This window comes from Hyperolius riggenbachi, chromosome 10, assembly GCF_040937935.1.
Source record: "Hyperolius riggenbachi isolate aHypRig1 chromosome 10, aHypRig1.pri, whole genome shotgun sequence".
In the NCBI taxonomy this organism is placed as follows: domain Eukaryota; kingdom Metazoa; phylum Chordata; class Amphibia; order Anura; family Hyperoliidae; genus Hyperolius; species Hyperolius riggenbachi.
The window spans coordinates 216,050,442-216,122,530 of NC_090655.1; positions in this window are offsets into that span (position 1 = coordinate 216,050,442).

Genomic DNA, 72,089 nt, shown 5'->3' on the forward strand with positions numbered 1-72,089 from the left:
CCACGGCTGAAACTGGGACAGCACAGTTTTCAACCCAGACACCTCAGATTTTTTTTTTAATCAACAAAATGTAGCTATTGTAGTGGCGTAATAGCTAGTGTTGCATGGCAGCAGCGCATAATTCTGTGGACCCTGGTAGAGGAAACTCAGACAGAAGGAGGTTAAATACAGCAGCAGGAGGAGGAGAAGGAGGAGTGACGTGTGGCAGCAGGCAATGTAACAGGCCATGGCACCTAGCATTGGTACCACGGCTGTAATAAACACCAACAGCAGTAAGTTACGGACAGCAGTCATGCAGCCCACATTGTGTCCAATACACAACTGGGACAGCACAGTTTTCAACCCAGACACCTCCGAATTTTTTTTTAAAACAACAAAATGTAGCTATTGTAGTGGCGTAATAGCTAGTGGCACATAGCAGCACCGCATAATTCTGTGGACCCTGGCGGTGGGAATGCAGACAGCAGGAGGTTAAATGCAGCAGCAGGTGGAGGAGGAGTGACGTGTGGCAGCAAGCAATGTAACAGGCCATTACACCTAGCGTTGGTACCATGACTGTAATAAACAACATACAGCAGGAGGTTCCGGACAGCAGTCGTAAGGCCCACATTGTGTCCAATACACAACTGGGACAGCACAGTTTTCAACCCAGACACCTCAGAATTTTTTTTTTTAGACAAAAAAATGTAGCTGTTATAGTGGCGTAATAGCTAGTGGTGCATGGCAGCAGTGCATAATTCTGTGGACCATGGCGGTGGGAACACAGACAGCAGGATTTTAAATGCAGCAGGAAGAGGAGGAGTGAGCAGGCAATGTAACAGGCCATGGCACCTAGCGTTGGTACCACGGCTGTAATAAACACCAACAGCAGGAGGTTCCGGACAGCAGTCGTGAAGCCCACATGGTGTCCAATACACAACTGGGGCAGCACAGTTTTCAACCCAGAAACCTCAGATTTTTTTTAACAAGAACAGTACTAGTAGTACTAGCTATTTTGAGGGTGTGTAAAATAGCTAGTCGCAGCAGCGCATAACGGAGTGGACCCTGGTGGTGGTGGTGGGAACACAGACAGGAGGTTTAATTCAGAAGCAGTCAGAAGGACATATATGGCAGTAGACAGCCTAGGCTATGGCACCTAGCGGTGGTACCACAGCACCTAAAGAAAAAACAGGCCAAATTATCAGGGGACTGAAGGGTGATGTTCTCCAAAAATAATTCCCAGGCACCTCATGTCCTCATGTCGCAGACAAGAGGGGCCTGGAATGTGCCTTCAATCAAGGCCTGGTTAATCTTTTGGAATGTGAGTCTGTCCACGGACTCTGTGGACAGACGAGAGCGCTTCTCGGTGACCACGCCACCAGCCGCACTGAAGCACCTCTCGGACAGCACGCTGGAAGGGGGGCAAGACAGGACTTCCGGGGCATACTGCACCAGCTCACTCCAGATCTGCAAGCACTCGACCCAGTACTCCAAGGGGTCCACAGGCTGCCGGTGTGAAGCCCGCTGAAGGACCCCATGTAGTCGGCCACCATCCAGGTCAGGTGCTGGCTGTAACTGCTGCACGCACCTCCTCTCTCGGCTGCTCTACCGTCATGTAGAGTGCCTTAGTCAAGGACAGCAGGTCTCCTGGGCGCCTGATGCTGCTGCTGGCTGCAGGCACCGGCTGCTGTGCTGGCTGGACAGGGACAGAGGGGTGGAAGGCTGGGAAAAGGCTTCGTCCAATCGCCGAACAAGGATCTGCTGCAACTCCCTTGTTTGCTGCTCACGGTCTCAGCAGGCAGGAACTTACCCACCTTCCCCTTCAGCCGTGGGTCCAGGATCATGCTGATGCAGGCGTCCTCCCAAGCTTGCATCTGCCTAACTCTTGGGTCTGTGTGCAGGCACCGCAGCATGTGCCTTGCCATGGGGAACAGGGTGGACCGTCCAGCAGAGACATCAGGGTCAGTGGTCACAAGATCGCTGTCCTCCTCCTCTGGCCCCTGAGCCTCTTCCTCCTCTCTCCACCCTCACACCACTGCTGCTGTGCTCCGCTGTTCCCCCTCAACAGCAATGTCCAGCACCTCCAACTCTTCCTCCTCCAAAAACTCCTGCACAGAAGTGTACTGCGCAGGCGGCTGCTGTTCCAGCTGGATCAGGGCCTCCTCTCCCACATCTTTCAGATCACAAAGTGCCCTGTCCAGCAGACAAACAAAGGGCACCCACTGGCAGAGGGATGTCAGTTCCTGGCTCACCAGGTTGGTTCCCTGCAGGAAGGGAGCCAACACCAAGCAGACCTGTTGCATCTGCCCCTACTGTGCGTTGGAGAGGAGCTGGAGTTTGGTGGTGCCGGCGAGAGTGGCCTCATCAATGTAGCGGTTGACAGCCCTCCTCTGCTCAACAAGCCGCTCCAACATCGCCAGGGTGGAATTCCAGTGAGTTGGCACTAATGTTGCTCGGATACCTCATTATCCTATTCGAGTTTGGTTGAATTCGGATAGTAAACTGTCCGAATTCACTCGAAGTTCAATATTCGAGTTAATCGAATATCCGATTCGACCTCGGATATCCGACATCACTATCCGAGTCTGTATTCGAGTAAAATATTCGAGCTGGCCTTAAATAGCTTTTAAAACTTGTATTGGAGGTCAATTATGCATGAAACCACCTTTTTTATGAAGAAAAACATCAAGTGATTATGCGGTGATGTAGTAGTTATAAAAAAAGGTATCAAAAATAGTAAATTAACTTAATGAAAAGTGTTTGCATGAGAAGGTGTGTCCAAAATGGTTGTAAGTTGGAAGTCTTAATTTACGTCGTCTTCATCTTCTTCTTCAATTCAATTCACTTTAATGTCATTATGTAACACAACGAAATTACTTTTCATGACAACCCCACGGCGCATATAGGGAACATAGTGATAGTAACAAGGAAGAGAAGAAATTATACAAGTATGCCAGGTATTACATATGTTTAAACAATTTGTACACAGTGTTAATTATTTCAGAGAGGATTCAGAGTTTATCAAGTTTATGGCGGATGGGAAAAAGCTGTCTTTCAGTCTGTTTGTGTGTGTGCGGGTTGATCTAAAACGTTTACCTGATGGAAGGAGCTCAAACAAGGCATTTCCAGGGTGAGTGTTGTCTTTGATAATGTTTTTGGCCCTTCTCACGCTGCGAGTATTATACAAAAGTTCCAGTGATGGTAGCGCAGTGCCAATAATGGCTTCTGCTGTTTTAACAACTCGCTGCAGGGCTTCTCTAGTAGCCTTCGTGCAGCTGTTGTACCAGGCCGTCATGCAATTGGTCAGAACGCTTTCTATAGTGCATCTGTAGAAATTAACCAGCAGCTTCTGTGGGAGGTTAGCGCTCCTTAGTTTTCTCAGAAAGTAGAGGCGTTGTTGTGCTTTGCCAGTTAGAGCTAAAGCATTGTCAGCCCAGGACAGGTTCTCTGCGATGGTGACTCCCAAAAATTTGAAGCCGGAAACTCTCTCCACAGCCTCTGCATTGATCATTAGCGGTAGGTGAGTAGTCTTTTTGGTGGTCCTAAAGTCCAGAATAATTTCTTTGGTCTTCTTTGTATTTAATAACAGTTTGTTAATGTCGTACCATGCAGTCAGGTTCCTAACTTCTTCTCTGTATGTAGCTTCCTCATTGTCTGATATAAGCCCAATGACAGTCGTATCATCTGCAAACTTAACAATTACGTTTGAGGTATGGATAGGCTGGCAGTCATGGGTGAAAAGTGCATAGAGGAGAGGGCTTAATACACAGCCCTGTGGCACGCCAGTGCTCAGGGTAAGGGTGGAGGATGTCTGTTTTCCTAGTCTGACAATTTGAGGGCGATTAGTAAGGAAGTCCAATAACCAAGTACATATGGAGGGAGCAAGACCTAGTGCATGGAGTTTGTTGGTCAGCTGGCTAGGTACAATGGTGTTAAATGCTGAGCTGTAGTCAACAAAGAGCATCCTAACATAGGAGTTGGGCTTTTCCAGGTGTGAGAGGGCAGCATGGAGAGCTACACAGATGGCATCCTCAGTCGATCTATTTGTTTGGTAAGCAAACTGGTGTTGATCTAGATTTGCTGGGATGGAGGTCTTGATGTGTGTGGCTACCAGTCGTTCAAGGCACTTGGCGATGACAGGGGTTAGAGCAACTGGTCGATAATCATTAAGACAGGTTATCCTAGGATTTTTTGGGACTGGCACAATGGTTGTAGATTTAAGGCATGATGGAACTACACCCAAGGACAGAGAGATGTTGAATATTTGTGTAAAAACTTTCGCTAGTTGACCAGCACAGGCCTGTAGCACACGTCCTTGCACACCATCAGGACCTGCAGCTTTCCTGGTGTTGATATTTGTGAGTGCTTGCTGCACTTCATGTATGTGAAGGATTAATGGCTGTGAGTCTGTAGTGGGCCCAAAGTTGACTGGAGGCCGATTGTTGTCTTTTTCAAATCTAGCAAAGAAGGTATTTAAGTTCCTCTGCTAGGCTGGGGATGTTATTGTCCAGTGTATATTGAGTGCTATTCTTCTTTTTGTAATCTGTGAATAGTTGAATGCTTTGCCACATCCTCCTTGGGTTTGAGTCATTTTCAAAGTTTTCCTCAATCCTTTGTTTGTATTTAAGTTTTGCATTTCGTATGCCTTTTTTCAGACTTGCTCTGGCTGAAGAATATGCGTCTTTGTCCTGTATTTTAAAAGCTTTGTTTCTATTCTTTAGAAGTCCCTTGAGTTCTTTTGTTATCCATGGTTTATGATTTGGGTAAACCGTAATTCTTTTGTTGACAGTGATGGTGTCCACACAGAAATTAACATATGACAATATAGAGGAAGTACTCGTCTCCAGGTCTGTTTCATGAAAGAAAATATCCCAATCCGTATTTTCAAAGCAATCTTGGAGCTGAGAGACGGCAGTCTCAGGCCAGACTTTAACAGACTTGCTAATTGGTTTAGCAGTGTTGATAATGGCTTTGTATGCGGGAATAAGAAACAAAGATAGATGGTCAGACTGTCCCAGTGGGGGGCGTTGGGTGATCTTATAGGCACTTTTTATGTTTGTATAGACATGATCCAAGGTGTTTTCTCCTCTGGTTTTACAGTCCACATGCTGATAAAATCTGGGAAATACCTTCTTAAGATTTGCTTGGTTAAAATCTCCAGCAATGATGAAAATTGCATCAGGGTGTAAATTCTGTTGCTTACTAATGATATCAAACAGTTGTTCATTTTCTGACTTAGTATTGGCATGAGGTGGAATGTATACTGCCATAATTATAATGCAGATAATGGTTCTATCTTCTTCTTCTATATCTTCTTCTTTTTCTTCTTCTTCTATATCTTCTTCTACTCGAATCTTCTTCATCTTCTACTTCTTGTATCTTCTTCAATTATCTTTTTATTCTTCTATATCTTCTTCTTCTTCCTCTTCTTCTTCTTCTTCTATATCTTCTTCTTCTTCTATATCTTCTTTTTCTTCTTCTTCTTCTATACCTTCTTCTTCTATATCTTCTTCTTCTCTTCTTCTTCTATATCTTTTTCTTCTTCTTCTTATATATCTTCTTCTTATATATCTTCTTCTTCTTCTTCTTCTTCTCCTATATCTTCTTCTTCTTCTCTTCTTCTTCTATATCTTTTTCTTCTTCTTCTATATCTTCTTCTTCTTCTTATATATCTTCTTCTTCTTCTTCTTATATATCTTCTTCTTCTTCTTCTTATATATCTTCTTCTTCTTCTTCCTCATCTTCTTCGTCTTCTATATCTTCTTCTTCTTCGTCTTCTTCTTCTATATCTTCTTCATCTTCTTCTTCTATATCTTCTTCTTCTATATCATCTTCTTCTTCTTCCTCTTCTTCTCTATCATTATATTATGTGTCTTGGTTTTCCTTTCTTTTGTAATATTTTTTTTTTACTTCATTTGTGGAAATATTTTATTTTAATTACACCATAGTTATATTTGTGTTGATGGCATAATAGGTAGGTAGTGGCACATTGCAAGCCACATCGCCTTTTTCTGTGTACCTTGGCGGTGGTAAAACACAGACATCAGCAGGAGGAGGAAGTAGTTGCAGGCTTGCAGCTATTGTAGTGTGGTAATAGCTGTCGGTAGGAGAGTGGGTGGGCAGATGGCAGCAGAAAATAGTTATTCTTCTGTTTTCCCTGGCAGTGGTAGCAGCACACAGACAGCAGAAGCTCAATGCAGCTACAGGAGGAGGAGTAGTGTGTGTCAGGCAGTGTGATGTGACTGACATAATAGGCCCTGGTTCCTAGCGGTGGTACCAGGGCCGTAAATAAATAGCATGAGGTTCCAGACAGCGGCCGTGAAGCCCACATTGGGCTTGATTCACAAAGCGGTGCTAACCTACTTAGCACGTCTAAAGTCTTAAGACACGCTAACCAGGGTCCTAAGTAGGTTAGCACCGGATTTCTCAATCAGATCGCGCGCAAACTTTACGCGCGCAAAGTTTTACGCGCGCAAAGTTTTACGCGCGCTAAGTCCCATAGGCTTTAATGGGCACTTCGCGCGGAGCGCCCTGCGTAGCTGTTAGGCTGTTTCTCCAGGCGTCTCTCTTCCTCCCTCTGGCCTCGCCGGACCTCTGGATCTCTTTTTCCAAACTACGTAAGTTACACTATATCTCCTGGATCCTATTTACCCCCACTCAGCACTTTATATTTGTGTCTTTATTTATTCTACACCAAATTTTGCACTTTGCACTTTTTGCTAATGCGAATCTTCGCTGCTTACACACGTTGTCTATGAAATCCTTATTCAAATATAAATAGAAATAGAAATAATCTATTCACTGTTTTTCTGGATTCCACTGCTAGTTGGATCATATTGTTTATTAGCAATTTTAGCGGTCTTATTCACTTCTTACGCCAGAGATTTATTTGTAATATTACATCTTTATTATAAGGAATTGTTTGGTGGAGAGACCCTGTTGGTCATATTGTAGTGACCTTTTTGATTGATTTTATGCATTTCAGATGATTTTTTGAAAAGAATAAAGATTTATACTTTGAATATTATTAGTGTGGTGCTTATTGTAGATTGGGGGGGACCCTTTCTCTTTTCTTTTTTGATACAATGTCTACTGTGCACCCGCATCTTTTTAGCACATTCTATATGTTTAAATGAATATTATATCATTTATTAACTATATAATTGATGCATGGTGCGGGTCCCAACCTTTTGTAAGCCAATACACAATTGGGACAGCACAGTTTTCAACCTGGACACCTCTAAATTAATTACAATTTATTTTTTTTTTCAAATGGATGCAGCTATTTTTGAGCGTAATAGCTGGTGGCGCATGGGCAGCAGCACCCTGTAATGTGTTCCCTGGCAGTGGAGACACAGACAGCAGGAAGAAATATAGCAGCAGCAGCAGGTGTAATGTGTGTACGCCACTTCATGTCCCCCTCTCGCCGACAACAGGGGCCAGGAATTCGCCTTCCACCCAAGCCTGGTTCATTTTGAGAAACGTCAGTCTGTCCACAGACTTGTGAGACAGACGAGATCGCTTCTCAGTGACGATTCCACCGGCTGCACTGAAGCAACGCTCTGACAGTACGCTGGAAGGGGGGCAGGGGAGCACTTCTAGGGCGTACTGCGCAAGCTCGCTCCAGATCGGCAGGTGCTTGACCCAATACTCCATGGGATCAACAGGGGCCACGCTGTCAAGCCCACTGAAAGACCCCATGTAGTCAGCCACCATGCGGGTCAATCGCTGCCTGTGACTGGAGAAGGATGCTGCTGCTCTAGTCCTTGACAGCTCTACACTCATGTAGAGCTCTTGGGTCAGAGACAGCAGGTCTGTGGTGCGCGTACGCTTGCTGCTGGTGGATGCAGGCACCTGCTGCTGCCTCTGTGCTGGCTGGACAGTGGGGGTGGATGTCTGAGGGAAGGCTTCCTCCAAGCGCTCAACAAGGGACAGCTGCAAATCCCTCATTTGTTGCGCACGGTCTCCTCCTGCAGGCAGGAACTGGCTGAGCTTCCCCTTCAGACGTGGGTCCAGCATCATGCAGATCCAGATGTCCTCCCTCTGCTTCATCTGGATCACCCTTGGGTCCTTGCGCAGGCACCTCAGCATGTGCACTGCCATTGGGAAGAGTCTGGCCACGTCTGTTGGCACATCATCGCCCCAGAGCCGACAGTGCTGTCCTCTTCCTCTGCCTCCTCCACCTCATCCTCTCTCCACCCCCGCATCACTCCAGCTGCGCTCTGCTGCTCCCCCTCATCAGCAGCAAGGTCAGGGACCTCCACCAACTCCAAGCCCTCCTCCTCAGAGGTGGCCTGTGAAGCTGCCTGCAGCTCCTGCTGGTCCAAGGCTGCCGCTCCCTCTTCCAGCAGTGCATACAGGGCCCTGTCCAGCACACACACCAAGGGTACCCACTCGCACACCATTGCATGGTCCCTGCTTACCATGTTGGTGGCCTGCAGGAAGGGCGCCAGGACTGAGCACACCTGCTGCATGTGCCCCCAGTCCTCCGTGGAGATGATGAACGGGAGGTTGGTGGCGGCACACCCAGTTGCAGTGATGGAGGCAACTGTTGCTCGTGCAAGGTACTGGCTGACAGCCTGCCTCTGTTCAACCAGACGCTCCAACATCGCCAGGGTGGAGTTCCAGCGAGTTGGAACATCGATCATGAGCCGGTGCTGTGGCAGGTGCAGCTCCTTCTGCACCTCTTCCAGGCTCGCTACGGCTGCAGGCGAGAGCCGGAAATGACGCACAACATTCCTTGCCGCCTCAAGGAGTCGGTCCATCCCCTGGTAGGTCCGCAGGAACTTTTGGACTACCAGGTTCAGGACGTGCACCAGGCAGGGGATGTGGGTCAGGTCTCCCCTGCTTATTGCAGCAACCAGGTTTGCCCCATTGTCGGACACCACCTCTCCGACTCTGAGGCCTCTGGGGGTCAGCCAATTCCTCTCCTGCTCTCGGAGTTTGGCCAGGACGTGGTTCACCGTCAGTTTGGTCTTCCCCAGGCTGACCAATTCCAGCAGCGCTTGGCAGTGGCGGGGCTTCATGCTGCTGCCGAGGCGGGGGGTTTGGGCTGGTGTGTCGGAGGATGGAAGCGGATCAGAGGAACCTGCTGCAATTCCACTGACCCTGCATGGTGGCACCACCCACTGCGTTGTTGGTGCTGCTGCTGCTCTGACAGTGCCCGATGCTGCTCCCCCATCCTCATCCCCTTCCACCAAGTTGACCCAATGCGCGGTGAAGGACAGATAGCGGCCTGTCCCAAACCGGCTGCTCCACGAGTACATGGTGACGTGGACCCGTTGACCCACCGCGTGCTCCAGCCCTCTCCCGACATTGGCCATCACAGAGCGGTGAAGTGCAGGGATGGCCATGCATGCGAAAAAATGTTGGCTGTGGATTGGCCAATCGGGGGCTGCACACATCAGGAGCGCATGCATGTCGTTCCCCTCCTGCACAAGGGAATAAGGCAGGAGTTGGGAGCACATGGCCCGTGCCAGCAAGCCGTTCAGCTGACGCACGCGACGGCTGCTGGGAGGCAGAACCCTGACCACCCCCTGGAAGGTGTCGCTGAGCAGGGTCTGGCGACGCCTTTTGCTGGCACGGGAATCACTGGAGGGAGCAGAGGAGACCACTGAGGACTGGCTGCCAGAACAGGCCTCAGTGTCGGCGGCAGGAGTTGCAGAGGGAGGAGGAGCAGTGCATTGCTGACGCACTCCTGCTGGTGCTGCTGGAGGAGGTGGAGGAGGGCGGGTGGCTGCTGCCGACGGCTTCGCAGTGGTGGCGGGTCTGCCACTGCCAGCTTCCTTCAACTTCACGAACTCCTCATGCTCATGAAAGTGTTTCCCTGCAAGATGGTTGACCAGAGAGGTGGTGCCAAACGCAGAGGGCTCCTTCCCTCTGCTGAGCTGCTTGCGGCACTGGTTGCAGGTGGCATACTTGCACTCCACATATGGCAGGGTGAAAAAATTCCATATTGGGGAGATGAAGTTGCCCCTTCGGCTGGAAGGTGCTGCTGCCGCTGGTCTCCCTGTGGTAGTGGTGGGGGGGTGGGGGTGGGGGGGGGGGGTTGGTGCGGCTGGTGGTGGCACTGGCAGAACTCGTCTCCGGATCAGCACGCTGTGTGGCCTGCATACCACGCCCACTTGTGATCCTGCCCATGCCTGCGATGCTGATCCTTCTAGCAAGGCCCACAGACATCCTCCTCCTCCTCCTCAGAGCTGATGACATCCCCACTCCCAGGAGTGGCACCCAGTCTCTGTCCTTCACCCTGTCATCATCATCCTCCCCCTCCGCAAACATGTCCTGCTGGGATCCCACAAACTCCCCTTCTGCATGCATGGGCGGATGGACAGTCACCACTGTCTGACTGTCCAAAGCATCATCTCCCAAAGTGCCCATGAGCATTCCTTCCTCCTCCAATTCTGCTGCAACAGCATTCCATAACCTCACTGTGCTTGGGGATAAGAAGGTGCTGAGTGACAGGGTGCTGGTGTCGCCCGCTGGGGCTGGAGAACTGCACTCCTCCTCCTCCTCCCCAGGCAGTGCTGGTCGGCTACTGCTGCTCTTGCGAACAGGAGTGGTGGTGGGGGTGGAGGACTCGGTTCCAGAGCTAATGGTGGCCTGCTCATCCACCATCAGTTCCACCACAGAGTCTGCGTCCTTCTCCTCAATAGGACGGCTACGACCTGGCGATGGGAGGAACATCTGCGCCACACGCTGCTGCTGCTGTGCCTCTGCAGCGTGACTCCCAGCTGTTGGGCGGCCAAGGCGTCCACGGCCAATGGCTAATGGTGGAATAGCCACTGGTGCAGACGCAGAACTGCGCATGGTGGTGGTGTTGGGGCGGCTGCCACGCCCATGACCTCCTCTCTTGGCGATGCCCTTGCTGCCCCTGCCCAAACCGCGGCTGCCAGTGCCAGACATCGTATATTTTTAATATTATACAAATGAAAAAAAAACGTATGTATGTAAAGGCGGGTGGGACAAGTGGGGTACTTTAATGGGGTGGGACTGGTGGTGGTGGGTGTGTGAGGTGACGGACAGGTGTACTCTACAGCAGAGATCGGTGTAGCGCTAACGAGAGAGTGCGCAGTGCGCACACAAAGACCCTAGCTGACGCTGACTGACGGTGTCCCTATACACAGACTTCAGTACAAGTCAGCAAATACACGGATCAAGACCAAGTTGCGCCTGGGGCAAGGTCAGGTTTTGGCGCCTAAACTGCCATTCATTTTGCCGCCTTTTTAAGAATTCAACAAACTGGGGCAAGGTCAGGTTTTGGCGCCTAAACTGCCATTCATTTTGCCGCCTTTTTAAGAATTCAACAAACTGCGCCTGGGGCAAGATACCCGCTTGCCCCCCCCCCCCCCTAGATCCGTCCCTGGCAGTGACAGTCTCCCTCCCTAGTCCCTAATCACACAAACTAAACTGACTAAAATACAATCTATCTACAATACAAAGCAATACAGTTGAATATCAAGTGTTGGAGTGTAAAAACGCTTGGTTTAGAACAATATAAATGCATTTGCACACAGACAAAAAGCACTGGAGCAGTCTCTCAGTACAGTTAGTCAGTAAGTCGCAAGCAGGACAAGTGAGGCAAGATGGCGCCCGCTATTTATAGAGGGGGGCTTGGCCAGGCTCCCCCTCTGTGATTGGCTGCAGTCAGAGGGCTGGGAGCCCTCTGATTCGCTTGTGAGGACTCGAGGTGACGTCAGACGTGACGCTATCCGAGCTGGTGACGCTATCCGAGCTCGGATAGCTAGGATATCTCCGGATATCTGCTTGCTATCCGAATGCGCTCGGATAGCACAGCCCGGATAGCTAATACTATTCGAGCTCGGTATTCGAGCTCGAATAGTGAAAAAAGAGCTAGGATATCCGAGTACCTCGGATATCCTAGATCAGATGAGCACCACTGGTTGGCACATCAATGAGAAGCCCGTGTCGTGGCAGGCCCTCGCGCTGCTGCATGTCGGTCAGGTTTGCTGCTGCAGCGGCTGAGCGCCGGAAACTGCAAACAATTTTCCAAGCCGCTTCCAAAAGATTGTCCATCCCGTGGTAGGTGTGCAGGAACTTCTGCACCACCAGGTTCAGGACGTGGGCCAAGCAGGGGACGTGGGTCAAGTGTCCCCTGGTGATGGCAGCCAGCAGGTTGGCCGCATTGTTGGACACCACCAATCCGACTCTGAGGCCTCGGGGGTCAGCCACGTCTTCTGCTCCCTCAGGTAGCGGGCCTTCACGCTGCTGTTGAGGTGGGGTCGCTTGGCGGCGGGAGATGCTGCTTCTCCCCTGACCCTGCGTGGTGGCACCACATAGTGGATTACTGGTGCTGCTGCTGCTGATGCACCTGAGGATGGACCTGCTGCTTCCTCGCTGGCGCATTCCACCAGGCTGACCCAGTGAGCCGTGAAGGACAGGTAGCGGTCTGTCCCAAAACGGCTGCTCCAGGAGTCCATGGTGATGTGGATCCGCTCACTCATGGCGTGATCGAGCGAGTAGCCCACGTTCGACATAGCAAACCGGCGCAGTGCCTGGATCGCCGTGCGGGTAAGGTAGTGGCGGCTGGGAATTTGCCACTCCAGGATCCCATACTGCAGGAGCATTCTCATGTTTCTCCCCTCCTGCACAAAGGAGTATGGTAGGAGCTGGGAGCACATGGCCAGGGAAAGCAACCCGTTCAACAACCGGATGCACCTGTTGGTGGCAGGCAGAATCTTGGTCACACCGGGAAAAGACTCGCTGAAAAGGGTCTGGCGGCATTTGCCTGCACGGGAGGAAGAGGAGGCGACTGTGGAGGGAGCAGATGAGGCCACTGAGGACTGGATGCCCGGGGTGGGGGTGGGGGGGGTAGCAGTGAGTTTCTGTGCTTCTGCTGCTGATGCTGGAAGAGCAGGAGGGTGGGATGCTGCTGCTGATGCTGCTGAAGGCTGTGCAGTGGCTGTCTGGCTCTGACCACTGCCTGCGCCACTGTCCCTCCACCTCAGAAGCTCACTGTAGTCCTCAAAATGTTTGGTCTGCAAGTGGGTCTGCAGGCACGAGGTACCCAACTTGTTGGGATCGCGACCTCTACTCACACAGTAAGTAACACCACAGTGAAGTAACACCAGACTGGGGATTTTAACTTGCCCTTCGAACTTGAGGGCTGAGGAGCTTTTTTGCCTTTGGAGGGTTGTTTTTTTCCCCTTTGCTTGGAGGAGGTTTGGTGCGGGTGGTGGTAGCGGCTGAAGCAGCAGGCTGTGGCTCCTGCCTTCCACGCCCTGTGCCGGCCGCCATGCTGCTGCCGCGCCTCTGTGCCAGAGACGCCTCCTCCTCCGATGACGAGCTGCCTTCACCCAACTGTGGTGGTGGCACATAGGGACGAACCAGCACCTCATCATCATCATCATCCCCAAACATCTCTTCTGAGCCCTCAACCAACTCTTCTGCTCCAACATCCCCTGCATCAGGCCGCTCCTCCTCCTCATGAAATTGTGTTTGTTCTGCACCAAGAACAAACTCATCCACCTCCTCCTCCTCCTCCTCCTCCTTGCATGTCCCCATTATCTCATCCTCAAACTGTTCCACAACATCGCTCAAAATGCTTGCGGTCCCTGGGGTGAAGAGTGAGGTCAGTGAGGTCAGGCTGGTCGCTGGGGTCGACGTGACCTCAAGCAGTGGTGGAGGGCGGCTGCTGCAGTGGACCGGAGTGCTGTTGGTGGCACTGGTCTCGCTGGCGGTGGAGGTCTGGCTGGAAACGGTGGCTTGCTGCTCTGCCATCATTTCCACCAGAGCCTGTGCATGACTCTCCGCAATGGGCCGGGGGGGGCGACGACTCGTCTCAAAGATGGGCGTAACACGCTGCTGTTGCACCTCTGCTCCCTCCTCCACAACTTTGTGGTCAGTGGCTGGCGGCGGACCAGTCACAGACCTGCTGGTGCTGGCAGTGGCTGCAGTAATGGCGCTGCCTCTTCTGGTGCCTCGCCCTCTACCTCTGCCAGTCGTGCAATAATATAGAAATACAATAAGAAAAGAAAAAAATAAATAAAATATATACAGTGGTGTGAAAAACTATTTTCCCCCTTCCTGATTTCTTATTCTTTTGCATGTTTGTCACACTTAAATGTTTCTGGTCATCAAAAACCGTTAACTATTAGTCAAAGATAACATAATTGAACACAAAATGCAGTTTTAAATGAAGGTTTTTATTATTTAGTGAGAAAAAAAAACTCCAAATCTACATGGCCCTGTGTGAAAAAGTGATTGCCCCCCTTGTTAAAAAATAACTTAACCGTGGTTTATCACACCTGAGTTCAATTTCTGCAGTCACCCCCAGGCCTGATTACGGCCACACCTGTTTCAATCAAGAAATCACTTAAATAGGAGCTATCTGACACAGAGAATTAGACCAAAAGCACCTCAAAAGCTAGACATCATGCCAAGATCCAAAGAAATTCAGGAACAAATGAGAACAAAGTACTGTAATTAAGATCTATCAGTCTGGTAAAGGTTATAAAGCCATTTCCAAATCTTTAGGACTCCAGCGAACCACAGTGAGAGCCATTATCCACAAATGGCAAAAACATGGAACAGTGATGAACCTTCCCAGGAGTGGCTGGAAGACCAAAATTACCCCAAGAGCGCAGAGAAAACTCATCCGAGAGGCCACAAAAGACCCCAGGACAACATCTAAAGAACTGCAGGCCTCACTTGCCTCAATTAAGGTCATTGTTCATGACTCCACCATAAGAAAGAGACTGGGCAAAAACGGTCTGCATGGCAGATATCCAAGGCGCAAACCACTTTTAAGCAAAAAGAACATTAAGGCTCGTCTCAATTTAGCTAAAAAAACATCTCAATGATTGGCAAGACTTTTGGGAAAATACCTTGTGGACCGACGAGACAAAAGTTGAACTTTTTGGAAGGTGCGCGTCCCGTTACATCTGGCGTAGAAGTAACACAGCATTTCAGCAAAAGAACATCATACCAACAGTAAAATATGGTGGTGGTAGTGTGATGGTCTGGGGTTGTTTTGCTGCTTCAGGACCTGGAAGGCTTGTTGTGATAGATGGAACCATGAATTCTACTGTCTACCAAAAAATTCTGAAGGAGAATGTCCGGCCATCTGTTTGTCAACTCAAGCTGAAGCGATCTTGGGTGCTGCAGCAGGACAATGACCCAAAACACACCAGCAAATCCACCTCTGAATGGCTGAAGAAAAACAAAATAAAGACTTTGGAGTGGCATAGTCAAAGTCTTGACCTGAATCCTATTGAGATGTTGTGGCATGACCTTAAAAAGGCGGTTCATGCTAGAAAACCCTCAAATAAAGCTGAATTACAACAATTCTGCAAAGATGAGTGGGCCAAAATTCCTCCAGAGCGCTGTAAAAGACTCGTTGCAAGTTATCGCAAACGCTTGATTGCAGTTATTGCTGCTAAGGGTGGACCAACCAGTTATTAGGTTCAGGGGGCAATTTCTTTTTCACACAGGGCCATGTAGGTTTTGAGTTATTTTTCTCACTAAATAATAAAAACCATCATTTACGACTGCATTTTGTGTTCAATTATGTTATACACCACTGTATATATATATATATATATATATATATATATATATATATATATATATATATATATATATATATATATATATATATATATATATATATATACACAGTGGCTTGCAAAAGTATTCCCCCCCCCCTTGAAGTTTTCCACATTTTGTCACATTACTGCCACAAACATGAATCAATTTTATTGGAATTCCACGTGAAAGATCAATACAAATTGGTGTACACGTGAGAAGTGGAACAAAAATCATACATGATTCCAAACATTTTTTACAAATCAATAACTGCAAAGTGGGGTGTGCGTAATTATTCAGCCCCCTGAGTAAATACTTTGTAGAACCACCTTTTGCTGCAATTACAGCTGCCAGTCTTTTAGGGTATGTCTCTACTAGCTTTGCACATCTAGAGACTGAAATCCTTGCCCATTCCTCTTTGCAAAACAGCTCCAGCTCAGACAGATTAGATGGACAGCGTTTGTGAACAGCAGTTTTCAGATCTTGCCACAGATTTTCGATTGGATTTAGATCTGGACTTTGACTGGGCCATTCTAACACATGGATATGTTTTGTTTTAAACCATTCCATTGTTGCCCTGGCTTTATGTTTAGGGTCGTTGTCCTCCTGGAAGGTGAACCTCCACCCCAGTCTCAAGTCTTTTGCAGACTCCAAGAGGTTTTCTTCCAAGATTGCCCTACAGTGGCATAGCTAAGGAGCTGTGGGCCCTGATGCAAGTTTTACATTGGGGCCCCCCAAGCACTCTATACATAACAATTGCTACGGCACACCAAAACTTGCCAATGGCAACCACAGTGTCAGAGGGGCAAGAAGGGGGTGGGAAACAGTTTGTTAATGATTACCACTATTCAAAGTATCTATTGAAGTAATTATTATGAGCACAGCGCCAATAGAGAGCTAATACTGTAGTTGAGCGAGGGCCTCTCTGGCCCAAGGGCCCTGATGCGGTCGCAACCTCTGCACCCCCTATTGCTACGCCCCTGTTGCCCTATATTTGGCTCCATCCATCTTCCCATCAACTTTGACCAGCTTCCCTGTCCCTGCTGAAGTGAAGCAACCCCAGAGCATGATGCTGCCACCACCATATTTGACAGTGGGGATAGTGTGTTCTGAGTGATGTGCAGTGTTAGTTTAGGCACCTCTCAGAGGTGCCTGGCTCTTCTACTGACCACATATGCTATTGCTCCGTTGTTATTGCCTGATGAAGCGGGATCAAACCTGCGAAACGCGTTGCATATTTGGAGTTCATAAATAAAATATATTGACTGTGTTTACTACAGTCGTTGTGTGTCTACTTGGAGGAGGTAAGTCCACCACTACCTCCTCTATTTACCAAGAATTTGGTTTTTAAGCTCATTTAGCTTCCTTTTATCCTTTTGGCGCCTCTGTTCTCCTGCATAATACAATCTGGAAACATGCCTGATGTTATTTTATACCAAGCTTGTAAAATTTTCCCAGTATCATGGTGGAATTTGTGGGAAAGATCATAGATAATAGGGTGATTCTGTACCTGTAGGATTAAATGTTCAATAGAATCAACCAGCAGCTTCACAGAAGACATTTTCATTGGTCTAGCTGGCTCATCGCTAGGTAGTCAACAGGAAGCGGAAATACATCATCAAATATGTAGATTTAAAAAAAAGCATATAAAAAATGCAATACATGCGTTTTCGGGGTGGTTATGTGCATTTGCATTACGCTAATTGATAAAGCAATTGCGTTTTGTATGCATTGTACATGTGTTTTACATGCATTTTTTGATGCGTTTTATGCAAATCAATAAGGAAGTAAGCAAGAAGTGGGAATACGTCATCAAAATTTACATACAATAAAACGCATTTAAAAAACGCATAAAAAATGCATTAAAACACAATACACACGCGTCACCATTGACTTTCATTATGTGCGTTTTACCTGCGTTTTGAAAAATACGCAACAAAACCAGTGTTTTAAAAATGCCTATTGCAAAACGCAGCCACATGCGGTTTTTTAATGCAGCCCATTGACCAACATTATACGCGTTAACGCTGCATTTACGCAATGCTTGCATTTCTGCTAAGTGTGTTCCCAGCCTAAGAGTAATGCTAAGTACAGACTTTAGACTATAGCAAACAATCATTAAATATAACGACGAACAGGGGGGCTTTCTGTCCCGAACCCCCAGCTGTACCATGTGGCAGCTTCCATAAATAGGATTGTGGATTGGCATAGGAATAAAAAGGAAAAAATTTGGATTGAAATGGAACAGCATTTAGTAAATATACCCTTGATAGGGCTACCATGGATGAAAAAGAGGGTGAGTATTACACACCCAGCGGGAAGCTTCTTGGATAATGCATTAAAAAGCTTGTTTCTATATAGGCGGAAAATCCAGCTGTCTAACGGGCCCTCCCCACTCCTCCCGATCCTGGATAACCCAGAATTTATACAGGGATTCCAAAAGAATGCCTACCTGACCTGGAGGGGAACACAGCCATTAAGGGCAGGAATGTTGGTGAGGGAAGGCGAGTGGGAACCTCCAGTAAAGTTCTTTGAAAATATACAGAATAGGACAGGGGAAATGTGGAGCCTCCTGCAATTTAGATCATTTTTGAGGACACAGGGTACAAAGGAGGAATTTTCAAAAGAGCTTACACCGTTAGAGAAGATGTGCGTAGGAGAGGGAAGTACTAGGGGCTCCCTTTCTAAAATATATGGCTGGCTAAATAAAAGACAAGAGTTAACAGGCAATTGGAGAACTAAGTGGCAAAGAGATATGCAGAGGGAGTTTACAGAAACGGAATGGAATAATATCCTGTATTACATGCATAGGAGCTCAGTTTCCACTAGGATCCAGGAATCGGGAGTGAAACTGGTGAGTAGATGGTATTACACGCCTAGTAGACTGAGTGGGATGTTTGCGGGGGCCGACGCGGGATGCTGGAGATGCGGCAGGGAAAGAGGAACCTTAATGCATATATTCTGGAACTGTGAGGATATTGAAACTTACTGGAAGGAAGTGAGAGGACTAATTGAGAAGATAGAGGGATGTGAGATGCCGGAAGATCCGGGGTTCTTCCTTCTACATGCTAATTCACTGAGCAGAAAGAAATATAAGAAATCGGTAACGATACATTTAATAAATGCTGCGAGGATAATGATAGCGAGATGGTGGAAAACAACGCATATTCCAACAGTGGGGGAATGGCTGAAGGAAGTAACCCATGTATATAATATGGAACGACTGGTACAGGAAAACAGAGGGGAGGAAGAGCAGTTTAAACTGACGTGGAGGAAATGGGAAGAATTTACAGAAACTGAAAGTTATAGGAATATATTGAGTGATAACGAACAGAATTAGGAGAGGGGGCATTCATAAGGGACTAACAGATGATAAATAAATTAATTAGAGATGAAACATGAAATCGGGATCTGGGGGTCTCCGCTTGTGGCCCTTCCCCTCCCCTCCTCCCTGCCCTAGAACGGGATGAGTGTGGAGGTAGATGTGTGATGATCTAATTAGAAAGGATGTGAGAAAGGAAAGTAGATGAGTGTGACTGAGATTTGGGGAGAGAGTGGAGGAGGGGCGAGGGGAGGGGAAAGGGAAAAGAATCTGCAGTAGAATTAGCTATATAAAGTACTAAAGGAGGCAACGGGAGTAGCCCCTAAGCTATATTGTATGATGTGGGGAAGTGGATTGGAGGGGGAGATGAGAGGGTAATAACCCACCACTGTTGCCGGGTTTTTATTAAATGCAATAAGCAATGTAATATAATATGGAATGTATGGCTTGAAGTGTTTATATGTAATAATAATTTTCTACAAATAAAGAATTTAAAAAAAAAAAAAAAAAAATATAACGACGAACAAACAATATCGGTAAGAGGAAATCGTGCGCTGAAACAGATTAAATTGAACGATGATCGTTACAAAACAAAAGTGTGTTTGGTTCTCTGCCAATAACGATCGCTACAAGGGAATGTATGTATGCGTAAGAAAGTATCACTGGCCGATAACGATCGCTACAAAGGAAATGTACGCATGCGTCAGAAAGTAACACTGGCCTATAACTATTACTACAAGGGAATGTACTCATGAATCAGAAAGTAACATTTCTACTACTTCCCGTTTAGCATGACTTATAATGATCCTTCTATTGCTAATGTTTACTATTTGTACTATAGTTTGTATTCAATTTAACTATGATCTATTGTAACCCCATGTAACATCCTATTGCTTGCGCACTGTCGTCGATATGTGTATAACAGTTGTCTTTTTCCATGGTTGTATTCCAATCATTCCTCCCTCGTTCGTCGGCTAATTATCTTTTTTTTAGAAAGATTGTTACCGCAAGTCTGTGCTTGCGATAACTATTGTACTTGTTCTGTTTCGAATTCCCGCTTTATGTGTGAGGCATACTCCAGAAGACCCAGTCTGTATAGCAGTACAACTCCACACTGATTTAGAAACCTCCACAGGCAGTTTACTCGATGAAATAATGACTCCAAGTATAATCTGTAGTATCTTTACTTGCGTTGAAAGCATACAAAGATGTTTTTTAGAGCATATTCATAGGTAAAAATATGATGCGACTACAAGCACAGCAGGATCTCCTCACTAACTGAACTCAACTGTTGCAGAAACATCTAGACAAGGCTGTTGAGCAGGGAGTTACAGTTGGGAAATGCTAAATAACTAAATCTTGCAGGGGGACTGGAATATACTAATACAAAGAATATAAATAATGTTAAATAACATTAAAGGAGGCTGTTGTGACAGCACACTCCCCGCTTGGTATCGGTAGATACCACTATATATAATACAATTTAACATTGAAAACTATAAGTATAATTAAGACTTGTAGAGAAGAGAGAAAACATAAAACATAAACATTAATTCTTGAATGCAGATCTTTGAAGAATCTTCCATCACTGGAGAAAGGATGTAACTCAGTAGACTCGAAGGCATATCAGGCTGTTCCCTTGGATCGAGTAGATAAGACATCTTCATTTGAAGGCAAGAGTAAGACTGTCTCCGTGATGGGTCTAAACAAAGTCTTAACACTACCATTTCTTGCTGTCTTCACTTTCACCTTGCGAACCTTTCCATCATCACTAGTGATTGCCTTTATAAAGTGATCATTCATATCGGGTTTGTTCTTCAAAAATTTTTTAAGTGAAGTTAGCCTAGAAATAGCTTGTTTCTTGTTATTTGGAAGTCTAATTCTTGGTGAACGAAATGGTAAAGGAGCTACCCAACTGTTAGTTTCATCCTTGAAGAATTCATTATTCAAGATGTTTATGAACTCTTTATCCTCAATGGAAGGAACTGTCTTATTGTCATCACGAGTTATTTGGAATATAGTGTCACCAAAGTCTTGCTGAGAACTGTTCTTACAACTGATTTGCTTTTGTACATCGCATGAAGTCTTTAAACTGAAACTCTCCTGAACTTGAAAGTTAAAAGGATGTTTAAGTGAATGAAAGGTGCATTCAGATTCTCTGATGCTGGTCTTGCATGAGAACACATCATAAGACTCTTGAAATGTATTTAAGTAAACATCTCCTATTATGACCCATCCAAAATCTAATTTCTGTGCATAAGGGGCATCATTTGGTCCATTGCATTGTTGTCGCACCTTATGGACTCTTGGGATATCTCTGCCTAAAAGAAGGAGAATCTTTGCATCATCATCAAGCGGTGGAATGTAACTGGCTATGTGTTTCATATGAGGATGATAAAGAGCCGCTTCTGGTGTAGGGATCTCTTCTCGATTGTTTGGCAACTGATCACATTCGATAAGTGTTGGAAGTGAAAATTCTGTGTTTCCATACTCAGATGCTACCACAAAACCATGTGCTCTTCTTCCAGATATCTTAACCAGGCCTGAGCAAGTTCGTAAAGTATAGGGCCAGGTTTCTCCTTGAATATTGAACGCGTTGAAGAATTCTGGACTTGCTAATGAACGATTGCTCTGGTCGTCAAGGATAGCATACATCTTCACTGCGCTCTGTGGTCGTCCTTCTGGATATACCTTGACCAGACATATTTTACTGCATGACTTTCTGTGGAATCCTTCTTCACATACCTCAGTACATTTTGTGGATACAGATGCTGTCATTTCCTCAGTACTCTCCCCGCCATAACTTGGTGTGGTCTTTGAGGCTTGAGCAGTTTGAAGCACTTCTTTGGGAGAACTAGGATGATAAGCCGTTATGTGTTTATCACTGTTGCAGTCAAAACATTTGACAGGAACTTTACAGTCTTTAGCAAAGTGGTCTGTAGATGCACAACATCTATAACAAATATCGTGTTCTCTGAGGAAAGATTTGCGCTCTTCAAAGGGCATTTGTTTAAACACACGACAATTTCTAAGAGGGTGTGGCTTGTTATGAATAGAACATTGATACCTAGGATCATTTTCCTTGACTTGCTGTGATTTAAAATCAGAGTCTTGAGAACTTGAGAAGATTCCAGTATTCTTGACATAGATAGAGTTCCGTGAGTCCTTAAACTTGCCTTGAGTATCGCAATTTAAAGGTGTTGAAGGAAGAACTGTAGTATCAAAAAATAAAAAGCTTGGGTCATTCTTTACAGTAGCTATGTCTCTAATGAATTTGGAGAAAAAAGAAAAAGGTGGAAAGGATACTTTATATTCCTGTTTATATTTAGATCCTTTCTTTGCCCATTCACTCTGAATATTCGGTGGCAACTTCTGTACAATTGGGTTTACACCATGAGCTGTATCCAAGTAGACAAGACCTGGAAGGTGTGGGTCTGCCTTGGCTCTTTCTACTTCAAGAAGAAGGTCGCTTAATTCTTGAAACTTGTGGTTGTCCTTGTTAGACAGTTTTGGGAATTTTCGAAGTCTCTTGAATAAAGCAAGCTCAATAGCTTCAGAACATCCATAAACTCTCTCTAATCTCTCCCAAACTATGTTAAGACCCGTTGCTGGATCATCGCAATGAACAGATTTCAGTCTTTTAACTTGTTCTGATGACTGCGGTCCCAACCATTTGATAAGTAGATCAAGTTCTCCTATAGGTTCAATCTCCAGGTTCTGGATTATAGTCTTGAATGTAGCTCGCCAACCTCTGTAGTTTTCTGGTTGATCATCAAATTTCGTTAGTCCAGAGTTAAGAAGCTCTCGGCGAATCATATACTTGCCAACTTCTTCAATTTCAGACTTTACTGATTTTATTTCTGTACGTGGAAATGCGTCACCACTGCAGACAGTATGTGGCTTGTGCTGTTCCAGTGGTGATGTAGAGAATGGAGATGCAGATGCGTTTACTCCAGGCGAGGGTTTGATCTGTGTGATGTTTGGAGCATGGGAGCTTGAAAAAGACTGTGTTATGAGATTCATGGGATTTGTTCCAATTGGTTGTGATATTTCTTTGTGATTATATCTTGCTGAGGTCTGACAAGGTGTATAGATTTGTTCTCTTGGACTTGTAGTGTTGGACAGCATAGCAGAATCCTTCAAAGGTACAGTGTTAAACTGAGATTCATGTTTTAACGATATGCATTCTGGCTGCTTACTTGCTGAACAGGTAGGTGCAGAGACTTCAGCTGTAAGTAGGGGAGTATATCCATTGTTCTGGTTCAGAACAAATTGCAAAGTTCGTTTAGCAGGATCGTCAGCAGACTTTAGGCTAGGGTAATTAATTCCTTCTTCCTCTTCCACAGCTTGTTCGAAGACCTTTAACCTTGCTAGAGCTGCTGCTTCTTCTCTTTTCTTTTGCAGAAGTTCTAACTGGGCCTCTGTCTCTGCCTGTACACGTGTTGCTTCTGCCTGTGCTTCTGCCTGCACACGTGTTGCTTCTGCCTGTGCTTCTGCCTGCACACGTGTTGCTTCTGCCTGCACACGTGTTGCTTCTGCCTGTGCTTCTGCCTGCACACGTGTTGCTTCTGCCTGTGCTTCCGCCTGTTTGCGTGCTGCGTCCGCCTGTTTGCGTGCTGCGTCCGCTTTAAGAGTCGATTCTTGTTCAAAGCAATAAGATTGTGCTTTCGCAGCCTCTGCTTCTGCACGGGCTTTGACTAACTGAATGCTTAATGATGACCTCTGGGAGAGTGACTGCAGCGATTTGCATGATCTAGTAAATCTGTGAGAGGTTGCTTGCACTGACAGTTTTTTTGAGTGTCTAGAAGAAATAGAGGTACAGGATGTAGTTTCGATCAAATTTGCTATCCTATTCTCTAACTGTAACTTCGCTTCCATAAACGCAACATGTCTCTGTTGATCAGCGGTGGTAAAGTCATCCAACTCTTTTGACGCTTGTTCTGTACTAACTTGCGATAGAAAGGAAGAATATTTTTCAGAGAGTTTCCTGTAATTTTCATATGTCTTCTTAAGTCTTGTAAGTGCATTGTTTAATTGCTCTCTATTACTGTCAGTCTTCTCAATATCAGATATGTGTTGCAGCGTTTTTATCCACAATTCAGACAGACTATGGGACATTCTTTCACTTTCTGCTTCATACCTCTCTCTTGCCTTTAGAAAAAGATGTATTGACCGCCTTGGTCTCTCAGGTAGTACAACATGTTTATCTGAATCATCTTGACCGAGCATTAATTCATCTTCCATGTTAATAGAATGCATAGAAATAGACATGCTCTATGGTTGCAGATATGATGCTTATGAATCTTATCACTGGGTGATTTTTTTTTTTATTTTTTTTTTAAACTTAATAGCGATAGTCCCAAACAGAAGAAATGTACAATTTCTGAAGCAGTCTGTACTCACTGTATTCACTGTAGGAAGGCAGACAGGCAATTCTTGTACTTTTTTGCTGAACGTCTATTTACTCTTTGTAGATTTGTGTTTGAGGTGTAGCTAGGTAATCCTTTATCGTATTGCAGATCAGTCCTTTACTGATGAGTTGACAGGAAATCCCATTACCTTCTTGCAGATATCGTATTTTTACTGTTCTGTTTCGAATTCCCGCTTTATGTGTGAGGCATACTCCAGAAGACCCAGTCTGTATAGCAGTACAACTCCACACTGATTTAGAAACCTCCACAGGCAGTTTACTCGATGAAATAATGACTCCAAGTATAATCTGTAGTATCTTTACTTGCGTTGAAAGCATACAAAGATGTTTTTTAGAGCATATTCATAGGTAAAAATATGATGCGACTACAAGCACAGCAGGATCTCCTCACTAACTGAACTCAACTGTTGCAGAAACATCTAGACAAGGCTGTTGAGCAGGGAGTTACAGTTGGGAAATGCTAAATAACTAAATCTTGCAGGGGGACTGGAATATACTAATACAAAGAATATAAATAATGTTAAATAACATTAAAGGAGGCTGTTGTGACAGCACAGTACTACTTGCATTAGTCTACACAAAATAATATAAAGCTGGGTTTAATTTGGTATAAATGCTTTCTTGCTTGGAAATATGTTCTTCTACATATATTTTCTTGTAACCTTTTCCATTATGTGTTTCAGCTTTGGCATTAATCGGAAAAACAACAAGAGTTGGTGCCAAAATTTTTGTTTCACAAGATGTCAACGCGACTTATGAAGAAGCTTTACAAATGTGTTCTGAGGCTGGAGGTAGTCTGGCTGAACCAGAAAATTCTGCTGAGAATGAAGTTGTACGTCTCATATGCAAAAAATATGCTCCTAAAGCCTTCCTGGGTATGAATGCATTGCAGAAAAAAGGTGTTTATAGATATCGAAATGGCACAAACATTACCTATTCCAACTGGGGACCCGGTCAACCAAAGAATAATACAGACGCTTGTATAGAAATGAATGCTGATACAGGACACTGGTATAATATAATGTGTAGATTGATAAGTTTTGTTATTTGTCAATTTCAAATTTAAACTAGTGGTGCTCGTAATTAGTGGTGGGCAGAAATTACAGCTATGTGTAATTACGCATTGTAAGCACCACTACCGGTAATGGGTCAATTACATTGCGTAATTGCGATTACTTTATGTACAGCATACTACGCTTGTGAACCGTAATTACGCCGTAATTGTGTGGCTATTATTTAATCACTTAATGACAACCAGACTTATAAAAACGTCCTGCTAGAGTCTCTTAATGGCTCCAGGACGTTTTTATAAGTCAAAAAGTGCTGCTGCCGCTGTGCACGTGCGCGCTCCCGCGCATGCACGTGACATAAGTGAGAGAAAAAAAACACCATAGAAAACATACACCTTTATTTCCAAATAATATATTTTCACCTTATTTTGTACTAGGGACATAATTAAAATGTTGTGATAACCGGGACAAATAGGCAGATAAAATGTGTGTCATTTTTTCCTTGTTTTTCCCTTTACAATGCATAGAAAATAAAGTCATTACTGAAAACAAATATCAATCCCAAAAAGCCCAATTGGTGGTGAATAAAACAAGATATAGATAATTTCATTGTGATTAGTAGTGATTATCTACTTAAAGACCGCCTCACGCCAATGAACGTGACCGCAGCGGCAGCCCCAGGACCGCCTAACGTTGTTAGTCAAGTCCTGGGGCTGCAGTTTCCCAGGGAACGGCTGCGCGCATGCGCGATCGTTCCCTGCCACTTCACGGAACGGAGTTCCGTAATTAGCCTGCTAGCCGCCGATCGTGGCTAGCAGGCTGTTTGTAAATGAAAGGGGAAAGAAATCCCCTTTGTTTATATGCGTACAGCGCTGAGGTCCCTGGCAGCGCTGTACGAGATCGACGATCCTCGGCTGATGCCTATGAGAGGTGGAACAGGACGGATCGCCGTCCTGTTCCAAATCAGATGACAGAGGTGAGGGAGGAAGGAAGGAGAGGGAGGGGGACGGAGAGAGAAGAGAGGCTTCATGTTAAGCTTGGGGGTGTAATCTCCACAGTCAGCATACAACACATAAGCTGACGTGAAGGAGGTACACACACCAGCACAAGGGATCAGGATATCCCCAGTTTAGTGGAGGAGAGGACTGACTCCAATAGGAGATTGTGGTGCACAGAGCCGGTGCAGATCTGAACAGCCACAAACACTTTCGTAATAACGTCTCAGCGCAAGGTAGCGCTGAGCGCATAAACCAGGACTGAGGAGATCAGGACAGGTAGACAGAATGAACGCTTGCTAGCTAGCGATTACTTAGCGACAGCAAGCGTCCAAAACCAGACAGACTGGAATGAGGCAGCCAATGCGTTGCGGCGATGGCGTGCCTCACAAAGACAGGACAGGAAAGACAGGAAATAGCAGGATCGAGATAGATGAATGTAACACAGATAAATATACAATAAGTATGTTTTCCTAGCGTATTACAATTACAGCTATCAATGAAACTATTCGTAACGTCTGACTAACATATGTATATATTGGCAATGAACCGATATATGACATAAGCAGGAACTCTGACTAAGACTGAAGTAATACAGGGAACAGGACTCAGAAGGATTCGCTATCTCTTCGCAGAGATGAACGCAATCCACAAACAGGACCAGGAACAGGATTCAGAAGGATTCGTTATCTCTTCGCAGAGATGAACGCAATCCACAAACAGGACCAGGAACAGGATAACTAGCTCAGCACGGGTGTTCACGATACGCGCAAACTACCAAAACGTGCTGGAAAACTGACTAGCTGAACACAGGAAATAAACAGTTCGTGTACGTATATATCAGCGACACTGATATATTAACGTAACACGAATACAAGGAAAATAACAAAATGCGCAAGTATGCGTATATATTGGCGATGAACCAATATATGACACAAGACAAGCAAGTAGCAACTTCTAGAACAAGAGCAGAACTAGGAGGACTCGCTGACCCCTTCGCAGGAGTCAGCGCAGTCCACACGGACCAGGAACGAGGTGGGGCACGAGCAGAGTAACAGATAGAGTCTGAAACTATGATAGCCCATGAGGCATTGCAGGAAGCAGTTCTTTATACTGAGGTCATCCAATGGGAGCAGACCTGCAGATTCCCACACAAGTGAATGGTAATTAATCACAGGCTGATAGCAGGAAAAGGCAGACAATGATATGCAGCCTGCAGGAAAGGGACCGCCCCTCCACTGCAGCAGACAATGTTTGTTTACACAAAAGCATATTAAACTGTCATTAACTTCAGAGCGACTGCAGATGGAATCAGCAACTAGTTTAAGTGCAAACCAAACTATGCAAGCAAATGCATGTAATGACATTAGAACTGCTTGGTTTGCAATACCACTGCAGTCAGCAGAAAACGCTGCAGAAGCGATCATAACACTTCAGCAAAAAAAAAAATAAAGTGCTGCAGCGATCGGACCACACTGGCGGCATGTCCGCTAAGCGACAAAGGAAAGGAGGAGAGTCCGATCGCTGGGCTCCCAAGCTGGGCTGTGCAGGAGGCTAAAAAGCCTGCACATCCCAGTACACCAAAAAATGGACTAGTCTTTGGGGGGGGGGGGGGGGGTTAGCACTATGGGTGTCAAGTGGTTAAGCTATTGGCAAATGAAAGGGATGAGCACTGAAAGGTGAAAATTTCTCTTGTCAGTTAGGGTAAAAACCGCTTTAGGGTGAAGTGTGTAAAAATGTGAAAAATACAGTCGTATGCAAAAAAAATAAAAAAATTGCGTTCATCAGCTAGTATACTGCACACACACGACTATTTAAATATTTAATGCGAAAAATGCAATTGTATGCAAAAAAAATTGTGTTTATCAGCCAGTATACTGCACACACATGACTATTTAAATATTTAATGCGAAAAATGCATTTATATGCAAATAAAAAATGTGTTCATCAGTCAATACACTGCGCGCCGCACACGTGGCTATTATTCAGTGTATAAATTCCATTCATATGCGTCAACGTTCACATCCAAAATTACGTGTAAATTACGCTGACATGCGTAAGCTGTGTATATGGTTATTTATTATGTTTACATGTGAATTTTTTTACTCGTAATCCACAAATTTTGCATTAGGATTACGATGTGTAATTGCGAATTACAATGTGTAATTACACATAAGTGTAATTTCTTCCCACCACTAATTTAAACCACAAAGTTGAAGAACCTCGTTCTCTGCAACTATCAATCTCATTCAAAACTTCAACCTTTAATATGGTTTATGTAACCTAATTACCTAAGATGCTCATATGTTTAACAGACTGCTAGCTATAAATAACATTTTATAAACGCATGCAATAATGGTTACTTAAGAAATAAATATAGCATGAATTATATCACCCTCACTTATGCTGCAGCTAAAATTATAATTATCAATAAAGAAAATAAATATTATTGTGTACGGGAAACTTTTTGAATCAAGCTCTTCTGCTTCACTCCCCCACTTTTCACAGAAGATGTTTTCTGTTATTGATAATACATTTTTAGGACCAGCAAACAAGAAAGTACTAATAAATGGATGCAAAATTTAAAGTGTACCTGAAGGGAAAAAAGTGCCCCTAGGGGCAAGGCCGGTTCTCTCATGGATGAAGGTGAAACATTTTCATCAGACGCAGAGATTACAGGGGCAGCATTTTGTAACAGCATGCAGCTAGAGTAGGAGGAGAAGCGACCGGAGAGCAAGGTGAAGAGGTCATCATTGGGAAAAGCAGCTTGTTGTGCTGTGTGAGGAGTTTGACAGTGAGTGAGGTGGCAGGAGAGTAGCAGTGTTTCATTTGACTTCCACAGCAGAAGGGAGGAGGTGGCACACTGTTGTCCTGACTGAGGAGGGGGTGCATCCTCAAGTTTGCCTCAGGCAGCAAAAAGTCTAGAACCAGCACTGCCTAGTGGAGTACTGACCTTGGGAGGGGGAAAACTCTGGATCCCAGAAAGGCTTCCCCTGTCTTGCTCAGCAAGTGGGATCCAGTGCTAGCTCTCCCCCAAAAAATGTTTTGGCCCCTGTCGCAACTCGAAATAGGCAAGCCCGATCGGATCCGCTTTACTGCACAGGTGTGACCTGTTTGCGCAGTAGAGTGGACCTGATTGGGCTAGGCTATTTTCGCTGGAGCCTAGTGTGGCGCCTGCGCTGAAGCCGGGAAGGTAAATAGTTACATCCCCACTGTTTAGGGAGCTTTATCTCCGCTGCCGTGGGACCAAGGAGGACGGGGGAAGCCTCAATAGGATGCGCAGGCTTCCCCCTCCTCAGGTGAGTACCCCCCAGGGGAGGTTTTTCTCAATACAGGTTTTCTTTAAAGCGGTATAAAACTCTGACATAATATTCAATAAAAACATGTTTTCCTAGTTTGGATATGCCATACGGTTATCATATTTGCTTTTGTGCATAAGTATTATTATTCATTTAGAAATTATACATTCCCAAAAAACACTATTTTTGCTCTGAAAGCTGACTTTGCATTTTATTTATAACTGCTTTATTGATGTTCTAACAAGCAGAAATGCTTTCTAAATTGTCTGACTTTGTTTAGGGGACCTGGCAATGTAGGAGAAGTGTTTATTTACATTCCTCACTTGATACAATTAAACACAAGATAACATCTACAACTTTGGACGCGTCCTGATTTCTCTGCACTGAACCTTTAAGTCCTGTGTGTAACCCTGTGAATGCTGTTCTAGTAAAAGAAAAATGCTGGTTGTATATAGAGTTGGGCCGAACCTCCAATTTTTGGTTCACGCACCGGGTTCGCGAACTTCCGCGGAAGGTTCGGTTTGCGCGAACTTTCGCGAACCACAATAGACTTCAATGGGGAGACGAACTTTGAAAACTAGAAACACTTATGCTGGCCAGAAAAGTAATGGAAAAGATGTTTCAAGGGGTCTAACACCTGGAGGGGGGCATGGCGGAGTGGGATACATGCCAAAAGTCTGGGGGAAAAATCTGGATTTGACGCTAAGCAGCGTTTTAAGGGCAGAAATCACATTGAATGCTTAATTGCAGGCCTAAAGTGCTTTAAAACATCTTGCATGTGTATACATCAATCAGGTAGTGTAATTAGTGTACTACTTCACACTGACACACCAAACTCACTGTGTAATGCACCGCAAACAGCTGATTGTGTAGTGACGGCCGTGCTGGACTGGTGCGCAACATTGCTCTTCCTCAGTGATATCAGGTAATGTCTGACTGCCTTATCAACTTTCGATGGTTCTTTTTCTACCATTGTTACTTAACCCTCTGGGGGATAATCCCGAGCTGAGCTCGGGGTAAGCCGCCACAAAGGATTTCTCAGGCCCTGGTGGGCCGATTTGCATAATTTTTTTTTTGTTGCACGCAGCTAGCACTTTGCTAGCTGTGTGTATATACCAATCGCCGCCGCTCCGCGCTGATTTGCCGCTATCCGCTGTGCCGCGCCGCTCCCCCCCCCAAGACCCCGTGCGCAGCCTGGCCAATCAGTGCCAGGCAGCGCTGAGGGGTGGATCGGGACTCCCTCTGACGTCACGACGTCGTTGACGTCGATGACGTCATCCCGATCGTCGCCATGGCGACGGGGGAAGCCAAACAGGAAATCCCGTTCTGAACGGGATTTCCTGTTTGCTTTGATTGCCGGAGGCGATCGGAGGGGGTGGGGGGATGCCGCTGCACAGTGGCTATCATGTAGCGAGCCCTTGGCTCGCTACATGATTTAAAAAATAAAAAAATGTAAAAAATAGTGCTGCGCCACCTCCTGGGCGATATAATTGTATCCTTAGCTTACATCTATTTTTTTTAAATTACATTTTCAACGTGCTGTTCAGTACCTGCAATGAGAATCTGTTATGGAGGGCAAGTCTGCCATTGTCACCACGGGTAATGGCCGGGGAATCAAGGTTCGATTCTGGTCCGAAGTGGAAACCTGAGACCCATGCAGTACCTGCCCTGACCGTGCTTTGCAGACCAGGCATCGGTGGTCAGATGGACCCTTGACCCAGCGGAAGACAAACCAACTCGAAAGCATTTGCCAAGAATGTTTTATGGAGAGCAAGTCTGCCATTCATTGAACTGTGTGAAACTTTCGATGGTACTTTCTCAGTACCATGGTTGGTGACTGACCACGGGTAATGGCCGGGGAATCCGGTTTCTATGCCGTTCCAGAGTTGGAGCCTAAGAAACGGCTACCACCACACATCCAGGCAAGGAAGGCAGCAGGCATGGCATGCCCGTCCCGAGGTAGTGACCAAAAATAACAATACAGGAGGACTTTCGAGGTCCTGCTGTGTATGTGAAATGAATCAACTTTAAATCCTTTAACGAGAACCTGTTATGGAGGGCAAGTCTGATGGTGCCTTCACTGCAATTCACCAGGTTGGTTTCCTCCTCAAGGAGGCGAGAATTTTTTATGGAGGGCAAGTCTGCCATTGTGAGTGACCACAGGTAATGGCCGGGGAATCCTGGTTCTATTCCGTTCCGGAGTTGGAGCCTAAGAAACGGCTACCACCACACATTCAGGCAAGGAAGGCAGCAGGCATGGCCTGCCTGCCCCGAGGTAGTAACCGAAAATAACAAGACAGGAGGACTTTCGAGGCCCTGCTGTGTATGTGAAATGAATCAACTTTAAATCCTTTAACGAGAATCTGTTATGGAGGGCTAGTCTGCTATTCATTCAAGTGAAAGGTATCCACTGACTGCCAGGTATAATACAATGTGCAGTCACAGATGCAGTGAAAGGTATGCAGTGACTGCAAACAGCCGTTTGTGTAGTGACAACCGTGCAGAACTGGTGTGCACCATGACGAGTGTGCAGGTGATGGTGGCTTTACAGCCCATATGGTCGCCCAGCTGATGTAGCTGAATGAAAGAACAGTGACTGTCCAGCTGATAAAATTTGGTATGACCACAATGAAGCAACGACCTTATTATCTTTGGTGTGCCAACCCCGGAGACACTCATATAGCCAGCGTCCATTGCTTCATTGTAAAACGCAAGCCCCTTCACCGCGGCAAGGTAATGATCACGAAGGGGGATGGGCACATGTACATGCCTTTTGTTTTGTTGTTGCAGCCGCCTGCAGTGCAACCAGAAAAAATAGGCAGTCATGTAGACACCCCAGAAAAATTATTATAGCGCTGCTATAAAAAATTCAGGAATCTGCCTGGACCCTGTTGGTGGTGGCGAATAAGGCAGTCAAGCGGCTGGCGGGTAGAGGTGCTGTGTGGGCAGCGACTTAGTCTTGGGGCAGGCACACGGCGTACAGGCAGAGATGCTGTGTGTAGGGACTGACTTAGTCTTTGGGCGGGCATTAGCCCTCCGGGATCCATGACTCATTCATTTTCTTAAAGGTTCGGTACTGAACACTTTTGTGACTTAGGCGACTTCTCGTCTCAGTGACAATGCCTCCAGCTGCACTGACGGTCCTTTCTGACAGGATGCTTGCGGCAGGGCAAGAGAGAAGTTGTATGGCAAATTGGGACAGCTCTGGCCACAGGTCAAGCCTGCGCACCCAGTACTCCAAGGGTTCATCATCGCTGCTCACAGTGTCTACATCCACACTTAAGGCCAGGTAGTCGGCTACCTGCCAGTCCAGACTTTGAGTAGGGTGGATCCCGAAAGGGCTAAGGCGAGGCGTTGGACTAAAGAATGTCTGCATGTCCGACATCACCATGAGATCGCTGAAGCGTCCTGTCCTTGCCTGCGTGGACATGGGAGGAGGATTACTGGCAGTGGTACCTTTATTGCATTGTGCTGTGACATCACCCTTCAACGCATTTTAAAGCATAGTTGCCAGCATGTTCTGCACCTGCTGCATCCTCTCCGCCTTCAGGTGAGTTGAAAACAGGTCCGCCACTTTGTGACTGTACCAAGGGTCTAGTAGCGTGGCCACCCAGTACAGCTCATTTCCCTTGAGGTTTTTTATACGAGTGTCCCTCAACGGGCTGGAAAGCATGAAAGACGCCATCTGCTCAAAGTCGGATAGAGATGTACTATCCATCTCCTCTAGCTCTTCCTGAGTGACGTTACGTAAGTCCTCTTCCTCCCCCCAGTCATAAACAATAACCACGGGAACGTGGAGCAGCACAAGCCCCCTGTGACGGCTGCTGCGGTTGTTCTTCTGCTGCCGCCTCTTCCTCCTCCACAGAAACACCTTCCTCATCATGCGAGTCTGACTCCTCTTCTTCCCCACACGACTCCTCTTCTTCTTCCTCCTACCCCCTCTGTGCTGCCGTAGGTGTTGAAGAAACATCTGGTTCAGATGAAAATTGCTCCCACGACTCTTCCTGCCGTAACTGTTCCCCTTCCCGCTCCTCCACAGCTTGATCCACCACTCTACGCACGGCAAACCACCAGGAAGCAAGCGTAGGGGATCAAGCCGCTGATGGTGCCTTCAGTGCGACTCACCAGGTTGGTCACCTCCTCAAACGGCCGCATGAGCCTGCATGCATTTCGCGTCAGTGTCCAGTTGTTGGGCCACAACATCCCCATCTCCCCAGATTGTGTTCTTCTACTGTAATTGTACAGGTACTGGGTGACGGCTTTCTCCTGTTCTAGCAGGCGAAAAAACATGAGCAGGGTCGAATTCCAGTGAGTCGGGCTATCGCATATCAAGCATCTCGCCGGCAAGTTGTTTCTCCGCTGAATGTCCGCAAAGCATGCCATGGCCGTGTAAGACCGCCTGAAATGCCCACACAACTTCCTGGCCTGCTTTAGGACACCCTCTAAGCCTGGGTTCTTTGACACAAATCTTTGAATGACCAGATTCAACATGTGCCATGCAGGGTACATGTGTCAGCTTTCCCAAATTCAAAGCGGAAAGGAGATTGCTGTCGTTGTCACACACCACGTTGCCGATCTCCAGCTGGTGCGGGTCATCCATTGCTCCACCTGTTTGTTAAGAGCAGCCAGGAGAGCTGGTCCAGTGTGACTCTCTGTTAAGGCAAGACACGTCTAAGATGGCGTGACACCGTCGTACCTGGCATGCAGCATAGGCTCTGGGGAGATGAGGTGGTGTAGCGGGAGAGGAGATGGCAGCATCACTAGAGTTACTACCACTCAGCCAAGGAGGAGGAGGAGGATGACAGCGAAAAGGATGTAGCAAGAGGAGTAGGAGAGGAGGTGGCAAGAGGCCTGCCTGCAAGCCGTGGAGGTGTCACTAGTTGGTCCGCTGCGCAGCCACGTACTCCTTGCTTGCCATCATTCACCAGGTTGACCCAATGGGCTGTGTAAATAATGTAGCGGCCCTGACCGTGCTTGGCAGGCCACGCATCCGTGGTCAGGTGGACCCTTGACCCAACGCTCTTCGCCAGAGATGACACCACTTGCCTCTGAACTTCACGGTACAGTTTGGGTATGGCCTTTTTAGAAAAATAATTGCGGCCGGGTATCTTCCACTGCGGTGTCCCAATGGCCACAAATTTATGGAAAGCCTCAGAGTCTACCAGCTTTTATGGTAATAGCTGGTGAGCTAATAGTTCCGCCATGCCAACTGTCAGACGGCGGGCAAGGGGGTGACTGGCAGAAATTGGCTTCTTCCGCTCAAACATTTCCTTCACGGACACCTGGCTGCTGTGAGCAGAGGAGCAGGAACCGCTCAAGGGCAGAGGTGGAGTGGAGGAGGGTGGCTGTGAAGGTGCAAGGGAGAAAGCAGCTGAAGATGCTGCAACTGAAGGAGGAAGAGAAGAAGGAGGGTGGCTTTTCTTTTGTGTGGTTTTGCTCAGGTGTTCTTCCCATTTTTGTTTGTGCCTTTTCTCCAGGTGCCTTCGTAAGGCACTTGTCCCTACGTGACTGTTGGCCTTTCCACGGCTCAATTTTTGGAGACAGAGAGAACAGATGGCTTTACTCCGATCTGAGGCAGACACATCAAGAAAATTTCCACTCCGCTGAGCCACCCTGGGGTGTGGGCACTATGGTGGCCTCAGAGTCAGCAGCTGACGTTGAAGGGCATGTTGGCTGGCTGTCCATAGCTGGCGATACATGGCGCCGGACACTGCCACCAGTTGTTTGAGGATGAGCTCTCCCTGCTTTTTTCAGGAACTCGTCTCCTCTTACTCCTCTCTGACTCCCCCTACGAACTGTCCCCCTGTTCATCTCTTCTATTAGGAACATACGTGGCATCCGTATAATCGTCATCATAATCATCCTGCCCAGCTTCGCTTTCCTCAGACACCTCCAAAACTGCACCAACAGCAAGTACTTCATCATCATCATCCTCCTCCATTACGTCCATATTGTCGCCTAACTCACACATATGAGGTGGTGTAACTTGCTTAGTGCCTTAATGTTGTAGCAGTAGTGGGTGTGAATCAGTGATTTCACTGCCAAATAACTCCTGCAAAGTTTTTAAATGCAGCGGATGTGGTGCTTGTAGTAGCGCTGGTGGCTGTGGGAGATGAGGTGTTCTATGTTAAATAGTCAACCACGTCCTGACAATTTTGGGAGGTGATGGGACATGCCTTCTTCTGAGCACTGTACTTTGGGCCAGGGCCGCACGAAATCACATCAACACGACCACGCACACACCTGCCAGGTGGCCTTCCTCTGGGTCTGCCGCTACCTCTTCCATGACCTGGTTTGTCCATTTTGTCCATATCGGGGATGAAGTGAAAGGTATGCACTGATTTGACAAATACAATGTGCAGTCACACAGGTGCAGCAGTTAACAGGTATGCACGGAGTGGTATATCACACTGCGTGCACTCATGTAGGTAGGTGAGTTCACTGAACCCAACAGCTAGGTAAGTATATGCAGTAATGGGTATTACAATGTGCAGCTGCCTATCACACACACAGGTACAGTAGTCACTGAATGTGCTGGGCCTGGGCTGGCAGTGGCACTGCACACAGTATGAATTACAAAAGCTGTCAATGCAACACAAATGCAGTAATAATTAGAGATGGCCCGAACCGTTCACCGACGAACGGTTCCAGGCGAACTTTGGGTGGTTCGCCTTCGCCAGCGAAGGCGAACTTTCCCAGAAGTTCAATTCACCCCATAATGCTCCATTAGGGTCATCTTTGACCCTCTACATCACAGTCAGCAGGTACATTGTAGCCAATCGGGCTACACTCAGCCCTGGAGCCAATTTCCCCCTTATATAAGGCAGGCTCCGCCGGCCATTATACTCACTCGTGTGCCTGCAATAATCAGAGTAGGGCGAGCTGCTGCAGATTGTTTCTCCTAGGGAAAGATTAGTTAGGCTCTTGGCTTGTTAGCTTGCTCCTGGCTGAATCTTATTGCTGTAATAGGACCCCACAACAGCTCTTTTGAGAGGTAATCCTGTTCTTGTGATCTATTTTTTTTTCTTCTGTGTGTCCCACTGACACTTGTGTTGCATAGACAGCCTTGATAATTCATACTGTGGGTGTGCCACTGCCAGCGGCCCAGCACATTCAGTGACTACCTGTGTGACACAGGTGCACATTTAATACCCAGTACTGCATATACCTAATACTGTTGTGTTTAGTTAACCCACCTCATCACTGCATATACAGGTCTTTTTCAAAAAAATTTGCCTATTGTGATAAAGTTCATTATTTTCTGTAATGTACTGATAAACATTAGACTTTCATATATTTTAGATTCATTACACACAACTGAAGTCGTTCAAGCCTTTTATTGTTTTAATATTGATAATTTTGGCATACAGCTCATGAAAACCCAAAATTCCTATCTCAAAAAATTAGCATATCATGAAAAGGTTCTCTAGACGAGCTATTAACCTAATCTGAATCAATTAATTAACTCTAAACACCTGAAAAAGATTCCTGAGGCTTTTAAAAACTCCCAGCCTGGTTCATTACTCAAAACCGCAATCATGGGTAAGACTGCCGACCTGACTGCTGTCCAGAAGGCCATCAGTGACACCCTCAAGCAATAAGACACAGAAAGAAATTTCTGAACGAATAGGCTGTTCCCAGAGTGCTGTACCAAGGCACTGTGGAGACCTACGCAGCAGAGTTTAGGAGGTGGGCAGTGTCAGCTAGATGGGGACAATTTGCGTTATTAGATTGTTTCCTGACAGGTCTTTCCGATCCTGTATCGGACGTGATGTTAAGTCACCCTGAGCCCAAAACTGTGGATGAAGCAATCTCTTTGGCAGTTAAAATTGATTGCCGAATCCGCTATCAGAAACAGAGTAGGTCCCGGGTTCCTACTAAATCTGTCCCTATCCCAGCCAGGGATGCTCGGATACCCCTTTTTATTATTCGAGTTTGGTCGAATTGGAATAGTAAATTATTCGAGGTCGGTCGAATATTCGAGTCGAATATTTATTACTATTCGATTCGACCTCGAAATTCGAATTGGCCTTAAATAGCTTCCAACACTTGTTTTGGGGGTGAATGATGCAAGAAACATCTTTTTTTCCAAGTAACAACAGCAAGTGATTATGTGGAGATGTTCCTTTAAAAAAAAAAAAAAAAAGGTGGAAAGAGAAGTTGTGTCCAAAATTCTGTTCAGTAGTGTATATACTTCTTCTTCTTCTTCTGTATCTTTTATATCTTCTTCTTCTTCTTCTATATCTTCTTCTTCTATATCTTCTTCTTCTTCTTCTTCCTCTTTTTCTTCTATATCTTCTTCTTTTATATCTTCTTCTTTTATATCTTCTTCTTCTTCTATATCTTTTTCTTCTATATCTTCTTCTTCTTCTTCTATATCTTCTTCTTCTTCTTCTATATCTTCTTCTTCATCTTCTTCTTCATCTTCTTCTTCATCTTCGTCTTCTTCTTCTTCATCTTCGTCTTCGTCTTCGTCTTCTTCTTCTTCTTCTTCTTCTTCTTCTTCTTCTTCTTCTTCTTCTTCATCTTCTTCTTCATCTTCGTCATCTTCTTCATCTTCGTCATCTTCTTCTTCTTCTTCATCTTCTTCTTCTTCTTCATCTTCTTCTTCTTCATCTTCTTCTTCTATATCTTCTTTTTCTATATCTTCTTATTATTATTATTTTTCTATTTCTTCTTCTTTTTCTATATCTTCTTATTATTATTATTTTTCTATTTCTTCTTCTTCTTCTTCTTCTATATCTTCTTCTTCTTCTATATCGTCTTCTTCTTCTTCACTTATTTCTCTTCTATATTTTTTTTTTTAAAGAAATGCAGCTATTTTTGAGCGTAATAGCTGGTGGCGCATGGTGGAAGCGCCATTGTATGTGCTCCCTGGCAGTGGAAACACACAGACAGCAGGAGGTAAATTCAGCAAGAGCAGCAGCAGGAGGAGGATGATTGTGTGGCAGCAGGCAGTCAATGAGGCAGGCAGCGAGACATAATAGGCTGTGGTACCAGGCCGTAAATACACAGCATGAGGTTCCAGACAGCGGTCGTGAAGCCCACATCGTGTCCAATACACAACTGGGACATCACAGTTTTCAACCCGGACACCCCTAAAAATAATATCACAAAGTATTAAAAAGTACATATATTTTTTTTTAAAGAAATGCAGCTATTTTTGAGCGTAATAGCTGGTGGCGCATGGTGGAAGCGCCATTGTATGTGCTCCCTGGCAGTGGAAACACACAGACAGCAGGAGGTAAATTCAGCAAGAGCAGCAGCAGGAGGAGGATGATTGTGTGGCAGCAGGCAGTCAATGAGGCAGGCAGCGAGACATAATAGGCTGTGGTACCTAGCGGTGGTACCAGGCCGTAAATACACAGCATGAGGTTCCAGACAGCGGTCGTGAAGCCCACATCGTGTCCAATACACAACTGGGACAACACAGTTTTCAACCCGGACACCTCAGAAAAATTAAACCTTTTTTATTTTTTAATGGTTTATTTTTATTTTTTTACAGCAAATTACACATATAGCTATTGTTGGACGTAATAGCTGGTGGCAGAGTGGCAGCAGAAGGTAAATCTGTGTACCCTGGCAGTGGGAAACACAGCAGACAGACAGCAGCAGCAGCAGGAGGAATGGAGGAGTAGTGTGAGTGTGGCAGCAGGTAGGTAGGCAGCGTGACATAATAGCCCTGGTACCTAGCGGTGATACCAGGGCTGTAAATAAACACAACAGGAGGTCCCAGACAGCGGTCGTGCAGCCCACATCGTGTCCAATACACAACTAGGACAACACCGTTTTCAACCCGGGCACCTCAGAAAAATTAAACCTTTTTGTTTTTTTTTAATGGTTTACTTTTTTTTTTTTTTACAACAAATTTAACAAATAGCTATTGTTGGGACGTAATAGCTGGTGGCAGAGTGGCAGCAGAAGGTAAAATCTGTGTACCCTGGCAGTGGGAAACACAGACAGACAGCAGCAGCAGGAGGAATGGAGGAGTAGTGTGAGTGTGGCAGCAGGTAGGCAGCGTGAGATAATAGCCCTGGTACCTAGCGGTGATACCAGGGCTGTAAATAAACACAACAGGAGGTCCCAGACAGCGGTCGTGCAGCCCACATCGTGTCCAATACACAACTGGGACAACACAGTTTTCAACCCGGGCACCTCAGAAAAATTAAACCTTTTTTTTTTTTTAATGGTTTACTTTTTTTTTTTTTTTTGACAGTAAATTTAACAAATAGCTATTGTTGGACGTAATAGCTGGTGGCAGAGTGGCAGCAGAAGGTAAAATCTGTGTACCCTGGCAGTGGGAAACACAGACAGACAGACAGCAGCAGGAGGAATGGAGGAGTAGTGTGAGTGTGGCAGCAGGTAGGTAGGCAGCATGACATAATAGCCCTGGTACCTAGCGGTGATACCAGGGCTGTAAATAAACACAACAGGAGGTCCCAGACAGCGGTCGTGCAGCCCACATCGTGTCCAATACACAACTGGGACAACACAGTTTTCAACCCGGGCACCTCAGAAAAATTGAAGCTTTTTTTTTTTAATGGTTTACTTTTTTTTTTTTTTGACAGCAAATTTAACAAATAGCTATTGTTGGACGTAATAGCTGGTGGCAGAGTGGCAGCAGAAGGTAAAATCTGTGTACCCCGGCAGTGGGAAACACAGACAGACAGACAGCAGCAGCAGCAGGAGGAATGGAGGAGTAGTGTGAGTGTGGCAGCAGGTAGGTAGGCAGCGTGACATAATAGCCCTGGTACCTAGCGGTGATACCAGGGCCGTAAATAAACACAACAGGAGGTCCCAGACAGCGGTCGTGCAGCCCACATCGTGTCCAATACACAACTGGGACAACACAGTTTTCAACCCGGGCACCTCAGAAAAATTAAACCTTTTTGTTTTTTTTAATGGTTTACTTTTTTTTTTTACAGCAAATTTAACATATAGCTATTGTTGGACGTAATAGCTGGTGGCAGAGTGGCAGCAGAAGGTAAAATCTGTGTACCCTGGCAGTGGGAAACACAGACAGACAGCAGAAGGGCAGTACACAGCAGCCCACTGTAGGTGTAAAATGTGTGGCTACAGGCGACGTAATAGTCAAACTGAACCAGGCTGGCTTAGTAGTGAGCAGGAGCCAGGAGGTGGTAAAGGGTGGTAAGGCATATTAACAATGGTTCTGGCAGCCAGTTCATGTCCCCCTCTCGCCGACAACAGGGGCCAGGAACTCGCCTTCCACCCACGCCTGGTTCATCTTAAGAAACGTCAGTCTGTCCACAGACTTGTGAGACAGACGTGAGCGTTTCTCGGTGACCACGCCACCAGCTGCACTGAAGCAGCGCTCGGACAGCACGCTGGAAGGGGGACAGGACAGCACTTCCAGGGCGTACTGCGCCAGCTCGCTCCAGATCTCCAGGCGCTTGACCCAATACTCCATGGGATCAACAGGGGCATCGCTGTCAAGCCCGCTGTAGGACCCCATGTAGTCAGCCACCATGCTGGTCAGGCGCTGGCTGTGACCGGAGGAGGATGCAGCTGCATGCACCTCCTCTCTAGTCACTGCTGGAGCCTCTACAGTCCTGTAGAGCTCGTTGCTGAGAGACAGCAGGTCTGTGGGGCGCTTGCTGCTGGATGCAGGCACCTGCTGCTGCCTCTGTGCTGGCTGGACAGTGGGGGTGGAAGGCTGGGGGAAGGCTTCCTCCAAGCGCTCAACAAGGGCCTGCTGCAAGCTCCTTATTTGTTGCGCTGGGTCTCCTCCTGCAGGAGGCAGGAACTGGCTCAACTTCCCCTTGAGGCGCGGGTCCAACATCATGCTGATCCAGATGTCCTCCCTTTGCTTCATCTGGATCATCAGGCACGTCAGCATGTGCGCTGCCATTGGGAAGAGGCGGGCCACGTGTGCTGGCACATCGACGGCAGTGCTGTCCTCATCCTCCTCCTCTGCCGCCTCATCCTCTCTCCACCCCCGCACCAACTCAGCTGCACTGTGCTGACCCCCCTCATCAGCAGCAAGGTCAGGGACCTCCACCAAGTCCTCCTCCTCCTCCCCCTCAGAGGTGGACTGTGCAGCTGCATGCCGCTCCTGCTGGGCCAAGGCTGCCGCTCCCTGTTCCAGCAAAGCATCGAGGGCCCTGTTCAGCAGACAAACCAGGGGCACCCACTCGCACACCATAGCATGGTCCCTGCTCACCATGTTGGTGGCCTGCAGAAAGGGAGCCAGCACTAAGCACACCTGCTGCATGTGCCCCCAGTCGTCATCGGGGACGATGGACGGGATGTTGCTGGTCTTGTCCCTTTTCTGAGCTGCGGACACAGTGGCCAGGGCAAGGTACTGGTTGACAGCGTGCTTCTGTTCAACCAGACGCTCCAACATCGCCAGGGTGGAGTTCCAGCGAGTTGGAACGTCAAGGATCAGCCGATGGCGTGGCAGCTCCAGCTCCTTTTGCACGTCTTCCAGGCTCGCAGAGGCTGCAGCCGAGCGCCGGAAGTGACGCACAACATTCCTTGCCGTTTCCAGCAGTTCGCCCATCCTCTGGTAGGTGCGCAAGAACTTCTGCACCACCAGGTTCAGCACGTGGGCAAGACAGGGGATGTGGGTCAGGTTTCCCCTGTCGATAGCGGCAACCAGATTGGCCCCATTGTCGGCCACCACCTCTCCGACTCTGAGGCCTCTGGGGGTCAGCCAAATCCTCTCCTGCTCCTGGAGTTTGGCCAACACATGGGTTGCCGTCAGTTTGGTCTTCCCAAGGCTGACCAACTGCAGCAGCGCTTGGCAGTGGCGTGGCTTCACGCTGCTGCTGAGGCGGGGGGTTTGGCCAGGTGTGCCGGAGGATGGCAGAGGATCGGAGGAACCTGCTGCAGTTCCCCTGACCCTGCGGGGTGGCACCACCCACTGTGTTGCTGCTAGAGATGGGCCGAACCTCCGATTTTAGGTTCGCGAACCGGGTTCGCGAACTTTCGCGTAACGTTCGGTTCACGTTAAAGTTCGCGAACCGCAATAGACTTCAATGGGGATGCGAACTTTGAAAAAAAAAATAATTATGCTGGCCACAAAACTGATAGAAAAGATGTTTCAAGGGGTCTAACACCTGGAGGGGGGCATGGCGGAGTGGGATACATGCCAAAAGTCCCGGGGAAAAATCTGGATTTGACGCAAAGCAGCGTTTTAAGGGCAGAAATCACATTGAATGCTAAATGACAGGCCTAAAGTGCTTTAAAACATCTTGCATGTGTATACATCAATCAGGTAGTGTAATTAAGGTACTGCTTCACACTGACACACCAAACTCACCGTGTAACGCACCGCAAACAACTGTTTGTGTAGTGATGGCCGTGCTGGACTGGTGCGCACCATGGCGAGAGTGCAGGTTTTGGTGGCTTTACAGCCCATATGGTCGCCTGGCTGATGTAGCTGAATGACAGAACAGTGACTGTCCAGCTGATCAAATTTGGTCTGACCACAATGAAGCAACGACCTTATTATCTTTTGTGTGCCCCCCGAGACACTCATCTAGGCGCCGGTCATTGCTTCATTGTGATACGCAAGCCCCTTCACCACGGCAAGGTAATGATCACGAAGGGGAATGGGCGCATGTACATGCCTTTTGTTTTGTTGTTGCAGCTGCCCGCAGTGCAGCCAGAAAAATTAGGCAGTCATGTACACGCACCAGAAAAATTATTACAGCGGCCGCTGCTAGCAGCGGCCTAAAAAATTCAGCAATCCGCCTGGAGTCCCGGACCCTGTTGGTGGTGGCGGAGAAGGTAGTCAAGCGGCCTGCAGGCAGACATGCTGTGTGGAGGGACTGGGAGCGACTTAGTCTTCTTGGGGCAGCCCAGGCAGCCAGTAACACGGCGTGCAGGCAGAGATGCTGTGTGTGTGCGGGGACTGACTTAGTCTTGGGGCGGGCAGCAGCCCTCCGGGATCCATGCCTCATTCATTTTGATAAAGGTGAGGTACTTAACACTTTTGTGATTTAGGCGACTTCTCTTCTCTGTGACAATGCCTCCAGCTGCGCTGAAGGTCCTTTCTGACAGGACGCTTGCGGCAGGGCAGGAGAGAAGTTGGATGGCAAATTGGGACAGCTCTGGCCACAGGTCAAGCCTGCGCACCCAGTAGTTCAAGGGTTCCTCATCGCTGTTCACAGCAGTGTCTACATCCACACTTAAGGCCGGGTAGTCGGCTACCTGCCGTTCCAGGCGTTGGTGGAGGGTGGATCCGGAAGGGCTACGTCGAGGCGTTGGACTAAAGAACGTCCGCATGTCCGACATCACCATGAGATTGCTGGAGCGTCCTGTCTTTGACTGCGTGGACACGGGAGGAGGATTAGTGGCAGTGGTACCTTGCTGGCATTGTGCTGTCACATCACCCTTAAAGGCATTGTAAAGCATAGTTGACAGCTGGTTCTGCATGTGCTGCATCCTTTCCACCTTCCGGTGAGTTGGTAACAGGTCCGCCACTTTGTGCCTGTACCGAGGGTCTAGTAGTGTGGCCACCCAGTACAGCTCATTCACCTTGAGGTTTTTTATACGGGGGTCCCTCAACAGGCAGGACAGCATAAAAGACGACATCTGCACAAAGTCGGATCCAGTACCCTCCATCTCCTCTTGCTCTTCCTCAGTGACGTCACGTAAGTCAACCTCCTCCCCCCAGCCGCGAACAATACCACGGGAAGGTTGAGCAGCACAAGCCCCCTGCGACGCCTGCTGCGGGTGTTCTCCTGCCGCCGTCCCCTCCTCCTCCTCCTCCTCCCCCAAAGAAACACCTTGCTCATCATCCTCTGAGTCTGACTCGTCTTCTGCAAACGACTTCTCTTCTTCCTCCTCCTCCCCCCTCTGTGCTGCCGCAGGTGTTGAGGAAACAGCTGGGTCTGATGAAAATTGGTCCCATGCCTGTTCCTGCCGTAACGGTTCCTGGTCACGCTCATTCACAGCTTCATCCGCCACTCTATGCACAGCACGCTCCAAGAAGTAAGCGTAGGGAATTAAGTCGCTGATGGTGCCCTCACTGCGGCTCACCAGGTTGGTCACCTCCTCAAACGGCCGCATGAGCCTGCATGCATTTTTCATCAGTGTCCAGTTGTCGGGCCAGAACATCCCCATCTTCCCAGACTGTTTCATTCTACTGTAGTTGTAGAGGTAGTGGGTGGCGGCTTTCTTCTGTTCTAGCAGGCGGGAGAACATGAGCAGGGTCGAATTCCAGCGAGTCGGGCTATCGCAAATGAGGCGTCTCACCGGCATGTTGTTTTTCCGCTGAATTTCTGCAAATCGTGCCATGGCTGTGTAAGACCGCCTCAAATGCCCACAGAACTTCCTGGCCTGCTTCAGGACAACCGCTAAGCCAGGGTACTTTGCCACAAATCTTTGAACAACTAGATTCATGACATGTGCCATGCAGGGTATGTGTGTCAGCTTCCCCATATGCAAAGCGGCAAGCAGATTGCTGCCGTTGTTGCACACCACGTTGCCTATCTCCAGGTGGTGCGGGGTCAGCCACTCATCCACCTGTTTCTTAAGAGCAGCCAGGAGAGCTGCTCCAGTGTGACTCTCCGCTTTGAGACAAGACATGTCTAAGATGGCGTGACAGCGTCGTACCTGGCATGCAGCATAGGCCCTGCGGAGCTGGGGCTGTGTAGCTGGAGAGGAGAACTGCCACTCAGCCAAGGAGGAGGAGGACAGCAAAGAGCATGTAGCAGGAGGAGAGGAGGTGGCAGGAGGCCTGCCTGCAAGCCGTGGAGGTGTCACAATTTGGTCCGCTGCACCCTGCTTGCCATCGTTCACCACCAGGTTCACCCAATAGGCTGTGTACGTAATGTAGCGGCCCTGCCCGGGCTTGGCAGACCAGGCATCCGTGGTCAGGTGTACCCTTGACCCAACGCTCTTCGCAAGAGATGACACCACTTGCCTCTCAACTTCACGGTGCAGTTGGGGTATGGCCTTTCTCGTAAAATAAGTGCGGCCTGGCATCTTCCACTGCGGTGTTCCGATGGCCACAAATTTACGGAAGGCCTCAGAGTCCACCAGCTGGTATGGTAACAGCTGCCGAGCTAACAGTTCCGCCACGCCAGCTGTCAGACGCCGGGCAAGGGGGTGACTGGCCGAAATTGGCTTCTTCCGCTCAAACATTTCCTTCACGGACACCTGACTGCTGCTGTGGGCAGAGGAGCAGGAACCGCTCAAGGGCAGAGGCGGAGTGGAGGAGGGTGCCTGTGAAGGTGCAAGGGAGAAAGCGGCAGAAGCAGATGATGCACCTGAAGGAGGAAGAGGAGAAGGAGGGTGACTTTTCTTTTGTGCTGCTGCTGCTGCTTTTGCTCAGGTGGCCATCCCATTGCTGTTTGTGCCTTTTCTCCAGGTGCCTTCGTAAGGCACTTGTCCCTACGTGAGTGTTGGCCTTTCCACGGCTCAATTTTTGTTGGCAGAGTGAACAGATGGCTTTGGTCCGATCTGAGGCACACACATTAAAAAATTTCCACACCGCTGAGCCACCCTGGGATGTGGGCACTATGGGGACCTCAGCAGCTGATGCTGAAGGGCAAGTTGGCTGGCTGTACATAGGTGGCGATACATGGTGCTGGACACTGCCACCAGCTGTTTCTGACGAAGAGCTGCCCCAGCTTCTTTCAGCAACTTCTCTCCTCCTCCTACTCTCTGACTCCCCCTCTGAACTGTCCCCCTCTTCATCTCCTCTATTGGGAACATACAGAGGATCCCTATCATCGTCATCATCGTAATCATCCTGCCCAGCTTCGCTTGCCTCAGACAAATCCTAACATGCACCATCAGTAGGTCCTTCATCCTCCTTACGCGTTACATCCATAGTGTTGCCGGGTAACTCAAATATATGAGCTGGTGAAAATTCATCTGGCTGTAACAACAATGGCTGTGCATCAGTGATTTCAACACTAAATAATTCTTGCGAAGTGTCAAATGCAGCGGAAGTGGTGCTAGTAGTAGCGCTGGTGGCTGAGCAAGATGAGGTGTTCTGTGTAGCTAAATACTCAACCACGTCCTGACAATCTTGGGAGGTGATGGGACGTGCCTTCTTCCGAGCACTGTACTGTGGGCCAGGTCCACACGAAATTACATTTACACGACCTCGCGCAGACCTGCCGGGTGGCCTTCCTCTGGCTCTGGCACTACCTCTTCCTCTACCTGTTTTGTCCATATCGGGTATGCACGGAGTGGTATATCACACTGCGTGCACTCACGTAGGTAGGTGGGTTCACTTAACTGCACAGGTATGCGCACTGATGCGGTGGGTTCACTGAACACAACAGGTATGCAGTGCCGGGTTCACTGGACACAACAGGTATGCAGTGGCGGGTTCACTGAACACAACAGGTATGCAGTGGCGGGTTCACTGAACACAACAGGTATGCAGTGGCGGGTTCACTGAACAGGTATGCAGTGGCGGGTTCACTGAACAGTACAGGTATACAGTGGCGGGTTCACTGAACACAACAGGTATGCAGTGGCGGGTTCACTGAACAGGTATACAGTGGCGGGTTCACTGAACAGAACAGGTATACAGTGGCGGGTTCACTGAACACAACAGGTATGCAGTGGCGGGTTCACTGAACAGGTATGCAGTGGCGGGTTCACTGAACAGTACAGGTATACAGTGGCGGGTTCACTGAGCACAACAGGTATGCAGTGGCGGGTTCACTGAACAGGTATACAGTGGCGGGTTCACTGAACAGAACAGGTATACAGTGGCGGGTTCACAGAACAGGTATGCAGTGGCAGGTTCACTGAACACAACAGGTATGCAGTGGCGGGTTCACTAAACAGGTATACAGTGGCGGGTCCACTGAACAGAACAGGTATGCAATGGCGGGTTCACTAAACACAACAGGTATGCAGTGGCAGGTTCACTGAACACAACAGGTATGCAGTGGCGGGTTCACTGAACAGGTATGCAGTGGCGGGTTCACTGAACAGTACAGGTATACAGTGGCGGGTTCACTGAACACAACAGGTATGCAGTGGCGGGTTCACTGAACAGGTATGCAGTGGCGGGTTCACTGAACAGTACAGGTATACAGTGGCGGGTTCACTGAACACAACAGGTATGCAGTGGCGGGTTCACTGAACACAACAGGTATGCAGTGGCGGGTTCACTGAACAGGTATGCAGTGGCGGGTTCACTGAACACAACAGGTATGCAGTGGCGGGTTCACTGAACACAACAGGTATGCAGTGGCGGGTTCACTGAACAGGTATGCAGTGGCGGGTTCACTGAACAGTACAGGTATACAGTGGCGGGTTCACTGAACACAACAGGTATGCAGTGGCGGGTTCACTGAACAGGTATACAGTGGCGGGTTCACTGAACAGAACAGGTATACAGTGGCGGGTTCACTGAACACAACAGGTATGCAGTGGCGGGTTCACTGAACAGGTATGCAGTGGCGGGTTCACTGAACAGTACAGGTATACAGTGGCGGGTTCACTGAGCACAACAGGTATGCAGTGGCGGGTTCACTGAACAGGTATACAGTGGCGGGTTCACTGAACAGAACAGGTATACAGTGGCGGGTTCACAGAACAGGTATGCAGTGGCAGGTTCACTGAACACAACAGGTATGCAGTGGCGGGTTCACTAAACAGGTATACAGTGGCGGGTCCACTGAACAGAACAGGTATGCAATGGCGGGTTCACTAAACACAACAGGTATGCAGTGGCAGGTTCACTGAACACAACAGGTATGCAGTGGCGGGTTCACTGAACAGGTATGCAGTGGCGGGTTCACTGAACAGTACAGGTATACAGTGGCGGGTTCACTGAACACAACAGGTATGCAGTGGCGGGTTCACTGAACAGGTATGCAGTGGCGGGTTCACTGAACAGTACAGGTATACAGTGGCGGGTTCACTGAACACAACAGGTATGCAGTGGCGGGTTCACTGAACACAACAGGTATGCAGTGGCGGGTTCACTGAACAGGTATGCAGTGGCGGGTTCACTGAACAGTACAGGTATACAGTGGCGGGTTCACTGAACACAACAGGTATGCAGTGGCGGGTTCACTGAACAGGTATACAGTGGCAGGTTCACTGAACAGAACAGGTATACAGTGGCGGGTTCACAGAACAGGTATGCAGTGGTGGGTTCACAGCACAGGTATGCAGTGGCGGGTTCACTGAACAGGTATGCAGTGATGGGTTCACAGCACAGGTATGCAGTGGCAGGTTCACTGAACAGGTATGCAGTGATGGGTTCACAGAACAGGTATGCAGTGGTGGGTTCACAGCACAGGTATGCAGTGGCAGGTTCACTGAACAGGTATGCAGTGATGGGTTCACAGAACAGGTATGCAGTGGCAGGTTCATTGAACAGGTATGCAGTGGTGGGTTCACAGTACAGGTATGCAGTGGTGGGTTCACAGAACAGGTATGCAGCCAGCCAGGAACAAGTTAAGCCTAACTAATCTTTCCCTGAGAGACAGTCTGCAGCAGCTCGCCCTACTCTCACTAACGCAGGCAGCACATGAGTGACCGTAATGGCCGCCGCTGCCTGCCTTATATAAGGGGGGGTGGGGCTCCAGGGGCTAGTGTAGCCTAATTGGCTACACTGGGCCTGCTGACTGTGATGTAGAGGGTCAAAGTTGACCCTCAAGGTGCATTATGGGGCGAACCGAACTTCCGCAAAGGTTCGCCAGCGGGACGCGAACGTGAACCACCGAAGTTCGCGTGGAACCGTTCGCCGGCGAACCGTTCGGCCCATCTCTAGTTGCTGCTGCTGCTGTGCCCACTGCTGCTCTCCCATCCTCACCCCCTTCCACCAAGCTGACCCAGTGGACAGTGAAGGACAGGTAGCGGCCTGTCCCGAAGCGGCTGCTCCAGGAGTCCATGGTGACGTGGACCCTTTCACCAACCGCGTGCTCCAGCCCTCGCTCCACATTGGCCATGACAAAGTGGTGCAGTGCAGGCATGACCTGGCGGGCGAAGAAGTGTCTGCTGGGGAGCTGCCAGTCTGGGGCTGCACAAGCAAGCAGCGCACGCATGTCGCTCCCCTCCTGCACGAGCGTGTACGGCAGGAGTTGGGAGCACATGGCCCGTGCCAGCAAGCCGTTCAGCTGACGCACGCGACGGCTGCTGGGAGGCAGAGCCCTAACCACCCCCTGGAAGGACTCGCTCAAAAGGCTCTGGCGTTGCCTTTTGCTAGCACGGGAACCAGCGGAGACAGCAGAGGAGGCCACTGAGGACTGGCTGCCAGAACAGGCCTCAGTGTCGGCGGCAGGAGTTGCAGAGGGGGGAGGAGCAGTGCGTTTCCTCACTCCTGCTGGTGCTGCTGGAGGAGCAGGAGGGTGGGTGGCTGCTGTTGCTGCTGCTGCTGCTGAAGGCTGTGCAGTGATGGGTGTGGTGCCACTAGTGTTGGGCGAACAGTGTTCGCCACTGTTCGGGTTCTGCAGAACATCACCCTGTTCGGGTGATGTTCGGGTTCGGCCGAACACCTGATGGTGTTCGGCCAAACTGTTCGGCCATATGGCCAAACTAAGAGCGCATGGCCGAACGTTACCCGAACGTTCGGCTAGCGCTGTGATTGGCCGAACGGGTCACGTGTAGTGTTGGGCGAACATCTAGATGTTCAGGTTCGGGCCGAACATGGCCGAACGCCGAACATAATGGAAGTCAATGGGGACCCGAACTTTCGTGCTTTGTAAAGCCTCCTTATATGCTACATACCCCAAATTTACAGGGTATGTGCACCTTGGAAGTGGGTACAAGAGGGAAAAAAAATTTAGCAAAAAGAGCTTATAGTTTTTGAGAAAATCGATTTTAAAGTTTCAAAGGGAAAACTGTCTTTTAAATGCGGGAAATGTCTGTTTTCTTTGCACAGGTAACATGCTTTTTGTCGGCATGCAGTCATAAATGTAATACATATAAGAGGTTCCAGGAAAAGGGACCGGTAACGCTAACCCAGCAGCAGCACACGTGATGGAACAGGAGGAGGGTGGCGCAGGAGGAGAAGGCCACGCTTTGAGACACAACAACCCAGGCCTTGCATGAGGACAAGAAGCGTGCGGATAGCAATTTGCATTTTGTCGCCATGCAGTCATAAATGTAATACAGATGAGAGGTTCAATAAACAGGGACCGGAAACGCTAACCCATCACAGATGTTCATTGTTCATGTTACTTGGTTGGGGTCCGGGAGTGTTGCGTAGTCGTTTCCAATCCAGGATTGATTCATTTTAATTTGAGTCAGACGGTCTGCATTTTCTGTGGAGAGGCAGATACGCCGCCGATCTGTGACGATGCCTCCGGCAGCACTGAAACAGCGTTCCGACATAACGCTGGCTGCCGGGCAAGCCAGCACCTCTATTGCGTACATTGCCAGTTTGTGCCAGGTGTCTAGCTTCGATACCCAATAGTTGAAGGGTGCAGATGGATTGTTCAACACAGCTACGCCATCTGACATGTAGTCCTTGACCATCTTCTCCAGGCGATCGGTGTTGGAGGTGGATCTGCACGCTTGCTGTTCTGTGTGCTGCTGCATGGGTGTCAGAAAATTTTCCCACTCCAAGGACACTGCCGATACCATTCCCTTTTGGGCACTAGCTGCGGCTTGTGTTGTTTGCTGCCCTCCTGGTCGTCCTGGGTTTGCGGAAGTCAGTCTGTCGGCGTACAACTGGCTAGAGGAGGGGGAGGATGTCAATCTCCTCTCTAAAGTCTCCACAAGGGCCTGCTGGTATTCTTCCATTTTGACCTGTCTGGCTCTTTCTTCAAGCAGTTTTGGAACATTGTGTTTGTACCGTGGATCCAGAAGGGTATAAACCCAGTAATTGGTGTTGTCCAGAATGCGCACAATGCGTGGGTCGCGTTCAATGCAGTCCTAGGCCGAAGAGGTCATAGCCTAGGGTCACAAAACCTGTTTATTTGGGCAATTTCAATGGTGGCGAGTCTGACGTACATAAATCGCAGCAATGGCCGTTAGCAACGTCTGAATCTCACGAAATGTCTCATGCAGGTAGAAGACATATTGTTAGACTTGGGCTCCAAAGATGGGTTCCCTACATCTCTGCAAACCAGAGTTACAGGGCTCCAAATTTGGTAAAATCCCCCATAGGCTTTCATTGGGCCTCCTATTTACAGTTCCAAAATCTCACATCTTTTCAAAGGGCAAATACTCAGCAGTAGCAAATTTTCTAGCATTGTAGGGACCCTTAGGGGGAACATGACTGGTGAGTTTCGGGCCCCTGGGCCAAAGAGGTCATAGCCTAGGGTCACAAAAACCTGTTTATTTGGGCTATTTCAATGGTAGTGATGGTGACGTACATAAATCGCAGCAATGGCCGTTAGCAAAGTCTGAATCTCACAAAATGTCTCATGCAGGTAGAAGACATATTGTTAGACTTGGATTCCAAAGATGGGGTCCCTACATCTCTGCAAACCAGAGTTACAGGGGTCCAAAATTGGTAAAATCCCCCATTGGATTTCATTGCCTCCCTATTTCACTTTCCAAAATCTCACATCTTTTCAAAGGGCAATGGCTCAGCAGTACCAAATTTTCTAGCATTGTAGGGACCCTTAGGGGGAACATGACTGGTGAGTTTCGGGCCCCTAGGCCGAAGAGGTCATAGCCTAGGGTCACAAAAACCTGTTTATTTGGGCTATTTCAATGGTAGTGATGGTGGCGTACATAAATCGCAGCAATGGCCGTTAGCAAAGTCTGAATCTCACGAAATGTCTCATGCAGGTAGAAGACATATTGTTAGACTTGGATTCCAAAGATGGGGTCCCTACATCTCTGCAAACCAGAGTTACAGGGGTCCAAAATTGGTAAAATCCCCCATAGGATTTCATTGCCTCCCTATTTCACTTTCCAAAATCTCACATCTTTTCAAAGGGCAATGGCTCAGCAGTACCAAATTTTCTAGCATTGTAGGGACCCTTAGGGGGAACATGACTGGTGAGTTTCGGGCCCCTAGGCCGAAGAGGTCATAGCCTAGGGTCACAAAAACCTGTTTATTTGGGCTATTTTAATGGTAGTGATGGTGGCGTACATAAATCGCAGCAATGGCCGTTAGCAACGTCTGAATCTCACGAAATGTCTCATGCAGGTAGAAGACATATTGTTAGACTTGGATTCCAAAGATGGGGTCCCTACATCTCTGCAAACCAGAGTTACAGGGGTCCAAAATTGGTAAAATCCCCCATAGGATTTCATTGCCTCCCTATTTCACTTTCCAAAATCTCACATCTTTTCAAAGGGCAATGGCTCAGCAGTACCAAATTTTCTAGCATTGTAGGGACCCTTAGGGGGAACATGACTGGTGAGTTTCGGGCCCCTAGGCCGAAGAGGTCATAGCCTAGGGTCACAAAAACCTGTTTATTTGGGCTATTTCAATGGTAGTGATGGTGGCGTACATAAATCGCAGCAATGGCCGTTAGCAAAGTCTGAATCTCACGAAATGTCTCATGCAGGTAGAAGACATATTGTTAGACTTGGATTCCAAAGATGGGGTCCCTACATCTCTGCAAACCAGAGTTACAGGGGTCCAAAATTGGTAAAATCCCCCATAGGATTTCATTGCCTCCCTATTTTACTTTCCAAAATCTCACATCTTTTCAAAGGGCAATGGCTCAGCAGTACCAAATTTTCTAGCATTGTAGGGACCCTTAGGGGGAACATGACTGGTGAGTTTCGGGCCCCTAGGCCGAAGAGGTCATAGCCTAGGGTCACAGAAACCTGTTTATTTGGGCTATTTCAATGGTAGTGATGGTGGCGTACATAAATCGCAGCAATGGCCGTTAGCAAAGTCTGAATCTCACGAAATGTCTCATGCAGGTAGAAGACATATTGTTAGACTTGGATTCCAAAGATAGGGTCCCTACATCTCTGCAAACCAGAGTTACAGGGGTCCAAAATTGGTAAAATCCCCCATAGGATTTCATTGCCTCCCTATTTCACTTTCCAAAATCTCACATCTTTTCAAAGGGCAATGGCTCAGCAGTACCAAATTTTCTAGCATTGTAGGGACCCTTAGGGGGAACATGACTGGTGAGTTTCGGGCCCCTAGGCCGAAGAGGTCATAGCCTAGGGTCACAAAAACCTGTTTATTTGGGCTATTTCAATGGTAGTGATGGTGGCGTACATAAATCGCAGCAATGGCCGTTAGCAACGTCTGAATCTCACGAAATGTCTCATGCAGGTAGAAGACATATTGTTAGACTTGGATTCCAAAGATGGGGTCCCTACATCTCTGCAAACCAGAGTTACAGGGGTCCAAAATTGGTAAAATCCCCCATAGGATTTCATTGCCTCCCTATTTCACTTTCCAAAATCTCACATCTTTTCAAAGGGCAATGGCTCAGCAGTACCAAATTTTCTAGCATTGTAGGGACCCTTAGGGGGATCATGACTGGTGAGTTTTGCCACTGCTGAGCCATTGCCCTTTGAAATGGTGTGAGATTTTGGAACGGTAAATAGGAGGCCCAATGAAAGCCTATGGGGGATTTTACCAATTTTGGACCCCTGTAACTCTGGTTTGCAGAGATGTAGGGACCCCATCTTTGGAATCCAAGTCTAACAATATGTCTTCTACCTGCATGAGACATTTCGTGAGATTCAGACGTTGCTAACGGCCATGGCTGAGATTTATGTACGCCACCATCACTACCATTGAAATAGCCCAAATAAACAGGTTTTTGTGACCCTAGGCTTTGACCTCTTCGGCCTAGGGGCCCGAAACTCACCAGTCATGTTCCCCCTAAGGGTCCCTACAATGCTAGAAAATTTGGTACTGCTGAGCCATTGCCCTTTGAAAAGATGTGAGATTTTGGAAAGTGAAATAGGGAGGCAATGAAATCCTATGGGGGATTTTACCAATTTTGGACCCCTGTAACTCTGGTTTGCAGAGATGTAGGGACCCCATCTTTGGAATCCAAGTCTAACAATATGTCTTCTACCTGCATGAGACATTTCGTGAGATTCAGACTTTGCTAACGGCCATTGCTGCGATTTATGTACGCCACCATCACTACCATTGAAATAGCCCAAATAAACAGGTTTCTGTGACCCTAGGCTATGACCTCTTCGGCCTAGGGGCCCGAAACTCACCAGTCATGTTCCCCCTAAGGGTCCCTACAATGCTAGAAAATTTGGTACTGCTGAGCCATTGCCCTTTGAAAAGATGTGAGATTTTGGAAAGTGAAATAGGGAGGCAATGAAATCCTATGGGGGATTTTACCAATTTTGGACCCCTGTAACTCTGGTTTGCAGAGATGTAGGGACCCCATCTTTGGAATCCAAGTCTAACAATATGTCTTCTACCTGCATGAGACATTTCGTGAGATTCAGACGTTGCTAACGGCCATTGCTGCGATTTATGTACGCCACCATCACTACCATTGAAATAGCCCAAATAAACAGGTTTTTGTGACCCTAGGCTATGACCTCTTCGGCCTAGGGGCCCGAAACTCACCAGTCATGTTCCCCCTAAGGGTCCCTACAATGCTAGAAAATTTGGTACTGCTGAGCCATTGCCCTTTGAAAAGATGTGAGATTTTGGAAAGTGAAATAGGGAGGCAATTAAATCCTATGGGGGATTTTACCAATTTTGGACCCCTGTAACTCTGGTTTGCAGAGATGTAGGGACCCCATCTTTGGAATCCAAGTCTAACAATATGTCTTCTACCTGCATGAGACATTTTGTGAGATTCAGACTTTGCTAACGGCCATTGCTGCGATTTATGTACGTCACCATCACTACCATTGAAATAGCCCAAATAAACAGGTTTTTGTGACCCTAGGCTATGACCTCTTTGGCCTAGGGGCCCGAAACTCACCAGTCATGTTCCCCCTAAGGGTCCCTACAATGCTAGAAAATTTGCCACTGCTGAGTAATTGCCCTTTGAAAAGATGTGAGATTTTGGAACTGTAAATAGGAGGCCCAATGAAAGCCTATGGGGGATTTTACCAAATTTGGAGCCCTGTAACTCTGGTTTGCAGAGATGTAGGGAACCCATCTTTGGAGCCCAAGTCTAACAATATGTCTTCTACCTGCATGAGACATTTCGTGAGATTCAGACGTTGCTAACGGCCATTGCTGCGATTTATGTACGTCAGACTCGCCACCATTGAAATTGCCCAAATAAACAGGTTTTGTGACCCTAGGCTATGACCTCTTCGGCCTAGGACTGCATTGAACGCGACCCACGCATTGTGCGCATTCTGGACAACACCAATTACTGGGTTTATACCCTTCTGGATCCACGGTACAAACACAATGTTCCAAAACTGCTTGAAGAAAGAGCCAGACAGGTCAAAATGGAAGAATACCAGCAGGCCCTTGTGGAGACTTTAGAGAGGAGATTGACATCCTCCCCCTCCTCTAGCCAGTTGTACGCCGACAGACTGACTTCCGCAAACCCAGGACGACCAGGAGGGCAGCAAACAACACAAGCCGCAGCTAGTGCCCAAAAGGGAATGGTATCGGCAGTGTCCTTGGAGTGGGAAAATTTTATGACACCCATGCAGCAGCACACAGAACAGCAAGCGTGCAGATCTACCTCCAACACCGATCGCCTGGAGAAGATGGTCAAGGACTACATGTCAGATGGCGTAGCTGTGTTGAACAATCCATCTGCACCCTTCAACTATTGGGTATCAAAGCTAGACACCTGGCACAAACTGGCAATGTACGCAATAGAGGTGCTGGCTTGCCCGGCAGCCAGCGTTATGTCGGAACGCTGTTTCAGTGCTGCCAGAGGCATCGTCACAGATCGGCGGCGTATCCGCCTCTCCACAGAAAATGCAGACCGTCTGACTCAAATTAAAATGAATCAATCCTGGATTGGAAACGACTACGCAACACTCCCGGACCCCAACCAAGTAACATGAACAATGAACATCTGTGATGGGTTAGCGTTTCCGGTCCCTGTTTATTGAACCTCTCATCTGTATTACATTTATGACTGCATGGCGACAAAATGCAAATTGCTATCCGCACGCTTCTTGTCCTCATGCAAGGCCTGGATTGTTGTGTCTCAAAGCGTGGCCTTCTCCTCCTGCGCCACCCTCCTCCTGTTCCATCACGTGTGCTGCTGCTGGGTTAGCGTTACCGGTCCCTTTTCCTGGAACCTCTTATATGTATTACATTTATGACTGCATGCCGACAAAAAGCATGTTACCTGTGCAAAGAAAACAGACATTTCCCGCATTTAAAAGACAGTTTTCCCTTTGAAACTTTAAAATCGATTTTCTCAAAAACTATAAGCTCTTTTTGCTAATTTTTTTTTCCTCTTGTACCCACTCCCAAGGTGCACATACCCTGTAAATTTGGAGTATGTAGCATGTAAGGAGGCTTTACAAAGCACAAAAGTTCGGGTCCCCATTGACTTCCATTATGTTCGGAGTTCGGGTCGAACACCCGAACATCGCGGCCATGTTCGGCCTGTTCGGCCCGAACCCGAACATCTAGATGTTCGCCCAACACTAGGTGCCACTGCCAGCACCAGATGCCTTCAGCCTCTGGAACTCCTCATGCTGGTGGTAATGTTTAGCAGCAAGATGGTTGATCAGAGAGCTGGTGCTCAATTTTAAGGGGTCTGCACCTCTGCTCAACTTCCCCTGACAGTGGTTGCAAGTGGCGTACTTGCTGTCAACTGTGGGCATGGTGAAAAATTGCCAGATTGGTGACAAGAAAAGCCCCCTACGGCCTGGAGCCGCTGCTGCCTGTCTCCCTGTGGTGGTTGGGGGGGGGGGCTTGGGTGCGGCTGGTGGTGGTACTGGCAGATGCTGCTGCTGCTGCTGCTGCTGAGCCTGAGACACCAGCAGGCTGTGGGACCTGCCTACTGCTGCCAATGCTTGCAATGATGCGCCTCCTTGCAAGGCCCACAAGCGCATCCTCCTCCTCCTCCTCAGAGCTGCTGATGATGACATCCCCAGGTGCTGGTGGTGGCGGCAACCAGTCTTTGTCTGTCACCACGTCATCATCATCATCATCCTCCCCCTCCTGAAACATGTCCTGCTAGGATGATGACCCCCCCAAACTCCTCTCCTGATGCATGGATGGGCTGCTTGACTGTCGCCACAGTCTTGCTGTCCAATCCCTCATCCCCCAAAGTGCCCATCAGCATCTCCTCCTCCAAATCGCCAACAACAGCAGACAATTGACTCATGATGCCTGGGGTCAAAAGACTGCTGAATGACACATCGCCAACTGACGGTGAACTGGCCTCCTCCCCAAGCCCTGCTGGGCGGCTGCTGCAAACAGGGGTGGTGGTGGTGGTGAGGGTGAAGGCCTCGGATGCAGAGCTGATGGCGGGCTGCTCATCCTCCGTCATCAGTTGCACCACAGTGGCTGCATCCTTTTCCTCAATGGGACGTTTCCGACCCGGCTGTAGGAAAATAGGAGCAGGTACTACACGCTGCTGCTGCTGTGTCTCTGCAGCGTGAGTTGCTCCTGCTGGGCGGCGCCCAAGGCGTCCACGGCCAGTGGCTATAGGTGGAATGTTAGCCACTGACGCAGCTGCTGCGGAACTGTGCATGGTGGCGCGGCCGCGGCTTGCCACAATGCTGCTCCCTCTCCTCCTGATTCCCTTGCTGCCCTTCCCCTTGCCCAAACCGCGCTGGCTGGCTGCCACTTCCAGACATCTTAGATGTTTTGGGCGTAAACAAAAAAGTTTTTTAAAAGGGCGGGTGAAAAAGTGGGGTACTTTAATGGAGTGGGTTGGTGGGTGAGGTGACACTAATCACTAAGTGATTAGATCGCTAAGTGATTACTAGTACAGTACAAATACAAAATACAATAATTAGGAATCAGTAAGTGTGAACAGTGAACAGTGAGTGCAGAGCTGGGACAAGGTCCTCCAGCACCCAAGGCTGAGACACCAAAGTGCGCCCCTCCATCCCTTCACCCCAGCCGTCACACACTGATTGCTATTACACTAAGAGGCACCCCAGGGCCCCCAACACCTTAATCTCTAGTTATCTGGCTTGTAGTCACTTCCATGTATCTCCTTTTCTTATTTCTTTCTGCTTCAAACACAATTAGGAATGACAGCTAAATGAATTGTGCGCCCCCTCCTACACTGCGCCCTGAGGCTGGAGCCTCTCCAGCCTATGCCTCGGCCCAGCCCTGAGTGAGTGTGTCCCCTAGTACACTAACTAGAAAATATAATAATAAGTAGTAATCAGATTCAGTAGAAGGAAATAGAGTGTGTGTACACTACAGACTGCACGCACACACACATGCAGGAGCTAGCCTATGAACAGTGACTGAGTGTCCCTCCCTAGTACAGTAAGAACTAGAAAATACAATAATCAGATTCAGTAGTAATCAGATGATTCAGTAGAAGGGGGAATACTGTGTACTGTGTACACTACAGACAGTGCACGCACACACACACGCAGGAGCTATGAACAGTAACAGTGAGTGTCCCTAGTACAGTATACAAAATACAATAATCAATCAGTAAGTAAAGGACAAGACAGGGTAGAATAAACAGCAGAAACACTGGTATATAGATGAGAAATAAACTAACAGAGGACAGGAGGACAGCTGCCCACACAGGCAAGGCCCTGAGGCCTAAAGCTGTGTAAGCTTGCCTGCAGCAGCAGCTGTCTCTATGTAACACACAAGCTACTAACTAAAATACAATCTCTATCTAGCTAACAACAATATAGGTGTATAGAGCAGGTGTATGTGAGCAAAAACGCTAGGTAGTTGACCACTATAGAGCACTTGCTAAGCCAAAGCACAAAGGAGCAGATCTCTCTCTGTACAAAGTCAGGCAAGGACGGAAAAACCGAACATGGCGGCCGCTATTTATAGGGTAGGGGCTGGCCAGGGTCCCCCTCTGTGATTGGCTGCCGTCAGAGGGCCTGGGAGCCCTCTGATTGGCTCTAAGGACATCAATCTGGGCTATGACGCTATTCGAGCTCGGTATTCGAGCTCGAATAGCGCTGTTTGCTCGAATAGTGAGTGGGCTATTCGAGTTCACTCGAATAGCTTATTCGAATAGCTGTAGCTATTCGAGCTCGGTATTCGAGCTCGAGTAGCTGAAAAAGAGCTGGAATATTCGAGCTACTCGAATATTCGAGCTCTGCTGAGCACCACTGATCCCAGCCTCCTCTCCGATCCCTGAAGATGCAGATCGGTCATTCCAGACTGTCAGACTTGGAGAAAACCAGGAGGAGGAAAGAGGGTCTGTGCTTGTACTGCACTGAAAAGGGGCATTTGGTACAAAATTGTCCTAAAAAGTCAGAAAACTTCTCCGCCTAGGTGTAGTTAGAGGTACTACCCTAGGCAAACCAGTTATACCTCTATCTGATAAAAGATTACTGTTGCCATGTTCTATAACTTGGGGAGAGCAAGTGTTGGCTACCCAAGCATTTATAGACTCAGGCTCAGCAGCTAATTTTATTGATTATAATTTTGTTCATAAATGGGGAATCCCTATTATACCTTTTGGATAGACAAAAAATTTTCACTGCAGTGGATGATTCCCCTTTGCAGGACAGACAGCCCCTCTCCCAGACTCCTGTGCTTTTCTGCCATGTGGGAGTGTTACACAGGTAAGAAATGCAATATTTTTGTCCTGAAAATGGCCACCTCTACTGTCATTCTTGGTATGCCTTGGCTACGCAAACACTCTCCTCAGATTGGCTGGAGCTCTGGCCAATTGTTAAGTTGGTCTCCTTATTGTCATCATCATTGCATCGAGAGAGTCGCGGTTTGTGCCACCAAGATACATGTAGAGGGTGTCCCACCTCAGTTTGCAGAATTCTCTGACCTCTTCTGCCCTAAGTCTGCAGATAAGCTTCCCCCACACCGAAGTTTTGATTGCCCGATTGAACTAAGGCCTGGAACCATGCCTCCCAGAGGTCACCTCTACAATCTAACAGGTCCAGAAAAACTCGCCATGAAGGATTATATCAAAGAGAATCTTGCTAAAGGCTTTATCTGGCCTTCTAAGTCCCCTGCAGGGGCAGAATTCTCCTTTTATTCATAAAAAAAGATGGTGGATTACGCCCATGTATTGATTATAGGGAGTTAAATAAAATCACGGTGAAAAATCGCTACCCACTCCCCGATTGATGACTTAGGCCTCGATTCATAAAGCATTCCCGCATGCAGAAATGCTGAAAACAGCCGATTTTACCAACCACATAGCAAAATCTGTATTCATAAAGGCCTTTTCCGCATGAAAAGCCGACATTCGCGAGCAGAGTGATAAATTATCTTAACAAAAGTAACAAATATCAATTAAAGATTAGAGGAAGCGGTATGCAGACGGGGATTGCCGCTACCTCTGATGTGGCGAGAAGCGTGCGGAATACATTGCAGTGAATGGGACAGACCTCCCAAGCAGCAGCAGAGAGAACACCTCACGGAGGGACTCGGCCAGCTTCTCCTGTTTCCGCATGCCTACCGACAGCCTAACGCCAGCCTACAGCGGAATATCTCCGCACTCCTATCAGAACTAGAAACATTTTTATGAATGACCACCCAGAAGGCTGAAATACCGACAGCGGTGTTTCCCTGCTCGAATTTACCTTACCGACAGCACTTTTATGAATCGAGGCCTTATTCTCACAGATCACCAATGCTAGTATTTTTTCCAAACTAGACTTACGAGGGGCATCAGTGGCGGACACAGCCAGCAGTGGGCCCCTGTGCAAAATTGTAATTGTGGGCCCCCGCAAAATATGGGCGTGGCTACAACCTGCGGCGCTTTGCGCGCCGCGGCAAAAATTAGTGGATAGAACCTGCGGCGCGTAGCGCCGCGGCAAAAAAATGGGCGTGGCAATGACCGGATGAGGGCGGAGCTAACTGTAACTTAAAGCGAACCCGGGGTGAGGGTTTATTTCCTTTTAAACAATACTAGTTGCCTGGCGGCCCTGCTGATCTATTTGGCTGCAGTAATAAACTGAATTACACCAGCAACAAGCATGCAGCTAATCTTCTCAGTTCTGACAATATTGTCAGAAACCCCTGACCTGCTGCATGCTTGTTCAGGGTCTATGGTTGAAAGAATAAGAGGCAGAGGACCAGCACGGCAGCCAGGCAACTGGTATTGCTTAAAAGGAGAGAAATATGGCAGCCTCAATATTATTCTCACCTCAGGTTCCCTTGAAAAGTGCAACGCAAAGACAGTGGGCCCAAGTTTTGGTGACCCTTTCCCCAGAAAATTCACATAATTGTGCAGGTTTTCTCAAGAAAATACACATATATGCCCAGAAAATACGTGCAATCATGTCGGCAGATATGCCCAGAAAATACGTGCAATCATGTCGGCAGATATGCCCAGAAAATATGTGCAATCAAGTCGGCAGATATGCCCAGAAAATACGTGCAATCAAGTCGGCAGATATGCCCAGAAAATACGTGCAAACAAGTCGGCAGATATGCCCAGAAAATACATGCAATCAAGTCGGCAGATATGCCCAGAAAATACGTGCAAACAAGTCGGCAGATATGCCCAGAAAATACGTGCAATCATGTCGGCAGATATGCCCAGAAAATACATGCAATCATGTCGGCAGATTTGCGAAGAAAATACATGCAATCATGTGGCAGACCTGCCCAGAACATACACCTGCTAATATAAATAAAACAAAAACATTTACTCACCTGCAGCAGCAGACCTCCTGTCCCAGCCTCCATTCGGCGCGCAGCTCCCATGGGTGGTTGGGTGGATAGGTAGCCTAGTGGGTGGGTGAGTGGGTGGGTGGGTTGGTAGCCTGGTGGGTGGGTGGGTGAGTGGGTGGGTTGGTAGCCTGGTGGGTGGGTGGGTAGGTAGCCTGGTGGGTGGGTGGGTAGGTAGCCGGGTGGGTAGGTAGCCTGGTGGGTGGGTGGGTAACTAGCCCGGTAGGTAGCCCGGTGGGTGGGTAGGTAGGTAGCCTGGTGGGTGCGTGGGTAGCCGGGTGGGTGGGTAGGTAGCCTGGTGGGTGGGTTGGTAACTAGCCCGGTAGGTAGCCGGGTGGGTGGTTAGGTAGGTAGCCGGCAGGGTGGTTAGGTAGGAAGCCTGGTGGGTGGGTAGCCGGGTGGGTGGGTAGGTAGGTAGCCGGGTGGGTGGTTAGATAGGTAGCCGGGTGGGTAGGTAGGAAGCCTGGTGGGTGGGTAGGTAGCCGGGTGGGTAGGTAGGTAGCCGGGTGGGTAGGTAGGAAGCCTGGTGGGTGGGTAGGTAGCCTGGTGGGTGGGTAGGTAGGTAGCCTGGTGGGTGGGTAGGTAGCCTGGTGGGTAGGTAGGTAGCCGGGTGGGTAGATAGGAAGCCTGGTGGGTGGGTAGGTAGCCTGGTGGGTGGGTAGGTAGGTAGCCTGGTGGGTGGGTAGGTAGCCTGGTGGGTGGGTTGGTAACTAGCCCGGTAGGTAGCCGGGTGGGTGGTTAGGTAGGTAGCCAGGTGGGTGGTTAGGTAGGTAGCCGGGTGGGTGGTTAGGTAGGTAGCCGGGTAGCCGGGTGGGTGGGTAGGTAGCCTGGTGGGTGGGTTGGTAACTAGCCCGGTAGGTAGCCGGGTGGGTGGTTAGGTAGGTAGCCGGGTGGGTGGTTAGGTAGGTAGCCGGGTGGGTGGTTAGGTAGGTAGCCGGGTAGGTAGGTAGGTAGCCGGGTGGGTAGGTAGCCGGGTGGGTAGGTAGCCGGGTGGGTGGTTAGGTAGTTGGGTGGGTGGTTAGGTAGGAAGCCTGGTGGGTGGGTAGGTAGCCGGGTGGGTAGGTAGCCGGGTGGGTGGTTAGGTAGTTGGGTGGGTGGTTAGGTAGGAAGCCTGGTGGGTGGGTAGGTAGCCGGGTGGGTAGGTAGGTAGGAAGCCTGGTGGGTGGTTAGGTAGTCGGGTGGGTAGGTAGGAAGCCTGGTGGGTGGGTAGGTAGGTAGCCGGGTGGGTAGGTGGTTAGGTAGCCGGGTGGGTAGCTATCCGGGTGGGGGGCCCGACTCCTATCCTCCCTCCCTCCCTTCCTTCCTCACCTCGGGGGGCCCGTTCCCGATATGCGCGGCGGGAGAGCGAGCGGCAAATGCAGGAAGTCTTCAGGGCTCTCCAGGCATCCGCTAGAGGCCCAGCCGCTGAGTCTCCAATATGTCTCCAACTGGAGACATATTGGAGACCAAGCGGCTGGGCCTCTAGCGGATGCCTGGAGAGCCCTTCCTGCATTTGCCGCTCGCTCGCTCTCCCGCCGCGCATATCGGGAGGGGGCCCCCCGAGGTGAGGGAGGGAGGGAGGATAGGAGTCGGGGGGCCCCCCGGGAATAAAATAATAAAAAAAAAAAAAAATATAAAAAAAAAAAAAAAAAATACTTAATGGGCCCCTGAAGAAAACGGAACTTCAGGGGCCCTCGTGCGGCGGCACGGCCTGCACGGCCGTATGTCCGCCCCTGAGGGGCATATAATCTTGTTCGCATTCGTAAGGGGGATGAGTGGAAGATGGCATTTAACACGCCCAACGGGCATTACGAATATCTTGTTATGCCCTTCGGGTTGTGTAATGCACCTGCGGTCTTTGGTTAACGAGATTTTTTGGGAAGTTTTGGGCCGTTTTGTTCTAGTGTATCTAGACAATATATTAATCTATTCTAAAGATTTATCCGAGCCTCCTGACCATGTTAGGTTTGTCCTACAGAAACTTCGACAAAACAACCTCTACGCTAAACTTGAAAAATGTATCTTTGAAGTGACGCAAGTACCCTTTCTTGGGTACATAATTTCTACCTCAGGTCTGATCATGGACCCAGAAAAGGTCTCTGCAGTGCTAGAATGGCCTCAGCCCACAGGGCTGAAAGCACTCCAGAGATTTCTGGGTTTCGCTAAATATTATAGGAAATTCATTAAAGGGTTTTCTTCGGTGGTTTCACCGCTTACTGACCTCACAAAAAAGGGGCTGACACCTACAACTGGTCTAAGGAGGCTCATGCTGCTTTCGCTTTATTGAAAAAATTGTTCTGCTCCGCTCCTATTCTCCGTCATGTGGACGTCAGTTGCCCATTCATTGTGGAGGTAGACGCCTCCGAGATAGGAGTAGGAGCAGTTTTATCCCAGCATTCGGGGTATCAGGGCCGTCTACACCCCTGTGCTTTCTTCTCTCGCAAGTTTTCTCCTGCAGAGAAGAATTACGATATTTGGAACAGGGAGTTGTTGGCCATAAAGTTGGCGTTTGAGGAGTGGCGGCACTGGCTGGAGGGGCCTGAACATGTCATCACAGTATATACTGACCATAAGAACCTGGAGTACATCGAGGGGGCCAAAAGGGCTCGATGGTCACTATTTTTCTCCAGGTTCTGATTTATAATTACATACAAACCCGGGAACAAGAACGTTAAAGCTGACGCTCTATCCAGGTCTTTTGAGTCTGAGTCTGTTCAGTCCTCTGAGCCGGTAAACATCTTGCCAGACAATATTGTGCTTGCCGCCACTGAAACTATGGAAAACTTCAAGGTCACTCTGGATTCTTTCCAGCAGGATTCTCCAGAGGGGAAACCTGATGGAACCTTGTTTGTGCCTTTACATTTGCGGCTTCAAACTCTACAATTGTTTCATAGCCACAAAAACGCAGGTCATCCAGAGGTAGCTAGGACACAAGAATTGTTGTCAAGATGTGTCTGGTGGCCTTCTATGGGACAAGATTGTAGGGAATTTGTAAGGGCATGCACAGTCTGTGCTAAAAGCAAACCTTCCAGACAAGCACCCGCTGGGACTTTACAGTCACTCCCGGTACCTGAGTAGCCATAGACACATATATCCATGGATTTCATTAGTGAACTTCCTCAATCTCAAGGAATGACGGTCATCTGGGTCGTGATAGACCGTTCTAGTAAAATGGCCCATTTCGTTCCTTTGAAAGGTCTTCCCTCTGCTCAGAAATTGGCCGAACTGTTCATACACCACATTTTCTGCTTGCATGGGATCCCAGACAATGTGGTGTTGGACAGAGGGGTCCAATTTGTGTCAAAGTTTTGTCGGGCATTTTGCCAACATCTAGGGATGGAGCTCTCATTTTTGTCGGGATATCATCCGCAGACTAATGGGCAGACTGAGAGAGTTAATCAGTCTTTAGAACAATTCCTTCGGTGTTACGTGTCAAAGTTACAACATGAATGGGGAAAATTCCTCCCATTCGCAGAATTTGCGCATAATAACTTGAGAAATGCATCTTCTGGATTTACTCCTTCTCAGGTGGTCAATGGAAGATCACCAAAATTTTCTCCCTTGCCGGTGGTGGCCTCCCCATTTCCTGCTCTGGAAGAGTGGCAGGGGTCTTTTAAGAGAGTTTGGGGGTTGTTAAAGGCCAATTTAGAAAAGGTGTTTGGGGTGCAGAAAAAGCAAGCAGACAAGAAACGCCCTTTAGAATGGCAGTTTGATAGGTGTGGATCTCTACACGACATATTGCTTTAAGACAACCCTCGGCTAATTTGGGACCCAAATTCATAGGCCCACATCCTGTATCTGAAAAAAATCAATAATGTAACTTATAGAGTGGATCTGCCGGCCTGTATAAAAGGAGTAAAGTCATTTCATGTGTCTTTGTTAAAACCTGCTGTGCATGTTGATTCCTCCCCCCCCCCCCCCCCCCCCCCTGTGGTGATTGATGGGGAGCCTGAGTTTGAGCAGATTTTGGATTCTCGGTGGGTGCGGAATTCGGTGCAGTACCTTGTCCATTGGGAGGGGTATGGACTGGAGGAAAGATCGTGGGTTCCGGCACATCGCCTTCATGCTGAGGAGTTGAGGCAGAGGTTTCATGAGTCATATCCTGAGAAACCTTGCAAAAAGTGTCCGGAGTCCACTCCCCAAGGGGGGGTACTGTAATAAGCGGCGGGGATACCGCCGCAGCGAAGAGTGGCATGTCCACCACTTCCGCCTCGCAGCCGTCGAGTCCTTCGGCTGCGCACAAACTTAGGGCTACGAGTGCGCGTGCCCAGAGGCAAGATATTTATAATTTAAAGAGACACTTAAGCCAGAAAAAAAATTTAGTTTTACTCACCTGGGGCTTCTACCAGCCTCCTGCAGCAGTCCTGTGCCCTAGCAGCCACTCACTAATCGTCTGGTCCCCCGCTGCCAGCTAGTTTCGTTTTTGCCGACAGGCCTGTCAGGACTGGCCATGCGTAGCTTTTTCCGTATTCCAGACTGTAATTAGCGCTATTGTGGGTCGCAACGCATACAAAAATACGCGTTGCCGCATTACGCACGCATAGATTTTTTGTACGCATTGCGGCCCGCAATAGCGCTAATTACAGTCTGGAATGCGGAAAAAGCTACGCGTGGCCAGTCCTGACGGGCCTGTCGACAAAAACAAAACAAGCTGGCAGCGGGGGACCAGAGGATTAGTGAGTGGCTGCTAGGGCACAGGACTGCTGCAGGGGGCTGGTAGAAGCCCCAGGTGAGTAAAACTCAATTTTTTTTTCTGGCTTAAGGTTCACTTTAAGAAGAAGGGTCAGCTGACTCACCGGTCAGCTGACCATGGAGAGCTCATGGATTGGCTGGGCTTGTGGGCGGCGCTGGTGAGTGATCCTCAGCATTTAAGGATCTCCTTGTCAGTCGTTCCTTGTCTGCTGTTGCGAATACCTTGTGTTAGCGCTCAGACCTTTGATAGCTATAATTATAAATCATTATTATTGTTGATTTACTGTGCATGACCCTCTGCTCAAATTTCTGACTCCGATTTCTGCCTCCTGATTCTGTACTCAGCTATCTGATCTGTTGCCAATTTTCTGCTCGTACCTTTGACTCTGATTTGTGCCTCCTGATTCTGTACCTTATCTTCCCAACCCGTTACCGACCTCAGCTTACTCTTGACTACGATTAGCCTGATGATTTTGTACTGCTGCTGACCGATCCTTGCTGACGTTGCCTGTACGACTACTCTAGTAGTGATAGTCCCTACAGCCAGGGGGCTATCACATAGGAGTACTCCTGTATACTGTGCACTAATCACCTGTGATCACACTAATTAAAGTACTGATATTTTGCTAGCGAGCCTCCCGCTGATCTTCCATCAGTAAGATACTGATTACTTCTGGCTATTTGTATATCTGCATTGGTGGTGATACTGCAGATCACCACCTAATCAGATATCTTTGCTCGCGCTGACACACATTGTTACAGCTGTCAGTTATATATCAGCAGTTGTCAGTTACAACTGAATGGGCGAGGTAACGACCATGTTTTCTTACGGCTCAAGTGGGCGATATTACTGTTTAACAGTGTGCTGACCAGGAAGCTGTTATGAGGTATTGCCAATTTTTAAACTGCAGGACAGAGAATTCCATTGATCACACTGGACAAACAGGATGCAGGAGAGGAGAAAGAGATTGAGGTGTAGACTACACAGGAGGTGAGTATGACCTGTGTATGGTTATTTTGACTTTTTGTTTTCAATTCAGGTTCTCTTTAAGGCCGCTATCGAAGCATCCTGGGCCTCCATAACACCTGAGCAGTGCCACAGGCTGATTGCCTCCATGGCACGCCACATTGAAGCAGCCATTTCTGCAAAAGGATTCTCGACCAAGTATTGAGTGCATAACTGAACATAATTATTTGAAGGTTGACTTTTTTGGTTTTAAAAACACTTTTCTTTTATTGGTCAGATGAAATATGTTAATTTTTTGAGATAGGAATTTGGGGTTTTCATGAGCTGTATGCCAAAATCATCAATAATAAAACAATAAAAGGCTTGAACAACTTCAGTTGTGTGTATTTGAATCTACAATATATGAAAGTCTAATGTTTATCAATACATTACAGAAAATAATGAACTTTATCACAATATGCTATTTTTTTGAGAAGGACCTGTACCTACCTTTGTGTTGAATGAACCCACCTCACTGCATCTACATACCTTTTGTGTTGAGTGAACCCACCTCACTGCATCTACCTTGCTGTTGTGTTGAGTGAACCCACCTCACTGCATCTACCTAGCTGTTGTGTTGAGTGAACCCACCTCACTGCATCTACCTACCTTTTGTGTTGAGTGAGCCCACCTCACTGCATCTACCTAGCTGTTGTGTTGAGTGAACCCACCTCACTGCACATAACTACCTTTTGTGTTGAGTGAGCCCACCTCACTGCATCTACCTAGCTGTTGTGTTGAGTGAACCCACCTCACTGCATCCACCTACTTTTTGTGTTGAGTGAACCCACCTCACTGCATATACCTACCTTTTGTGTTGAGTGAACCCACCTCACTGCACATAACTACCTTTTGTGTTCAGTGAACCCACCTCACTGCATATACAGTGGCTTGCAAAAGTATTCGGCCCCCTTGAAGTTTTCCACATTTTGTCATATTACTGCCACAAACATGCATCAATTTTATTGGAATTCCACGTGAAAGACCAATACAAAGTGGTGTACATGTGAAAAGTGAATCGAAAATCATACATCATTCCAAACATTTTTTGCAAATAAATAACTGCAAAGTGGGGTGTGCGTAATTATTCAGCCTCTGAGTCAATACTTTGTAGAACCACCTTTTGCTGCAATTACAGCTGCCAGTCTTTTAGGGTATGTCTCTACCAGCTTTGCACATATAGAGACTGAAATCCTTGCCCATTCTTCTTTGCAAAACAGCTCCAGCTCAGTCAGATTAGATGGACAGCGTTTGTGAACAGCAGTTTTCAGATCTTGCCACAGATTCTCGATTGGATTTAGATCTGGACTTTGACTGGGCCATTCTAACACATGGATATGTTTTGTTTTAAACCATTCCATTGTTGCCCTGGGTCATTGTCCTGCTGGAAGGTGAACCTCCGCCCCAGTCTCAAGTCTTTTGCAGTCTCCAAGAGGTTTTCTTCCAAGTTTGCCCTGTATTTGGCTCCATCCATCTTCCCATCAACTCTGACCAGCTTCCCTGTCCCTGCTGAAGAGATGCACCCCCCGAGCAAGATGCTGCCACCACCATATTTGACAGTGGGGATGGTGTGTTCAGAGTGATGTGCAGTGTTAGTTTTCTGCCACAAATAGCGTTTTGCATTTTGGCCAAAAAGTTCCATTTTGGTCTCATCTGACCAGAGCACCTTCTTCCACATGGTTGCTGTGTCCCCCACATGGCTTGTGGCAAACTGCAAACGGGACTTCTTATGCTTTCTGTTAACAATGCCTTTCTTCTTGCCACTCTTCCATAAAGGCCAACTTTGTACAGTGCATAACTAATAGTTGTCCTATGGACAGAGTCTCCCACCTGAGCTGTAGATCTCTGCAGCTCGTCCAGAGTCATCATGGGCCTCTTGACTGCATTTCTGATCAGTGCTCTCCTTCTTCGGCCTGTGAGTTTAGGTGGATGGCCTGGTCTTGGTAGGTTTACAGTTGTGCCATACTCTTTCCATTTCTGAATGATCGCTTGAACAGTGCTCCGTGGGATGTTCAAGGCTTTGGAAATCTTTTTGTAGCCTAACCTGCTTTAAATTTCTCAATAACTTGATCCCTGACCTGTCTTGTGTGTTCTTTGGACTTCACGGTGTTGTTGCTCCAAATATTCTCTTAGACAACCTCTGAGGCTTTCAAAGAGCAGCTGTATTTGTACTGCCATTATATTACACACAGGTGCACTCTATTTAGTCATTAGCACTCATCAGGCAATGTCTTTAGGCAACTGACTGCACTCAGATCAAAGGGGGTTGAATAATTATGCACACACCACTTTGCAGTTATTTATTTGTAAAAAATGTTTGGAATCATATATGATTTTCGTTCCACTTCTCATGTGTACACCACTTTGTGTTGGTCTTTCATGTGGAATTCCAATAAAATTGATTCATGTTTGTGGCAGTACTATAACAAAATGTGGAAAACTTCAAGGGGGCCGAATACTTTTGTAACCCACTGTAACTACCTTTTGTGTTGAGTGAACCCACCTCACTGCATCTACCTACCTTTTGTGTTCAGTGAACCCACCTCACTGCATCTACCTACCTTTTGTGTTGAGTGAACCCACCTCACTGCATCTACCTACATTTTGTGTTGAGTGAACCCACCTCACTGCATATAACTACCTTTTGTGTTCAGTGAACCCACCTCACTGTGTTCAGTGAACCCACCTCACTGCATCTACCTAGCTGTTGTGTTGAGTGAACCCACCTCACTGCATATAACTACCTTTTGTGTTCAGTGAACCCACCTCACTGCATATACCTAGCATCCCCCCGAGATGGAGAAAAATGGACAAACCAGGTAGAGGAAGAGGTAGAGGCAGACCCAGAGGAAGGCCACCTGGCACCGACAGGTCTGTGCGAGGTCGTGTTGATGTGATTTCGTGTGGCTCTGGCCCAAAGTACAGTGCTCAGAAGAAGGCACGTCCCATCACTTCCCAAGATTGTTAGGACGTGCTTGACTATTTAACACAGAACACCTCATCTCCCGTAGCCACCAGCGCTACTACAAGCATCACATCCAGGGTCGGACTGGGACACCAAGGGCCCACCAAGGAAGTTTCAGCCTGGGGCCCACCCCCCTATCCAGCTCCTCCCCCCCCCCCCCCCATTTTGGGCTCACATACACATGTACTCTAGAAATTTTGCATGACTTTATGGTAGGGAATAGATTGTGAGCAATTCTGAGGACAGTCTCCAATAGGGATATGTCTAAATGCGAAACTAAATGGGTGTCACCATGCACTGGAACATCGGCGTGGTCATGATGAGTCATGGGCAGACTTAAAAAAAAAATACAAAACACAAAATAAGTAGCGGCGTTATTCACAGAGATTAGGTCCGACCAGATACATTGTATATTCAAGTAGTTACATGCCTCATGATAATTCATCAAGTAGTCAAATGGCAGCAGATACCCCCACAAAATGCAATCAGGTTGACGGCAGATACCCCCACACAATGCAATCAGGTTGGTGGCAGATACCCCCACAAAATGCAATCAGGTTGACTGCAGATACCCCCACACAATGCAATCAGGTTGACGGCAGATACCCCCACAAAATGCAATCAGGTTGACGGCAGATACCCCCACAAAATGCAATCAGGTTGACGGCAGATACCCCCACAAAATGCAATCAGTTTGGCGGCAGATACCCCCACAAAATGCAATCAGTTTGGCTGCAGATACCCCCACACAATGCAATCAGTTTGGCTGCAGATACCCCCACACAATGCAATCAGTTTGGCTGCAGATACCCCCACACAATGCAATCAGGTTGGTGGCAGAGATACCCCCACACAATGCAATCAGGTTGGTGGCAGAGATACCCCCACACAATGCAAGTCCCCCCCAGCTTGGAAGGGGGGCAGAGGGCACAGATCAGCGGGGAAGCCTCCCCCCCCTCCCTCACCTAGGGCCCCCCCTTCCGCGCACCCCCCTCCTCGAGAAGTGCAGCCAGCAGCGAGCGGAGTATAGCTTACCAGCTTCAGATGATGCTATCTCCGCTCCGCATGCCGCTGCTGCCCTGCTGGTCTCTGTCTCCTGTAGTGACGCTGTCCAATCACGCTCTAGCAGGAAGTACTGCGAGAGCGTGATTGGACAGCGTCACACACTACAGTCAGAGACCAGCAGGGCAGCGGCATGCGGACTCGGAGCGGAGATAGCATCATCTCTGTAGCTATTCTCCGCTCGCTGCTGGCTGCACTTCTGGAGGAGGGGGGTGC